This window comes from Hyalella azteca, unplaced genomic scaffold, assembly GCF_000764305.2.
Source record: "Hyalella azteca isolate HAZT.00-mixed unplaced genomic scaffold, Hazt_2.0.2 contig2099, whole genome shotgun sequence".
Lineage (NCBI taxonomy): Eukaryota > Metazoa > Arthropoda > Malacostraca > Amphipoda > Hyalellidae > Hyalella > Hyalella azteca.
In genome coordinates this window covers 687,348-759,436 of record NW_025932386.1, presented here as the reverse complement: position 1 = coordinate 759,436, position 72,089 = coordinate 687,348, and the positions used below count along the sequence as shown (strand labels likewise).

At 36.1% G+C, this 72,089-nt stretch overlaps 2 protein-coding genes across 2 annotated transcripts; one reads left to right on the top strand and one right to left on the bottom strand.

The window, feature by feature from the left end:
- Positions 1 to 30,228: 30,228 nt before the first annotated feature.
- LOC108678152 lies at positions 30,229 to 38,124 on the bottom strand. The gene is made up of 2 exons (XM_018166501.1): positions 37,979 to 38,124; positions 30,229 to 31,000 (listed from the first exon to the last, which is right to left on the bottom strand). Exons 1-2 carry the CDS (start codon positions 38,122 to 38,124, stop codon positions 30,229 to 30,231), a joined length of 918 nt encoding a protein of 305 aa, XP_018021990.1.
- Positions 38,125 to 59,827: 21,703 nt separating this feature from the next.
- LOC108678165 lies at positions 59,828 to 66,216 on the top strand. Its single transcript, XM_018166517.2, has 3 exons — positions 59,828 to 60,039; positions 60,463 to 64,217; positions 64,918 to 66,216. Exons 1-3 carry the CDS (start codon positions 59,905 to 59,907, stop codon positions 65,933 to 65,935), a joined length of 4,908 nt encoding a protein of 1,635 aa, XP_018022006.1. The 5' UTR covers positions 59,828 to 59,904; the 3' UTR covers positions 65,936 to 66,216.
- The last annotated feature ends 5,873 nt before the right edge of the window (positions 66,217 to 72,089 follow it).

Genomic DNA, 72,089 nt, shown 5'->3' with positions numbered 1-72,089 from the left:
GGTGCTAAACTTCGAGAGCGAGACCTTCAGGATTGAGACATATCACAACGAGAGAAGGGGGAGACTGTGCAAGATCCCCCCATTACGTAACAGATCCGCAATCAGATTTCAATCCCTGCCGGAAGGACCACTTTCCGTGGCAGGGCCAAGGCTATTCAACGTCCTACCAAAGGATCTAAGAGAGGGGGAGTTCACCCTGGAGACCTTCAAGAGACAACTGGACATTTTCCTGAGCCCAATCCCAGATCGACCTCCCCTGCAACACTACCAGTGGCGAGAAGCAAGCAACAGCATCGTGCATCAGGTGGCCCAAATGAGGGCGGATGAACGATAATCATGGAGGCGGCGATCCATCGTGGCCTGGGACTGCTACGTCCCAAACAAATACCAAGATACCATCGTGGCCTGGGACTGCTACGTCCCAAACAAATACCAAGATATCATTGTTACCAAATCATCTTTACCGTGTCAATATTAAGATATCAATACTTCCACCATTACCCCCTACTACTTCTATTACCCTCTATGTCAGGCGGCATACGCCTCGTTCTCAAAAGAGAAAGCCAAGTGGCAGTTTTTACCACCAAATCTCAACGTATTTTTCATTATTATTTTTTATTTGCTAACTTTATTATCAGACGAATTTTATTCGTTGTTTTATTCTTTACTTAAAACCTTGTTTTTATGTTAAACTTTGTTTAAATCATGAACCATGAAATGGTTCGCATCGTACACTTCGCTTGCATCACCTACAATCAAAATTTTATTTGGCATTTATTATTGTATTACATGATTTATCATTTTACATTACATTTTTATTTATAAATGTAATTTAATTTTATCATACCGCTTGTATTATGAAATTTAAAGTGAATATTTATTTTTAGGTCCAATTTAATAATTTTTATTGCGTCTGATCAGAAATCCACGCACACAAAAACAATTTTCAAACGTCAGTGTGACAATTTAATCCCTGTAGAGTTGATAAGAATAAAAAATACTTCATGTATACTGTAAATAAAATTAAAATATTTGTAATAATAACTTACATCCCTTAAATAGGTTATCAGTAACATCCTTTAATATAGAATAAATTACATCAAATATTTATAAAATTAAATTCCGCCATGCATTGTTGAATTGAAGGTGCCAGCAAGGTCACCGGTAGGCAGGATGCGTATCCATGGTATGCAGGATAAGTATCCCCGGTATGCAGGATGCGTATCCATGGTATGCAGGATAAGTATCCCCGGGATAGCAGAAAACGTATCCATGTATGCAGGATACGCTCCATTGTCGAGCGTGTCGCGGCCACGCCCTAAGCCATGGCTTATCCTGCCATGGATAAGCAACATGTTGCTAAGCCATGGCTTAGCAACACTAAGCAGTCGTTATGCATGGAAACTTTTTCTAGGTGGATTTCAAAAGCCGCATTCTAAGTGGATTAAAACAACCCCACTCTAAGTGGATTAAAAATCCGGTCTATGAGTGGATTTTAAAAATCACTCCCAAAATATATTTAAATGGCCACTCTCTAAGTACGATCGAGTAGACATGAAAATTGAAAAGCCGCACATTTAATAGATTTAAAAAGCACTAGTCAAGCGTATAAAAAGATGTACTCGTCTGAACTACTTGCTAATATATTTTATAAACTCTCATAATGCATTTAAAGAGCTTCTCTTTTAATATATTTTAAACAACGATCTCTTACAGGATTTAAAGAGCAATTAGTGCAGAGTAATTTAAGCGCAGAGCCATTTTTTGTGAGGTCATTGGGTACGTCGCGATAGATGGGATATTTTTACACAGAGTTGTCCCTGAGTTAAAAATATAACGTGAATGACTGCATTAATTTTAAATTCTGTTTAATTAGAGACGTTGTTGGGGACTAAGGCGGTCCCTAACAACGTGCATTCTTTCAAACGAGGTTTATCGGATAATAAAGCTATAAATAGCGAATCAACAAAATATAAATCTACATTATAACATAATGGGAAAATTATGACCACATTGGAGCATAAGAATCAATCACACATCGTTTGTTTATGGATCTTGATGCGTTCGGAATACACTTAGAATAAATTAGATGAGGCTTATATGAAATAATGATGATTATATATATAAAAACATGTATCAATTTAAGAATAAAGGCTAAAACCAAAAAAGTTGCATAAAACATTAACTCAGAACATTAACTTAAACCTAGCTTACATACTTACTTAACTTAACTTACTCAACTTAACTTACTTAACTTAACTTAAACTTAAACTGAGAAGAACTCCTCGAGATATTGTGAAAACATGTATCAATTAATATAATACATAAACAATTCATTGCAGTCAGCTTCATTTGGGATCGTTGGTCAGTCGCAGATTTTTGAACACACGGCTATTGGCAAAGAATTATCACAACTAGTCGCCGGTTTCGAACCATCAACTTGCTGCTTCGATCTTGGTTAGTCTAACTATTCGGCCAGTCCCAGTTTGCACATCTAAAATTAAAAATATATATAATATAATATATATAATTTTCCGAGTAGTTTTTTGCGCTTGTAAAATCTTCTTGTAGGTAGTATCACGTAAACGAAATTTTAGCATTATTTGAATGGTATCCAATTTACTTGATTTCGTTCATATGTCAACCCAAATTTTGTTACTCTATGCGTCTTTAACTTGAAAATGAATGTTGTACATTCGAAACGTCGTTAAATATTAAAAATGTCTATCGGTAATTTAATTTTCAATCTTCCAACACCTACGAAGAATTTAGTACGACTTATTGAAAAAACTAACAAGAAGTTGGTAAATAAAACTAATTCTCTGGTCTTTAACAAAACTTAATTAAAAATATATATATAATTCAGTACTCTCTACAGTGAGTGACAGAGAGCGCATTTTCTCGTCGACGAAAACGCGAAGTCACGAACGGACAGACAGACAGACGGACATGACGAGCACAATAGCGCCTTATATTCACAAATGAGAAAATGCGCTAAAAATATTCGGTTACTAACTTTTGTTGGAGTTTCCACCATTGCTTGCAGTCGATTTTGATCTTAGGGCACTTCTTGCACGACCGATCTTTTGGTATATCATGAATTATAGTGAAGTGATGACTTGCATCATCCTGTTTTTTGGGTATATCGTGGATGATAGTGAAGTGATGATTCGCATCAACCTGTTTGTTGCTGTTGCTGTCACTTGTGTTGTTATTCCAGTTGATGTTTAGGTCGGTGCTGTTGCTGAAGCTGTTTAATATTTTGGCGCTATTGATGTTAGATTCAGTAGTTATTTGAGCTTGATTTGCGTTGTTAATGCCACTGTTGTTGCCTGGGCTGTTGTTGTTGACATTGGTAACTGGAAAAGTTTTCTTACTACACATCTGATCGTGACTGTTATCTTTACTGTTGTTCTTAATCTTTGATTTACTGTTGTTGAGACCGCTAGTTAGAGTGACGTTCTTCATAGCCTCTTTTATCAAAAGAATATCATTTGTATACTTGTTATTTTCTTCTGTTTTTTTATCTGTTATATTTTCATCTCTGTTTATCACATTCCCGTTCCCACCTTCATCGTCCTCAGCATCGTGGGAATCATGACCGGAATCGCTGGAATCGCCATCAGGAATCACTTTGGAATCTTCCTTCAAACCCGCACGTCCATTTTCAGAATCAGTGTCATCTTCTTCCCCTCCGCTGTCAACTGGCACATCCGAAATTGCTTTTTTCTTGACAAATCTTTTTTCATCGGCAATTTCATCCTCACTTCTTGTCATTCCTGCGTTTACAAGATTATTTTCTATTGAGTTCAAGATTTCTGACTGATTTTTCTCTGACAAAACTGCAGAAAATTCTTGCTGTTTTCTTGAGTCAAGCCTCGAAGCCGACAAAATCTGATCATTGACAGTAAAAGACATTATTTAATAATGAATTTTATCGTCACAGTCACCAGAACTTTTGTCTTTCAAGACATTCTTATACTTGATTTTTATTGAAATTCTAAAAATTTCCTAATTTCTGGGAAAATATTTGGAAAACATTTTTTCAATATAATTCACAGCTAATGATTCAAAATAAATACATTAATTTATGTAACTCTCAAGGACGAATGGTTTGAAATAATGTTCTAAAAATACGCAATAATGAATAAATTTTCTATTAACAAAGATTCTTCAATCCTGAATAATAAAGGAGCAACACCTCCACAGCATAAATAATTTTATGCTGTATTATGTTTTATTTATAATTCTATTCAACATCGTATCCTTATGAATTTTTATACAATGAGCGTATATAGTAGCTAAAGCGTCCTTTAGAGAGCTTCAAATACATATTTGAAATTTTTAATAATAATTTTTCAAATAATTTTGTATATAATAATTTATTTAATTTTAATATTATTTAAATGCTATTTTTTTAAATAATTTTTTTTAAATAAGAAACTATCCAATAAGAATTTCGTGGCGGATTTTGTCGCAAATATTCTTCATCATAAATTCACTTGAAAAGTTCTGGAATGTGAAACCTAAAATTTTATCGGCCTTTCTGAAGCGATTCAAATATTTTTCCAATATTCCAATGTTTTTTAAACATTTGAATCATGCGAAAACTAGAGAAAATTCATTAATATATTTAGATTCATGATCCTGTAACGATTATTTCTATCACTATTAGTAAAATCTTTATTTTTCTCAGCATCTACACTAAAATCTCCTCAGCATTTGCTTCGAAGAGAGACAAGCAATATCAAGCATTTTGAACAAGCGCAAAAAAACAACAAGTTTTTGCGACGAGTCAGTCACGTCTTCGCATTTTTATCTTTGCACAATTTTTCGCAAATGTCAGAGGCTACGAAGATAAAAGGACGTGTTGCCGTCGTGTACTCCTCCTTGAAATAATTGCCAATCGCCAATAATATATTTTTTGTATTCATCTAAAAACGAAACTATTCTTCACAAATCACGCTCGAATGCACACGACAGGAGTGGCTTGGAGCTGCAAACACACCACACATACACTCCCTCCCGCCGCTCGCCGCCTACTGCGGAGCGTCAGTGCTGCGGGTGTCAGCTGAACGCAGTGCACATCCTAGCAGACGTTACTGCACTTGCTGTGATGATGATACTGATAAAAGAACTCTCGTTAATTTTAGTTAATTAAGTTTTAAATACAATAGAAAATGATTCTCATTTTTAAGTTTCTTATTTGCGAAAATGGTCACCATTTTTAACCTGATCCACTGGCTGAAGGAGTAATGATAGTTTGCGGTTTACTTCCAGTCATTCAACAAGCGAACAGCGACATTAAAAAAACTCAACTATTCTGCTTTTTTCACCTATATGTTTCCGAATTATTTCATGTCGTTGAAAATTGGTGCTTTTCGCAGAATTCAATCGCTACAGGGTCGGAGAAAACAATTTTCTATTTATACGAATTTCTTGACAATAAAAAAGTTTTAATGCGAATTGACGACGGTAATCATATGGCTTCGCTACCTATTTCCCAATCGAAAACTAAAACCGTTTTAGGAGTGAACGAACCCCAATAGATGAGGCTGACCTAGAATCCTAATCTCCCCGTCACAGGATTAAATTTGCGATGAAAGCGTTTCACTAATCCCCAGTACACGGGACCCATGCTTTCCCCAGCACCCTGGTTGGGGGTGGGGGGAGTTGCCTGGTTGTGGGAGGGGGAGTTGCCTGGTTGTGGGAGGGGGTCCGTGAAGACCTCTCGTCGACCCGAGCCTGGGTCTAGTAGACCTGACCTGCGACGTACCATCTACCCAAAAAAAAGTCGCAAAAAAATTATGGTAGAAAAAGATGGCGTCGGAACTGCGGAGGTAGCAAAAGTGCCGTTACTTTCAAGTTCACAGCCGACGAAGGGTGAAACTACTTCCCGGTTGAAGAACCTGTTGGGGGTAGATGCTGGCTGGTAGAATGCCTGGCTAATGACGTTGATTAAACTTTGTTTCAACGAAATCAACTCTTAATCAACGTTGTTTCAACAAAAACAACATGTAAATATCCTTATTTTCACAAAATCAACTTGTAATCAACATGGTTTTAACTAAATCAGCCCAAAATCACCGTTATTTCAACTAAATCAACTCGTAACAAACCTTATTTCAACCTCATTTGCGGCAAGGAATATTTTTTGTAGATTTCGAAGTGCATTTAATCTACAAGCTCTTATTTCACTGTATTTAAAAAGTAGATTAAAATGCTTCATGATCATCATATCGAACGTGAATAATATTAATATGAATAACACATGAAATGTGAATATCGATAAACAACTTAACAATTTTTGATGATCTGCATAATCAACTCACAATTATTGCTACGCATAATTATTCCTAATTAACATCACTAAAACATTAGTAATTTCAAAATAATCACCAAATATCCCATTGTATTTTCATTAATCATCCTGCAATTCAATGACATCCTCCATGTCATTAAATTCAAAAGTTCTCACGAGGAAAATATCTTAATTAAAAAGAAGCCCTTCTTTCTTTCACTTTTCGCACATAACAATGGACAATAGCATTCGAGGTTCCTTCAATAGTAATTACACGTTGATAAAAGATTAGCAGGAAGTAACGATATGTCCGCTCATACATCGCGACAATGGCACTTTCAGAAACGCTCGCTTTCACTTATAAAAATACTTCTGTTAAAAAATTGTTCCTATGTTGTTCATAATATTGTTATTATTTGTTATTATTTTGTGGATATATAAAAATTATCGTGTGCAAAGTGGGCAGAAGGAACTAATTTTAAAGGAGATAATAGCCTGAACATGGGATGGTGTGGTAAATATCACTCATATATGTATAGATTTTAGTTACTGTAGTTACATGTTTGCCTTTATCGTCTTAGCTTTGAAGGAAGCTTATACTTGGTATTAACATATAATAAGTATAGATTTAGTCATCATATACATATATTAAATACTTCAATTTTTACTCTTCCAGACAATGTTTTCACTCATACAAACTTCGAGGTTTGAATTAAATGTAAATGTACGACAGTAAATATATTCTAATTTGCTTATTTGAGAAGTTTTTGTGCTATATCAGCATTTAGCAACATAAAAATTTACGAAGATCAACCAAGGGATCTTTGTTAGGATATCTAGGATATCTTAGTCCAGATATCCTATACCTTTCTTACCTGCTTAAACTCAATTAGTTACTTATTTTACAAAAAGTATTCATTTTATTTGTAAAGAATTCAAATTAAAAAATTACTTTGAGAATCAATTAGGACCTTTAAAATATCATTAAATTAATTTTCATTTTCTGTTTGTTTTGACACTTTTGGTTATTTCGTTAAATATTCAGCACTTCCTCCTATTTCATCGTATCCCGTCAACAGGTTAGTATTATTCTGAAGCCAAAATGTAAACGAAATCCTGTAAAAAAAAATTAAAACCAAAACAGTCCGTAAATAAAACTTCCAACTCTGAATGCGTGATTACCAAGGCAATGGACAAGGGCTGGACGATTCTGGGCCTGAGTCAGCACGAAAGATCCGCCCAGAGCTGGGAAAAGTTGGTCAGAGTAAGGTGAGTGAGTCAGAGTAATCGCGTGTTAGTAACTGCAAGGGATAGTCAGTCAGAGCAAGTTAGAGTGGGTCAGAGCAAGTGCCCGTTGGTCAGAACTAGTGACCGTTGGTCAGAGCAAGTTAGAGTTGGTCAGGGCAAGTTAGAGTTGGTCAGACCAAGTGACTGTTGGTCAAAGCAAGTGATAATTGATCAGAGCACGTGAGAGTTGATCAGAGCAAATGAGAGTTGGTCAGAGCAAGTGAGAGTTGGTCAGAGTAAGTGATAGTTGATCAGAGCACGTGAGAGTTGGTCAGAGCAAGTGAGAATTGATCAGAGCAATTGAGAGTTGGTCAGAGCAAATGAGAGTTGGTCAGAGTTACTAAGAGAAAGCGCTACCCTATGCATAGCAAGCACACAAAGGAAGCTAGACGCACCCAATATTAACATGCAAACTATTAACGAAACCTTGCCATTTGGGTCACATGATGACATTAAAATTCTGGTGCAGCAACCATCTATTCAGACAAAGCATAGATGCATGAAAATGCGCTTGAAGCATTTGTGCGCAACTTTAAAAAATACTTTAAAGTATACTTTATGGTCATAATTGTTTTAGACGAAATTTTTTTAAAGCTTCAATGTCAAGCGAAAGATGTAAATATCTTATTCTTCAATTACGAACAAAGAAAATGAAACCCTAGAAACCCAGAAAGATGTCGTTCAATTTCCTGATGAGATCCCTATGGTCGAATTTTTTTGCAGATATAGAAATATAAATATTAAGTGTGACTTTTTCAGATAGTTTAATTTTTTTTGGATAGTGTTTTTAATATTTTTTTCAGACATTTTTTTAATTAAAGCGTGTCCTTGAACAACTCGCATAACAGAGAATGTCCTCCAGGATATTCGGTTATTTATCTAAGTTTAGAATGTGAGACCAGTTGATGAAAAACAACTGGCATCGAACGTTAATTTATATATATATTAATTAATGTTCCCATAATATAAAAATTCGAACTTTGAGAGTATTTTGGCAGAAAATATCCAGTTGCAGCAAATGCAATGAATATAGAAATAAATGCAAAGGATGGAATGTTATGGGAATTCAAAACTAAGTTTATTCACAGATATATTTCCGATTCTTGAAAATAAATAACCGGAACTTTAGTCTGTATTTCTAACCGAAACTCTAGTCTTTATTTCTAAAGTTGTTTACACTCCGATACACTGTAAAAACTTCACTAAATATATTTACTACTTATACTTTAAACGCTATACTCTTTTTCTTAGAGATATCCGACGTATAGCCCATCCTATAAGAGTTCCTACTTGTCATGCCTTATATAGTATTCTTGGTATATGTTTGGGACGTCTAGGACCCTCAGGCCACGAAGGATCGCCGCATGGGCAACTGAAAGACTTCAATTCAGGTCACTGTACGTGTTCTTTCTCTTCAACGATGCTTCACATAATATACCAAAATCATTATTTAATTCTTCATTAATATACCAAAATCATTATTTTAATTGTTCATATGTACAGCCTCATACATCTGAATTTGAAGACAAATTTTATTGCTTTTTATAAAATTTATATATTATTTATGTAATTATATAAATTTTCAATATAAATATATATTTTCTATCTAAATTTTCATCTAATTTTTAACTATTTTTTATAAAATTTGGAAACACAATGCATCAATAACAGACTATTGATATAATTGTTCAAACCCTTTGCGGACAACTGGCATCGATCGCAATTAGAAAAATTACATAACGTATAAATTTATTGAGAGTGATTGCTCTCAAAAAATAATGTATTATTATTAGACAAATAACAGTAGACAAAAACATAACCCAAAATAACCATGCTTGCGATTTTTCCTTACAATGGAGAAATCATAATTTAACTATTTATCCTCTGTAATTCTTCGAAATTTAGGTTATTCTCTCTCATAACAAAAATATGTTGAAAATAACTGATATTTTGCAATATCCTCCATGTGAATTATCTGAGATTTCACCACCGAAATTCACGAAAAACTTCGGTACGTTGACCTAAAGAGCTCGGGTTCAATCTCTCGACTTTTCCTCGAACAGGTCGGACTTTTTCTCTCCTAGATAATCAATAGGAAATCTAGATTAAAAATAACAAGGCATTCGTACACTCAAAAGAAATCTAGAAGAGTAGTTCTCGATTTCAAAAACTAGAACTAGGCTTTAGCGCATTTTCTAGCTTGTTCATAGTAACAATAATTGAAAAAAAATTATTTTCAATTCTTTCAATTATTCGTATATATGTACATCAATTATATTTATTATTAATTGATGACCTATTATTCAATTATTCAATTATTTTCAATTGAAAATAATTGAATTTTTTCAACGCCTAAATGCACAAGATCAACTAGTGCACCTAAAAATTGCATGAATAACATCATGTATAACATAAAAAATTTGAAAATTTTAATTAATTTCTCTTTTGGAATTCCACAGCAAAATAGAGAGCGTCTCTCCTCGACATCTTCGACCTTTGCTCTAGAAAATTAAAACCTGCTTCCCTAAATATTTTTTTCGTGGTGTATGATGCTGAATAGTGTTAATCACATTAATATTATATCTATAATTAGTATTATATATGTAATTTATATATGTAATATGTAATATATTATATATGTAATAATTTTCAGAGCCAAAAACTTTGTGAAATGACGAACAGCTTATGTTTTCAGTAATGAATTATGTTTAGTTAGTTAAGAATTATGTTTCTATCTTTCAGCCTTAGACATATTGCGACCTATTTTCTTTTCTATTTTCACCAAACTTCAATAATTAAATGAAAATTATATCTATTAAGCAGGAAACAACAATATTTCATTTACGATAAATCATTTTACGAAATGAAGCAAGCAGTGTAAGCGATGTTTTGAGTTTAAAAAATAGTTGCAGATAACTGCGCGTGTGCAGCGTGCTATGTTGTGCGCATGACATGCGGCGATGACGTCATACCGTGGAACCGGTCTACCCAGTGGTGAATAGACCACAGATGTGGTGAGAAGACCACAGATGTGGTGAATAGACCACAGATGTGGTGAGAAGACCACAGATGTGGTGAATAGACCACAGATGTGGTGAATAGACCACAGTTGTGGTGAATAGACCACAGCTGTGGTGAGAAGACCACAGCTGTGGTGAATAGACCACAGATGTGGTGAATAGACCACAGCTGTGGTGAATAGACCACAGTTGTGGTGAGAAGACCACAGCTGCGGTGAATAGATCACAGATGTGGTGAGAAGACCACAGCTGTGGTGAATAGACCACAGCTGTGGTGAATAGACTACAGCTGTGGTGAATATACCACAGCTGTGGTGAATAGACCACAGCTGTGGTGAGAAGACCACAGCTGTGGTGAATAGACCACAGCTGCGCTGAGAAGACCTCAGCTGTGGTGAATAGACCACAGCTGCGCTGAGAAGACCACAGCTGTGGTAAGAAGACCACAGCTGTGGTAATTAGACTCAGATGACGTTTTATTTTCCGTAACTACAATCAAGTCCCACTTATTAAGTTCATTAAATATATAACAAAAAAAATTGTTAAGAAGTAAGCTGCTCAGCGGAAACATTTACGGATGTTTATCTTCTTTTATGTTTATCAATTTGAGTTTTATTTTCTGCCAGTTGATTTTAGATTATTGATATACTGAAATTATATATTCTAGGTGAGACTAGGATATTTGAACTGACGATGGTGCTGGACTAATAAAAATTTTATTTTGTAAAAACATGCTAAATTTTTTGTCATTGTAAATTCATAGAAATTTTTAGATTGAAGCAACCAATAAATTTTGTTTATTTAGGAGCTGTATATTCACTTCCGAAGCTATTATCATTGATGACAAAACGAACGTGAAATGGAAAAACTTTATAAAATGAAACAAATGGTAAAATGGATCGAAAAAAAGCTCAATAATGAGGAACCTTCAGTTAAAATTTGAAATAATCTCTGGTAGAAAAATTTTTTATTTGTTAAGTAAAATTGTTATTCCAAAAGACGATTAGAGTCCGCGTAAAATTAAAACGCATTCAGTGTTAGAAATTTGAATTACTTTCCGATGTCTTTATAAATAAGCATTAACCTCATGTAATTTATATCATCTTAATAGCAATGGAAGAATAATTTTCCCTGGAATGTCGGAATAATAAAAACATGATTAATATAAAATATAATCAGATCTAATCCAGATCATCTTGATTACGAGTAGAAAAACTACACAGAATAAATACATGTATGCCTAGACGAACACAGGAAAGTTCTGAGCGCAAGTTCAGAGAAGCGTTCGTTGAACCCAGCCCGGAGTTCAGAGCACAGGTTCTGAGCGCAAGTTCAGAGCAAGCGTTCGTTGAACCCAGCACGGAGTTCAGAGCACAGGTTCTGAGCGCAAGTTCAGAGCAAGCGTTCGTTGAACCCAGCACGGAGTTCAGAGCACAGGTTCAGCGCCCAAGTTCAGGGCCATGTACGCGCCTGCATCGTGTGCGTGTGTACGTAAATCGTATAAAAAACGCACACGGATGCAACTAGAGATCCGTGTACGTTGCGCAAGAACTTGTCTTACCTCACACACAGCATACATATGTGTGTTTTGGCGCATTTTGAATATTTTAGTATACATTTTAGGATATATATGGCTCGATATAATTTGTGATATGCTTTTATATTTTTTATGTATTTTAGGATTGGTACATTTTAAATATTTGGTGATACATACGGTATTAGGGGACAGTGCTATTTGGCTCGATATATTTTGTGATATAAACTTTTTTATCTACATTTTGATATTTTTCGATATAATTTACGATATATTTTTAAAATATTTTGTGCTGAGAATACCTTATTTGTATCCTGTACCGAAATTCTATTGTGTCTTGTATCGTAACTCTAAAAAATGAAACTTTATCACAAAAATTCGAAAGATCTCTCATGCAACTTTTGTTATTCAGATTAGATGTTTCGAACCTGCACCCCACCAGCCTACACGTACAGCTAATACATTAATTATTAATTTATTATTAATTATTATTTTTAATTATTAATTTAATTATAGCGGCCGCATGCGGTAAAGGCAATTAGATATAATTTTTAATTCAGTAATTCAGGCAGCGCATTATGTGTTCTCTGCATTTTTGTCTTCAATATACAATCTTCTTATTAATTTCTTATGCGAATTCATTTGCTTAATAATTTATTATTAAATTAAATAAGACACAAGACGTCGCCGCCTCACAAGACCTCACTGCAGGTCTTGTGAGGCGGCGACGTAAAAAACAATGAACGCGTCAGGGCATCGAACTATGTGGTCCGCCCACACCACATCCATGTGGTCCGCCCACACCACATCCATGTGGTCCGCCCACACCACATCCATGTGGTCCGTCCACACCACATCCATGTGGTCCGCCTACACCACATCCATGTGGTCCGCCCATACCACATCCATGTGGTCCGCCCATACCACATCCATGTGGTCCGCTCACACCACATCCATGAGGTCCGCTCACACCACATCCATGTGGACAAAATACTATTCGATTCATAAATCATATTTGCAAAGTATATATATATATATATTATATATATATCATATTTGCAAAGTATATATATATATTATATATATATATATCATATTTTCATTTAAGATTGAAATAAATTCTCGTGGTGAGATGAATATCCAAGATAACATCACATAATTGTTAAATTCATCTCGTAATTTCTTTATTAATCTCTTACATTCTATAAATTAATAAAATAATCCTTTAATAAACTGCAGTTTAAACGGATCAGAAGAAGCTTAAAAAAACGGCCGTAACGTAGCAAGCACCTGTTGTCTACATAAAAAAAACAGTATAATCTATAGTCTATATATAATCTATATATAGAATCCATATATGTAATCTAATCTATAATCTATATAGTATCTATAAACAGTATAATCTATCTATAAAAACAGTAACGAAGTTTATTCACCCTCACCCATGAGTCACCTTCATGTACGTGTTGTATGAGTTTATCCTATCAAAAGTCTAATTCGTCCAATAAGAAAAAAATATAACTCAGTACTCACTGCAGTGAGTGACAGAGAGCGCATTTTCTCGTCGACGAAAACTTCAGGTCACGGACGGACAGACGGCCATGGCGAGCACAATAGTGCATTTTTTCCATAAATGAGAAAATGCGCTAAAAGGTAAAAAAAAGTAAGAAGAGCCCAACTAAACGTATAAATAAATATACGTATATATAGGTCCGGGATGCGGCAGGGCTGCAGGGCTGCAGGGTCACACGTATAATCAAATATATATAGGGACCCGGGATGCGGCAGGGCTGCAGGGTCACACGTATAATCAAATATGCGGCAGGGCTGCAGGGCTGCAGGGCTGCAGGGTCACACGTATAATCAAATATATATAGGGGCCCGGGATGCGGCAGGGCTGCAGGGCTGCAGGGTCACAGCCCGCGCTCAAGGCTGCAGGGCTGAAGGGCAGAGGCTCGGTCGGCATGCTAGTTTCAGCCTCTAGGCATGCCTATCGTTGGATAATGCTAGCAATATTATATAATTAAAACAGCATTATGACGTTATACAAAAAATTTTAATGGAATTTTTGCATCTTTATGATATTACTTCAATGAAAAATTCTCCAGTAATATTATTAGTTTTGATATAGTAATAAATTGAATATTATTTAATTAATTTACAACGAAAGTTTCAACTAATACTGTTGGTTTTAATGGATAATTCTAACAATATTGTGAAATCATTTGAAAATAAAATAGCCAATAATAATATTAGCTTTAATTTGATAATATAAGAACAAGTGTAATTCTAATAATATTTTGACATTACTTCAATCCCAAAGATCTAGTAATTATGTTAATTTGTTGTTAATAAAAAACTTTTATAGAATTTTCACGATATTTTGACATTACTTCAAAGCGAAACTTTCAAGTGGTTTTTGTCTTTATCTTAGTTAGTTTAATGTTAGTTTTTTAAAATTATTTTTTTAAATAATAACGGGTACAATATTATTCTGACAATATTATAAAATTACTTCACTAATAAACGTTCAAGTAACAATGAAAGTTTTTAATTGCTAATACTAAAAATTTCATGACATTGCTTCTGAAAACATTTAAGTAGCAATATTAGTTTTTTCAGACGAATAAGTCATGACTTTAATTCAAAACTTTCATGTAACAATATTAATTTTTAAACGAAAATCTCGGCCGTATTATTCCAGAAAATCTCGGCCGTATTATTCCAGAATGTGAATTAATAGTTTAAAATTCCCATAGATGAATATTTGTTGACGGCGAGATATATAAGATGATGACGTATATGATAACATCTCAGAGATATATGAGATGATGACGTATATGATAACATCTCAGAGATATATAAGATGATGAAGTATATGATAGCATCTCAGAGATATAAAAGATGATGACGTATAAGTCCTGAACAATATATAGCTTTTGAAGAGTCGCACTGTTGCTGCATGCTGAGTAGTCAGTCCGTTACAGTGACATACTATCCTGAATTAATAATTATTATGGTAGTTAACGGTTAACTTATTTATAAATTACTGGGTTTAATTTATCCTGCCTAAACAAAATACAAATTAAAATTAATTCATTTCTTAATGGCTAGAAGATGCGTAAAGACAACTAAACATAATGTATGTGAAAATGATTCAATTTATGTGGTTCATTTAGTTGCTTTAGATATTCTTATCCTCTTTAAAAGTGATTCACTAAGGAAAACTACGTTCAAGAATATTATAAGAGAATCCGATCATATTTTTTACATTTCATAAATAGAAATTAATGTGAAGTAATAAAGCCCCCAAATTAAAATAAACTTGAATAACGTTTATCGTGACATATCATTAGTGAATTGTTATGACATTTCCTACACATGCAAATTCCAGGTGTAAAATTAGATTACAATTAATAGGATAATTAATAAGAATCGAGATCAAAGAATTTTTTTACGAAGAATTTTCTACACATAATAGTTAAAAAATTGCGAAGACAATCCAACTTGTTACATCGTACGAGGTATCTTGTTCATAACTTCTTTTGGGTCAACTATTGAGGTTATTTTAAGGTTATTTCTTATAGAAAGTTTTTATCTTTTAAAGAATGAAAAAGAAAAATGAAACCGGCCCCCGTGTTTTTTATAAAACCTAACTCCGGTTTCATAAAAAACCGGAGTCGGTTCTTATGAAACCGACTCTTTTGAAACCGGCCTCCGTGTTTTTTCACATCACCGAGGCTGAATGTTTATATTATATGTTATATTATATATTAAATTATATTTTATATTATATTATGTGTAGGTCCAGGTAAAAAAATTACGGTGCCCATAGTTCAATTGGGATGCCGCTTCATAATTTAAATATTTTAACGTTTTAATTTACTATAAATAAATTGGCGCCATTTAAGCCGTGTATTATGGTGTGTCGTGGTGTGAAAGCAGACTCAGAAAAATATATTGGTCAGATTGTCAAAAATTGGACACATTTTTTTGCACGTAGCTGTGATACGCCGCCCGTTTACTGGGCCAAACTGGACTAGGTCCATCCACACTAGGATATGAAGAGCGTCACTTTTTTAGAGAAGTCTTACTAATTTATTTGAGTGTAAAGACGATAGATGGTGTTCAGTTTTTATCCAAATGTGGGACGCGCGTCCTAAGTCCCCCCTTTGAGAGGTGCGGTCAAATAGGTAGTGGGCGTGGTTTAAGAAAGTTGCTATGAAGTTGGTTAAGAACTTATATTCTTATATCTTATACAGCATATGTGTCACGAGGTCCTGGAATCAGGGTAACAGATTGTCGAAGTTCATAAATGGGCTGGCAACCTTAATAAAGCTCCCCAGAAATTAAGAAGTGAGACGCGCTGTAACTCGCGTTAGAGCTACTCCTACCTAACGGTCAACGCCGTAGCCTTTTACCAATATTATATCTCTCATGTATAACCACCCCGTAAAAGATATAAATTCTCTCTCCAATCACGTGGTGTCATATACCATATCTCTCACGAACAGTTCGCGATTACTTTCGGACAATTGACGCACAAAGTGATAACAACCGTGTTTTATTAAAAGTGAGACTCGACTGCGTGACTATAATTGTGAGACTTTAAATACAGTGGTGAAGTGAAAGACTTTTAAAGTGTTTGTGATTGTAGCAACACTGCCGCATAGTGATTTTCGTGCGCCAAGCCTTTCAACGGATTGTTTCTGTGAAGTTAAACTCACTTCAACGTCTGGTCAACGGATTATCCAAGAAGACATTCATCTATTATGTTTAAGCAACCGAAAACGTCTGATCAATGGATAATCCACTCAACCGAAAAGTATGATAAGATTCAAGTTTTGACTGACGCGTTTTAGTATTTAACATACAACGTCAAGAGTTTCTTATTAAGCCTATAGATACGAGTGATGCAAGGACGGAGTTGAAGATTCCACGCATTATTTTTTGCGTTCTTTGGTATCCGGTACGACCATGCAGCGAGCAAATAAAGGCGATACTACGGAGGCAGTAGCAGTTTATCGAATTGATAATGGTGGATGTAGCAGAATATTCGCAACATTCTGTAATATTTTCCTTGATTATCTCATGATATAACTCTTTTTTGATGTAACCAAAACGAATATCTAAGTTTTACAATATGCTGTCAACTTAAACGAGTTTCGAGACTCTGATAAAATCCGAACCCGTAGCATAAATAAATAATGCTGATTATAAGAATGGTCCACTGTAGCATAACGATTAGGGAATCGCCAGTTAGAATTTTAAAAATAATTCTGACCAATTTTATTAAATACACGTACTATTGAAATTGAACTTTGCTTTGAGTATTGAAGATACGTAGACAGACATCCAATAATGCAACGAATGTACAACGACCATATCTTAATTAAAGAATAGTGTTTAAAAATGCATCGCGCAGTACGTGAACCTATACACGTGTACACAGCCTATACACGTATCAAAAGCAATGACAATGTCTTTGAACGATGAGTATGTGTATTGATGGATAAGTGCATGGAGGGATATACGTGTATCGACGGCTACGTGCATTGATAAATATGTACATTGACGAATGTATCTATTGACAAATGCATGCGTTTACGAAAAAGTTCATTGAGGAATACATATATGCATCGACAAATCGCACATTGATGAATGCCGAAGCTAATGATAAACCAGACGTATTATAAATGTGTACTGTTATAACGCCATTCTCGTATAAAGGTTCAGACAAGGCCATTTTTAATGAGAGATTATATGAACCCTTATTGTATGTAGCCATTATATCTGTAAAATCTATTTTACACTTGATGTCTTATGAGCGATTCATCTTGCATAGCGATTTCTATTGTTATCATGTAGGTATGAGATACGATTTTGACCGGAGACCCTGAACAAGATGTTTTCTTGATTTTGACTAAGATCGAGTACGATTTTCTTGGAAAGGGGGGGGGGGTCGTGTCCGAAAGTAGTTTGTGCGTACAAATCCTCATGTATTTAATAGCAGACTTAATTAGCTATTAGTCCACTGTGTCACTGAAAGCTTGTCTCAGACGCTGAGTCGACAGCTTATACAGCAAATGTGTCTCGGTCTCGAGGACAAGAACCCGGTGGACGGAGGTACGAAGTATATAAATGGGCTAGGGACCTTAGTACAGCCCCCAGAAGTTAACGAGCAAGCCGCGATGTAACTCGCGTTAGAGCTACTCCGACCTAACGGTAGACGTCATAACATGAAACCACTAATATAACTCTCTCGTATAATCACCCCGTATCAAGGTATGTAAGTTCTCTAGACAGATGATGTCTTACTTATCCCTCACGAACTTAGTCTGCGAATCCCTGTCCTCATGATCATTTGGAGATATAGCTCTGTGGGTTAGAACCTTTTATGGGGCCCAACAAGTTAAGTTATCAGCAGAGCACCAATCAGCTAGAGAATCAGTGTGGTGTGAGCTTTCTCTAAAAAGCAGGGATAGCCTCCTAATTGGTGTGCTATTTAGATCACCTAACAGTTCCTCTGATAACGATAAAGTACTGAACAGTCTTCTACCAAGCATTACTTTCAGCAGGTCGCATACGTTAATCGTTGGTGACTTTAACCATCCAGAAATAGACTGGGCAGATGAATCCTCTCCAAGGGATGAGAATCACCCATCATCCTCGTTCATGGAGTCTGCTACAGACTAATTTTTATACCAGCACATCACAAAACCAACCCATTTTAGAGGTAATCAGACTCCAAATACTCAAGACCTAGTGTTTACTAGTGAAGAATCAATGGTAGAAGAGCTTCGCCACGAGGCTCCGTTGGGCAAAAGTCACCACCAGTCATTGTTTTTCAGTATTAAGTGCTATGCAGAAAAGACGCCTCTGCAGCGTGAATGTTTCAGCTTTGCGAAAGGCGACTATGTTAAACTTCGTGAATCAGTGAGTGCAGCGAACATTTCGGACTGTATCATGAACATGAATGTGGCGGAGTCTTGGTCATTCATCAAGAACAAAGTTGTCTGCAGTTGATGCATGTGTACCTAAGATAAAGCTCGGTGGAGTCAGAAAAATACAGTGGATGAACAATACGGTTAAAGCAAAGCTAAAGGCAAAGAAGGAAGCCTACAAGCGTTATTTACGAACTCGTAGCGATGCTGAGTATAACCTGTATGCAAGAGCTCGAAATCAAGCTCAAAAAGCTTGTCGCACCGCAGTAAAAAACTTTGAAAAAGATGTTGCCAAAAACTCAAAGAAGAACCCGAAAGCCTTCTTTTTGTATGCTAGTCCGAAGTGTAAGACAAGAGACGGTATTGCTGGTTTGAATGTAAATCAACGGAAGATATCTTCTGAGGAGGGCAAGGCCAATGTTCTAAATCAGTTCTTTAGCAGCATCTTCACAGATGAGGACTTGAGCAGTATCCCAACTATTGAGGAGCGACCAGTGGGCTTGAAGTTAACTAGTTTTGAGATACATGAAGAGGAGGTTCTCAAGCGCAATTGGTCTCCCTGAATCCCAACAAGTCATCTGGATCAGACGGTTTCCACAATAGATTACTCAACGAATTAGCAACCTTCCTGGCCGGCCCTTTAAATTAACAGTATTCTTTCGAAAACCTTAATCAAGGGGACTTTGCCGGCCGACTGGAAAGAAGCCCAAGTGACACCCCCGTTCCTCAGAAGGTGACAGAAGTAACCCCGGTAACTACCGTCTTTTAAATCTCACAAGTGTTGTGTGTTAGGTGATGGAATCTGTTGTGAGGAATAGGATTATCGATCACTTGACTGTTAACCATCTTCTATCAGACTGTCAGCATGGCTTTATTGCTGGCAGATCATGCACCACTAATCTCCTGTCTACCTTGAATAATTGTGCTCGCCTGCTGAACAAAAGGGTGCCAGCGGATGCACTGTCCCTCGATTTTGGCAAGGCATTTGATAGTGTTCCGCATGAGCGACTGTTACGTAAAGTGAAGTCTTTGGGAATAGAGGGAAATGTACTCCAATGGATCAGGAATTTCCTAGTAGGCAGAAGACAACGTGTCAACATTAACGGACGCAGACTGGGTAACCGTATCAGACAGGGTAACTGAGAGCAGTGGCGTACCGCAAGGAAGCGTACTTGGGTCTGTTTTGTTTGTCGCTTTTATAAACGATCTACCAGAAATAGTGTCAAGCGTGTGCTCCATGTATGCCGATGACACAAAAGTTTATAATACAGTTGAGGATGCGTCAAATAGAATGCAACTGCAAAATGATCTTGATAGTTTAGTTGACTGGGCTGATGCGTGGCAGCTGCGTTTCAATGCTGACAAGTGTAAAGTACTTCACCTCTGCAAGAACAATGAACAGCAAGATTACAGCATGAGAAGACACGGCTGCAACGAGAGGGTTATGATTGAGAAGTCTTGCGTAGGAAAAGAGCTTGGAGTTTGGGCCGACAAGGAGCTAAAATTTTCCAGGCATATTGAAACACAAGTTAATAAATCCAATAAACTGCTTGGGCTGATCAGAGTCTCCTACGAGTACCTAGATATAGAAATGATGAAGCTGTTGTTCACCTCTGTCGTGCGCCTGAACCTAGAGTTTGGAAACGTTGTGTGGTCACCGAGACTTGAAAAGGACCAAAATTTAGTTGAGAGTGTTCAAAAACGTGCAACAAGGATAATTCCAGGCTTACAGGGCAAGTCTTATGAAGAAAGATTGAATATTATGAAGCTTCCCAGTCTCCGTTATCGTCGCCTGCTTAGTGACCTCATTAAAGTATACAAGTATACTCATAGTTTGTACAAGGTCCCAGAAGGATTACTAGAATTTGAAACAAGAACCAACACCAGGGGTCACGTCTATCAACTAAAAAACTGCGGTGCAACTCATCCATGCGACAACATTTCTTCTCGCTTCGAGTCACCGACATGTGGAACAGCCTCCCTGATAGCATCGTTGACGCTCCGAGTATGAACGCCTTCAAGAACAGACTAGACGAAGCTATGCAGGAGCATATGTTCAGTCTTGAAATGCCCCGTATCCTACGGAACAACTGATATCTAGAAGCGATTTTAAATCTACCGTCCGTTGAAAATATTTGATCAAAATGCCAGTCTGGTCAAGAAAAATACAATAATCGGCAATACTATACTATACTATACTATACTATACTATACTATACTATACTATACTATACTATACTATACTATACTATACTATACTATACTATACTAATAAGTCTGGTCGAGTCGCATAAATGTGCCTCCTGGCAATTCAATGATGAATATTTAACGGGAAGAGATATTTTGCATTATCCATATACTGGTGGGAAGAATTCTGTAGAGCGTCATGACTGATGCAACATACATACTTTTTCAACTGTATTTAGAAAACAGTACACTAGCCTATGAAATTCTGGAAACCGCAGGCACATAAGCTAGCTTCCTGTAGAATTTGTTCCTCAGGAAGCCACAAGAACAAATTCCCGTCATCGCAGTGAAGCGATCAGCTACAGCAGTCAAAAATCACTTTTTATACTAAAGAAAAAATAATAATTTTTGTACTCATGGCCTACCAGCCAAAGTGCAAAATATACCCTCCGGTGCCTCGTCTCATCGCGATATTCAACAGAAGCAATATATTCAACAGAAGCAATATATTCAACAGAAGCAATATATTCAACAGAAGAATATCAACGCGATATTCTCTTTATAGGGCAACGTGGGGCAGCGCGCCCCCCACTTTTTTTAAACTAAATTTTTGATGAAGTTTTAATTGATACGAGGTGGTTCTTTGTTTTGTTTTATAAATATTACTTTGAAAAAATAATTCAAAGTAATTTCAAAATCTTCATCCATAGTAATGGAAAAAAACTTTATTTAGCGGCAAAAAAATTTTTATCTGGACTAAAACAGTTATTCGCAAAGAACTTAATAACGCAAACATTTAGCAAAACGTAAATCCGTACACTTCATCACAGTGAAACTGTCGACCGGCGGTAGAGAACATGGACCAATATCTGCCATACTTAGCGAGAAACCCGCTATGGGCCCGTGACCCGCAGTGGGCTCGCTGCCCCATGTTACCCTATATAGCCGTCACCGCACGCAGTCTCTGCCTAAACTGGCCCTGGCTCCACATCACCGAACCTCTACACGAATTATACCGTATTTTCACCTACATATCTGCAAACACGTAACTAAAGCACGAAAATTCAATTATTCACTGTATTATTTCATAATTAAATTACTCAACTGATAATTAATTAGCTGGATTAGTTATAAGTTAAAAAGACAAGTCAGATGATGGGCTATTGCGGCACATAGCTGAGAAAAAGAGTAGCTAATACGCAAATAATAATAGTAATGAGGGAAGAATTAATTAAGTTCATTGCCTAATAAATTGATTATCGATAATAACGATTAGAAAACGTAAAAACATAAGTCGGAAATATGTCTCACACAATGAAATCAGTGAGATTTTGTCTACATAGTAATGCACGTTATTGCCCTTGCATGGGTCAACCAGCTCCTGATTGGCCCACCAAAAAGGCGTATCTATGCTACATCCGCTCCCTATTCGTGCTGTAAGAAAGTATGTCGCTATTTATGTTCTTTTGTTTTTTATTGCTGGCTGTGTGGGCCAATATTAAATAAGTAGTGCAGGCTTGGGTCAATCTTGTAGAGAACCTGTCACATCTCGTTTTTACGGAGAACCAGAGCGAAATGTGGGCACACTAATACTTATGTTAGGCATAAAAAGCGACAGTTTCAGTGATAATCTATAGAACACGATCGTATTTAGGACGGTAGCGTACCAGAGGTCCCTGCTTCTGGAACATGGCTGAAGATAGACGTAGGCTGGACCAATAATTGAGCGAACTTTTTCAGCCGAGATGCAAGAAGAATGTTTTTTAGCGCATTTTCTCATTTATGGAAAAAATGCACTATTGTGCTCGCCATGTCCGTCTATCTGTCCGTCTGTCTGTCCGTCCGTCCGTGACCTCAAGTTTTCGCCGACGAGAAAATGCGCTCTCTGTCACTCACTGCAGTGAGTACTGAGTTATATTTTTTTTTTGTAAGTAAAATATTACTGCATCTGTGGTCCGTTTGAAACAATGTTCGCTCTCAGGTAAATTAGAGGGCTATTGTCCAATAATTACTCATGCATTTCTTCCTCTGTGTTGGTCAACGTGAGTCAGTTTGGTCCTGCAAAATAACATAGTATCATTATACGTTAACTCTCCCTGCTCGTGCTGCAGATAAGAATTTTTTTTTAGAATTTTAAGAAAATGTGTCATTATTTGGATAATACGACCCATTCATGTTTCTGAGATCGTCCTCATAATAGACTACACCTGAAAAGCTACCTATAAGTTTTTTTCAGAAAAAATGCCACTTTGACCGCCTTTTTTTAGTTTCTAGTAACTTGGCGGTTTTTTTCTATCCGCTAAATTGCTGGCCGTAGGACTGAGTTTTTGAACAAATCCTGAGGGGCTATGTTAGGAGTGCACTCAGCAAAATGAATGGATCATATTGTCCAAATAGTGACATATTCTCTTCACAAATAGTGAGTCACAGCAGGAGCAGAGAGCGAACGTCACACTGCTATGCTCTTTGGCTGGACAAGACTGAGTCACGAAGATCCTCGCAACAAAGGAAGTTTATTGAAAATTGGACAAAGTTGCACATATTTCTTTGAGTGTTATACTTTCAAATAACAATGAACAAATGAGAATTCATGTTCTTAGATATATTAAGGACAATTAATATTTATTTATTTTTTGGTATGAAAATCGACTGCTGAATGTTATTCAACTTATAAACTTCAGTCAATAAGAAGCTTTTGTCCTTAAAACTTGTAATGGAAGTAAATAATGACTTTTATTTATCTTTTTTTACAAGATCTATGCACATTTGATAATAGACCAGACCATGCTTTTTATTAACATTTTTCTTATTGTTTTTCTTCGATAAGCAGAACGAAATTTCTTGCTGGTGTTGGGAGAGCTAAAATCAGGTTACCAAGAGCAGGTTACCAAGAGCAGGTTACCAAGAGCAGGTTACCAAGATCAGGTTACCAAAAGCAGGTTACCGAGAGCAGGTTACCAAGAGCAGGTTACCAAGAGCAGGTTAACAAGAGCAGGTTACCAAGAGCAGGTTAACAAGATCAGGTTACCAAGATCAGGTTACCAAGCTCATGTTACCAAAAGACATTTTACTAGAATACGACATTTCGAATATTCAATATTCATTCTCATGCAATTTAAGAGTTTTACAGCTCTTGAAATGTTAAATTTGGAAAAGACATATGTACCGTACATACAAAAGATGTTTAAAATATACGGTTTTTAACCTGAAAATTATTCCGAGAAAAACTTCAACGTCCTGATGAATGCGGTGGTCTGCAATTACATCGGCGTGACCAGCACGAACCTGGGGCCATACTTTCAAAAGTCGCTAAGTTAACATAAGCACTTACGCTCTATTTTCTTGTTTATGATTGGTGGATTTTGCTTGAAATGCCGTCGATGATTGGCTGATGAACTTACGATCTCTTAACTTTTTTTTTGAAAGTATAGCCTGAGCCGCCGACTCACATGCCTTCTACAAACTGAAAGACCTACCCAGTGAAAATTTACTGTCGCGGCAGCTTCTGATTTGGATTACCAGACGCTGGGGCGACTCTAAATTTTGTTAGGGTAAGGCCCCAAATGCGGGAGGCCCACAACGAGACCATCACCCGGGCCACGTTAGAGGCCTGCACCAGCATCATCATGCGGTTCCCGATACTACAATAATATTGGCGATGGCGGAGGCTCTCATCACAAGGACGAGTCTCCGGCTATCAATTTGCAAACCACCGGATTTGTCAGGACGTTGAAGTTGTTCTCGGAATAATTTTAAGGTTAAAAAACCGTATCTACGACACCTTATGTATGTACTAATGTCATTTCTCTATTTCAAGTGCTGGAAAACTCTTCACCTACTTGAGAATGAATGTTGAATATTCGATACGTCGTATTCCAGTATAATGACTTTTATTAACCTGCTATTTTAAAACTGCTCTTGGAAACCTGCTTTTCGATTTCCCAGCACCAGCAAAAAATTTTCTGCGGCTTATTGGAAAAAACAATAATAAAATAGTTAATTAAAATCATGATCGTTTCTTCTATTAAACCTGCATAAATGAAGAAGTTCTGCCAAACTACTCGAATTTCACAAGATCGTGAAAAACTATTCAATAGATTCATTGATTAATAAATTTTGTATATTAACAACGCTCTTTCCTTAAATCTTTCATATGAATAAATCATCGGATTCTTAATTTATTTGATTCCTAATTTAATATCCTGAATTTAAAAAAAAAATTTAATTTGAAATATTTCTAATTCAACATATTCTTAGATTATAGCTTCGCAAATTAAGATATTCTTAACTAAACATCTTCTTACAGTAACAGACTTTTGATGCTGGTGTAACTACATCGCAATTTGGACTAAATTAACCATCGATTTTTCTGGGCGGCCGTTGCGATACACGCTCGCACTTGCGCGCTTGTCAACATAGCGAACTAAGGCCTTATATTTACCAAGACGCTCCTTGGCAAGCTAATGGCAAACATGGCCTTAGCCTTGAAACTTGCTCAGTAAATAGAATGAAAAGTAGAAAAAATATTTGCCTTAGGCCTCTGTAAGCCTATAGGTCTGGGTTTATGCCTTTCTTGGAAGCATTCACGCGGCTCAAGTTTATCTCTTACCTGCGAACTATGGAAATTTTTAGGAGATTCGATCTGTAGACAAATGCTATACAATATTCGTTGCAATTAAAATATGTTCACAAATGCTGTACAATATTCGTTGCAATTAAAATATGTTCACAAATGCTGTACAATATTCGTTGCAATTAAAATATGTACACAAATGCTATACAATATTCGTTGCAATTTAATATGTTCACAAATGCTGTACAATATTCGTTGCAATTAAAATATGTACACAATTGCTGTACAATATTCGCACCAATTCAATTTGTACACCATTTGCAGTAGTTGATGTACCGCATGTTCTATACAACTTTACTCCAATATATAAAGAATCGAGATCAATATTTTTCACAGCAACCATATAAGCAAACATATATAAGCATAAGCACAGCAACCATATAAGTATATATCACATCAATAAGTATAAGTATATATAAGTATATAAGGTCAGGACCGCTGGTATATCCTGCACCAGGCAACCATGCCTAACAAGGATACAGGTTGTCGAGGTCAAGGTTAGGGTCAAGGTCACGAACTGTTGATGCTTTACGATCGCCGGATGTGCTGCGGCAACCCGTACACTCAGAAAAATGATGGGTCGTTTCGTCGCAATAGTGACACAATTCCTTGTGTCCAAAAAAAATTCCAGTAAAAAAAATAATAAATAAAAATAAAATTTCTTGTAAACAGCACCGAGACGCCCTTTTACAGGTATAAATTGGATCATGACGAGCCACACAAGAGCAAAAAATGCGTCGTTATTTGAACAAAGTCTCACTTATTTATTTCAGAGTCCGAGCGGCTTTTAAAATGTATCTATGATATATGTATATGTGTTGTCCAATATCGACCTCACGCCTAACACAAATTCAGTTTTCAATTTATTTTTCAACAAACATAGAATTGATAAAGAAAACTGAAGAATTTCTGAGTTAGCGTTCGAAATTTACGTCATATAAGATATTACGCATAATTACATCCAAATTTAAAATTCACTCATAAACAGTTTCAGTTTTCAATTACCAACATTAATGTTTCAACTGTTCATATTTTACAATACACTACTTCTGTTAGTTCTTCATGCCTATAAACTTTTCAAGGGATCCTAGGCAAATATAATGTAAAAACAAACAGCGAACCTTTACGCAAGTTCCATACAACTCAAATATTTAATGCACTAGTATTCTGTAACTATAAACTACTACTAGGGAGTTCAAAAATAATAGAGTTTATATATTTGTAAATTGAAACTGCTTGCCACGATGAGCTATCCACTTGCTATACTCAACACATATGCGCAGCATGCGAACTAACGCTTGATGGCTCATAAACTATATATAATTTTAGTTATCATGCATAACGCAAGCGCACAATTTTCCCTCTCAAATGCGATTTTCTACATCGCACATATTTTTATTTTGCTCGGAATTCTCATCCCGAAGCTGCCGAAGTTCCCAGCAATGCGGAGAAAAAGCCAAGGTTGTTCTTTTAGTCATACAAATTCCTGCCGACCTGTACATAGTAATTTACAACAGTGACCATAAACATTTGCAAACAATTCTGTGATTCAAAACAATATAATCTGATACACGGCGACCTCTACGACAACAATAACTTCTATGGCAGGAAAAATGTTCAGATGAATAGCCACCAACGTACATATGAATATAGGAAGGTTACTCATACTACAGGGTCCCATCTTAATTATGAATTTATTCAGCTAATTTTTGTTATTTAATAATGCGTACTACATGAATGGACGAATTCAAATCATAAGGAGCCTCTATTTGTATTCATGGATGCGTAATTATTCGGGTGATTTCCTCAGAAATTCGGTTCTTTTAAGTGTGTCTTTATGTACTCACAATCTTTGACTCATTTGTACGATACTTGACTAATTGAGACATGGCTTCTCATAATTTTTGAATTATTTCATTTTTACATCAAGTCTGTTGCATCCTCAAAAAAATTATCACATCAATAAATATACCCTTGCAGCTTCTGCGACTTGAACAATATATTTCGACTTTTTTGTAACATTTTACTTGAAAATAAGAAAATTTCTGCACAGGGATTTTAATTCGAAATTGCGCACGATGTCGTCAATTTAAAAATTTTACAAATGAAAATATGTAGTTCAATAGCGGATATTCACAAAATCTTTCAATAAAACCATGCAAAACCATGCTATCTCAGCGACGCAGAATTTTTACGTAAGCAATATTTATAAACAATTTTCTTATCAATGCAAGCCTAGGAAGAGACGAAGGCCGAGCAGCAAAACCAGGCGTAAAGAATGCATCTACACGCGCGTCACTACCGCCTTGTGCTACAGTGTCAAGGCTCTGTATAACTCATGGAAATGAAGGGGTTATTGTCCAAATTACGATTCATTTTAACCTTGTGTAGGACATCCTGACCCAGCTTAGCCAGGCGATAAGGCGTATTAGTACAACGTGCAGAAGTGTGTCAATATTTGGATAATGTGACAAATTAATTTTATTCGTGCATTGACATCTATTCTTTCCAATGAAACTTCCATTCACTGTTCATACAGCCACATTCACCATTCATACATCCCGCATTCACCCTCCATACAGCCGCATTCACCCTCCATACAGCCGCATTCACCATTCATACAGCCACATTCACCATTCATACAGACGCATTCACCATTCATACAGCCACATTCACCATTCATACAGCCACATTCACCATTCATACAGCCGCATTCACCATTCATACAGCCGCATTCACCATTCATACAGCCGCATTCACCATTCACACAGCGGTGTTCAGCACTTGTACTCTCAAGACGCTATAGGTCTTTTAATCGGCGTCTTCTAAGCGTTTGCATTTACTTAGATTACTGCTCCGTAAAATTAACGTAGTGATTACGAAAGTAACAAATGAAAATACAGTAAAATAAGCTTAAAAGCTCGTAAAATTAACGTAGTGATTAAGAAAGTAGCAAATAAAATACAGTAAAATAAGCTGAAAAGCTTGTAAAATTAACGTAATGATTAAGAAAGTAGCAAATAAAATACAGTAAAATAAGCTGAAAAGCTTGTAAAATTAACGTAATGATTAAGAAAGTAGCAAATAAAATACAGTAAAATAAGCTGAAAAGCTTCAGGTTTTGCTTTTCAATGCAATCAAGTGAAGGTCACGCGCGTCTCGACTACAGATTTAACCTGCGCAATTTGCATGCAGAAGAAACGTACTCTTCAGACGAGGCTGTAAGAAGTTAATGCTAAAAACCTGTCAGTGTTTCCGGGATCCTCTTGCAGGGACAGATGGTGAAGATTGTTCACAGTGTATGATGAAAGAATAATGTTTCGAATCAATGAATGACAGCAGCAGTGAATGGTGGCTGTATGCGGCAAGGGTTTTCGTGTAGGGGTACGACAATGGCATGAAGAATTGCCCAGAAAAACTTGGTTGACGAAAGAAATAAAATAAATTCATTGGCAATGAGAGTTTTTATGGTAAATTTTCTGTAAACTACGTACTTGAGAGCAAATTTATAAAAGTTGAAAATTGTTAGATGTACTGCGAGTTGTATACTACGACGTACGTTTAGCATGCTATTTTCTTCGACTTCTATTTATGCGTCGTTAAAGTTCAATTTTTGAGGAAATCCATTTATTGGAAAACCGTAAATATTTAAATCTTCGCATAGTCGTAACTACATTCTTTATAGCCAATATAAAAACCGAATTTATAGAAGAAGCTGATAAAAATTTATTCATTCTAATTTCTTTCCACAACAATTTCCACAACAATTTCTCAGAACCAAATATAACCCAATACATTTTTGCTCTATATTTCTACCGCTGAATACCTTGAACAATATGGCTTGTATAGATCAAATAACGCAATCTTTGATTATTGAGGATTATTCGAATAAAGCTCCACCGTCCAACTCTGTGAAGTGACCGCGCATGGCAATAACCATTCATTAACGACCAATAAAATGCTATCAAATTACAGCGCAGAAGAAACCGGAAAACCCGTCCGGCTGCAACCGGTCAGGCCCGGCAGCGTTGAATGCGAGGTTAAAAAAAAATAAATAAAATTCTTCATTTGAAAAAAAATCACACGCTTGTCCTTCACGATTGCCACGCAGGGCTGGAGGTCAAACTCGGAACATGCCTTGCCTTTTGTCCTTACCCTGCAACACTGCTGCCCTTAGTGTACGTGCTCTTAGTGTACGTGCCCTTAGTGTACGTGTCCTTAGTGTACGTGCCCTTAGTGAACGTGCCCTTAGTGTACGTGTCCTTAGTGTACGTGCCCTTAGTGAACGTGTCCTTAGTGTACGAATCCTTAGTGTACGTGCCCTAGTTAGTGTACGTGTCCTTAGTGTACGAATCCTTAGTGTACGTGCTCTTACTGTACGTGTCCTTAGTGTACGTGCCCTTAGTGTATGTGCCCTTAGTGTACGAATCCTTAGTGTACGTGCTCTTACTGTACGTGTCCTTAGTGTACGTGCCCTTAGTGTATGTGCCCTTAGTGTACGAGTCCTTAGCGTATGTGCCCTTAGTGTACGAGTCCTTAGCGTATGTGCCCTTAGTGTACGTGTCCTTAGTGTATGAGCCCTTAGTGTACGTGTCCTTAGTGTACGAGCCCTTAGTGTAAGTGCCCATAGTGTACGTGTCCTTAGTGTACGAGCCCTTAGTGTACGTGTCCTTAGTGTACGAGTCCTTAGTGTACGTGTCCTTAGTGTACGAGTCCTTAGCGTATGTGCCCTTAGTGTACGAGCCCTTAGTGTATGTGGCCTTAGTGTACGAGTCCCTAGTGTATGTGCCCTTAGTGTCCGTGCCCTTAGTGTATGTGCCCTTAGTGTACGAGTCCTTAGTGTATGTGCCCTTAGTGTACGAGCCATTAGTGTATGTGCCCTTAGTGTACGTGCCCTTGGTGTACGTGCCTTTAGTGTACGTGTCCTTAGTGTGCGTGACCTTAGTGTACGTGCCCTTAATGTACGAAAACTTGGTGTACGTGCCCTTAGTGTACGTGGCCTTAATGCACGTGCCCTTAGTGTACGTGGGCTTAATGTGCGAGCCCTTAGTGTATGTGCTCTTAGTGTGCGAGCCCTTACTGTACGTGCCCTTACTATACGTGGCCTTATAATGTGCGAGCCCTTAGTGTACGTGCCCTTAATGTACGTGCCCTTAGTGTACGTGGCCTTGATGTGCAAGCCCTTAGTGTACGGGCCCTTATTGTACGTACCCCTAGTGTACGAGCCCTTAGTGTATGAGCCCTAAGTGGCCTTAGTGTAAGTGGTAGTATCAATCCATACACGTGCGGGACCTTACTGAACGTATTGCCCTTACTGAGCGTGTGTTGGAGCTGATTGTACTCATTAGCTAGGTAACTTGAATAAATACATAAATGATAATAATAATAATGCATTGTGTTTGTTAAATTGTATATGAATAAAAAAAACATATCTTTTTGATAATGAAAAATGTAAGTATGAGAAAATTTATCCAAATATGGAGCACAAGTGACGGAGGCGGAAGTATTCACAAAGTTGCAATTAAATTTATGTCATATTATATCGTATTTAATTTCCAAAATAACAATGCAATGACTCACCTTCTCCGCAGCCTCATGATTGGTCATCCAAATGTCGTTCGTTTATGACGATATCCAAAAAATGAGGAAATTTTAAAATTCTAATTTTTCTCTGCTACCTCATTTTGCTGTTCATAAGGAAAAGCTGTGAATAGTTATTTCGATTTTTCTAGTTGTTTACATTTCAGTCGACATTTTTATGTAAATTGTTATTTCCATTTACGCATTTAGTTATTGTTCAGCCCAGAAATAGCAAACGCCCGAATTTTCCATTGAAAGTTAAATTTTAACGAACCTTATTGACAGATAGAAATAAATTGTGGAAATAAAGAAACGATGGGCACTAAATGCTACTTTCACTCGTTCTATCCAAATAAATCTTTTTAAAATTGATATTTAAAGATTGAATGATAATTTATGATAATATGATAATTTATAGTATCACAATAGCGATCAGTATATATATCTTCTACATGGAGGTACGTGAGTAGAAGTAAACAAAGAATAGCACTGTACACGTCTTTGACTTGAAATTAAAAGCCTAATAGCATTTTAATTGGTTTTAGAAGCAAAATGTATGATATTTTCAGCTCATTCGTAAAAAAAGTAATACTTGCTACTCCTGAAAACATCCATAAATATTAACTACGAGTACATCCGTTCTGCGGACTACGGATTCGTTTATTTTAAAAGTCACTAACTGACAAGAAACACTTTAGTACTCCCTTCAAATAATTATTTTCTTTCGCAAGAAATTTCCTTCACACAGAAAACGATACACGTGCTGTGGTATACTCGTCAAAACATACTTGTCTAACAAACGGAAGAATGACGCACTAGAACTGAGAGCAAGTTCAAATTTTCACTCTTGAAGTATAATTAGTTTGAATTCATACTTCAAAGAAGCTGTACACTGCGTTAACTTGAGTTTTGTTTATCAAGGAAACTTGACTGAACGTTGCCTGTTTGCTTGGCGAAGAGAGAGTAAGAAGCTTCTTGTCTCGGCTGAAAGGGAAAACAGCTGCTCGTGACAGCGAGCCAATGAGATGCGTGCTGCTAAGCAAACTGCATTCTGATAGGTTAACCGAAGGGTCAGTGACCATTTTTCAGCCAATGAGAATACAATGAGTTGGCATCAGGGCTAAAAAATTCTGGCATGCGGTTGTGATTTGAGCTTCGGTATAGCGAGGTAAGCATTCTTCATCATTTTATTATTGTAGACATAATGCTGAAACAACAGCACCGTTTATAACTTTACGATCAACATAATTAAATGTTCATACATTAACAAACAATCTCTATAAACGTCGTAAACAACAAAAAAATGTTACTGAAACGAGACAATGCATAGGAATTCAGACGCGACTTTTTTATTTCACCCTTTGATTGTGTTTTTTGAATAGCAAGTTCATGTACAAGGCACTACAATTTGTTAAACTATAGCCGACATCCACATAGATATCATGACAAGCCTCAGTATTTCATTCCTTTTATGATTCTAATCATCCAAATAATATACTCTATATAGGCTAAATCTCTAATTTCTTATCATAAGTCATCAATAAAATATCCCTAAACATTTTATGAACAGGGAGACATTCTTGCAAGACTGTGTTGTATGGCGTGGGTTAAGACTGCGCGAATAACCAATTGTATAATAATACTTGGCAGCTATAAATATGATATGGAACCTGTCAAGGAACTTACGGCTGCCTTATATATAGCCGTGTCTCGAGCTAGGGTTAACCAAAGTTCCATCTTTTTTCTTCTACTTGAGCGCGGTTGAAATAATTGCTTTCAACGTTATTCGTATTATAATAATATTAGTATTATTAATATTTTATTCATTTTATTATTATTTTATTATTATTATTGTTATTATCATCATCATTATTATTATTTTTTATATTATCCTTTTTATTATTTCACGCATAATGAAAACGTTACCGGCTACCTCACATTATTTTTTTCCCTCTAAATTAACTGCAACTTTTTTTTAATTGTTTACTGCCATTCGTAAACTTTTTCACGGTTTTTCCCAAATCTCTCGAATCATTCAACAAAATCTCGTTTCTCTTCAAATTGTTCTCATTTTCTACTTGATTGAGCATCGTTCGTGTCACGCATGCGCACCGTTGCGTGTGTTTGCATGGGCGTGTTTTGTATCATGCACTTCCTGTAGTTGTATGGCGGTGAATGAAAATGAAAGTGCACGCGCTACACAAAGCACTCATGAAAATCAGTGAGTCATAGTGTCCAAATGTTGACACACTCCTGAAAATTAGTGAGTCAAGTGTCCAAATGTTGAGAAAATTAATTAGTCATAGTGTCCAAATGTTGACACACTCATGAAAATCAGTGAGTCATAGTGTCCAAATGTTGACACACTCGTGAAAATCAGTGAGTCTATAGTGTCCAAATGTTGAACCACTCATGAAAATCAGTGAGTCATAGTGTTAAACTGTTGACACACTCATGAAAATCAGTGAGTCATAGTGTCAAAATGTTGACACACTCATGAAAATCAGTGAGTCATAGTGTCAAAATGTTGACTCACTTTCTTGCCCACAGAAGGAGCAGAGAATAGACGTAGCACTGATACGCCGCTTTGCAAGGCAACCTGGGTAAGGATGTATATAGTATATGTATATGTATATATACATAGGATAGGTATATGTATCCATAGGTAAGGATGTATATGTATATAGCTCCTACACAAGAGCAAAAGGTGCATCGCTATTTGGACAATTACCATCTGATTTCTGTGAGTGCGTGACCAGGACATTACAGTGTACGCGTTACATTGCATGCTGTGCAAGTACAGTTGATGCACGCGATAGTGTAAGCTAGGAGTGTGTACAGTTTTGTGAACCAATTAAAAGTTTTCATATTTAAATATTTTTCACAAGATTAAATATGTAGGAGATTAAATGTCAACATTTTTCAACATTACTTTGCTGAATGTTACCAAGATTCGGAATATGCTTTAGCGAATAGGCCTAAATGCCGAAAATTTTCTTCCTTTCGTTCAAGTAAATATATATATACAGTATTCATTTTTAGCGTCAATATTATTATTAAACTTCTTATTAATTCCCTTGATTAGCGGAATACTGTTTCCTGGTGATATAGGATCATATAGAAGGATTCTGCTGGTAGATTCCTTCGTTATCTTGTTGAAATTATTTGAAAGTCTCGGAGTGAGTTTGTGCAAATAAAATGATAGTTTAGTTTATTCATCAAATTATAGTCTTTAAGTCAATGCAGTTCGTGTGCAAAACGTGTACAAGCATCGATCTCCACCTGAGTCTCCAATTTAAGGAATTATCTCAAAAAGCAAAATCATGCTTTATTTCTAAAAGAGTCATTATATGTATGACAAAATAATCAAGGCTTAACATGAGCAGTATTAATGACTTATGGACAAACACAATTTGTTGAATACATTCGAAAAAAAACTTGTACAGAAAACGGCACCGTTTTCAGGAAGAATTTCGGCCAGTTGCACGCATTAGCTATAGTTTAGCGCCTTTTTATCCGTCGTTCAGTAAAAGTTTCAGCGAATTTCAGGATTTATTTGGACCCTTTATAACTAGTGAAATACTATACTGTGTAAATTTTGCCTTAGAATTAGATTAAAGCCTAACTAGTGACAGCTAAATTAATGCTAAACCCCATTTGTTGAAGACAGTACCGTATTGAGTTTCATTTGCCGTGTTCCTTGAAACTTGATTGTTCTGAAATTTTCAGACTGTTTTAATATACTTCTGAAGTTATTTAATTTAAATTTCAGTACACTATTCTACATTAAATTATATTTTACATTCCATTTTGCCTCCTTTCATTTCGAGCCCGCGGCCGCTCTTTGCGATGATGAACTGCCCCAAATTTCAATATATAGGAAAAATACAATTACCCAAAGATATAATTAATTATTTAAATAACTAATCAGTGGCAATCAAGGATTTCCTGAAAAATGTATAAATCAGATGAAGTGAAGATGAAACTTATAATTTGTGCACTGAAAATTATAACCAATTGCCGAAAATAAATAAACATATTCAGATTAGACTTAAATTGAAACGCGAACTTCTTGCGAATTTTCAACTATTCTTGACGCATTTACTCAGCGAGCAGATACTCGACTTGAAGATCTTGAGACGCGTTAAATATATATCCTAAGTGTCCATTGTTACAGAACTGACTACGGATATTAGCTGGATATTGGCTGGATATTGGCTGGATATTGGCTGGATATTGGCTGGATATTGGCTGGATATTGGCTGGATATTGGCTGGATATTGGCTGAATATTGGCTGGATATTGGCTGGATATTGACTGGATATTGGCTGGATATTGGATGGATATTGGGTGGATATTGCCTGGATGTTGGGTAGATATTGGCTGGATATTGATTGGATATTGGATGGATATTGGTTGGATATTATGTAGATATTGACTGGATATTGGGTGGATATTGCCATATTGGTTGGATATTGGCTGGATATTTTGCCTGGATATTGGCTGGATATTGGCTGGATATTGGCTGGATATTGGCTGGATATTGGCTGGATATTGCATTTATATTGGCTGGACATTGTAGGCCAAGTTTCAGTGTCAAGGCCAGCTTACCGTCTTGTGGTCGCAGTTGTAACGCTCCAATGGTCACACCGTGACGGTCAACATTGTGACTCATTTACGTTATTTCAAATGCCTGAGCTTTCGATGAATATCAAAGGCTGGGTGTTAACGTCGTACTATACGATAACATCAAGATAAATGTTCGTATAGTTATTGCATGTGCCTTGGGACAATACGGAAAGATTGCATAATCTATTGTTGCGTGTAAAAGCATATTTTTTATGAACTGCACTTCGTTACTCATAAATAGTTATTTTACAATGCAAAACTCGTTAAACGAGAACGAATGATTGAACACGACAACAAAAATGTTTTCATTCGAAAAGAAACAGAACTGGTAGCATGTGAAGTAAAGAAATATTCAGCAGATATCATCAATTCGCGCAAAGTTTGCCGTATATTGTCGCGCAAGGTCTACCGTATATTGTCGAGCAAAGTGTACCGTATATCGGTGCGTGAAGTGTGCCGTATATTTTCGAGCAAGGTCTACCGTATATTGTCGAGCAAAGTGCACCGTATATCTGCGCGCAAAGTTTGCCGTATATTTTCGAGCAAGGTCTACCGTATATTGTCGAGCAAAGTGTACCGTATATCGGTGCGTGAAGTGTGCCGTATATTGTCGAGCGAAGTGTGCCGTATATTGTCGCACAAAGTGTGCCGTATATTGTCGCGCAAAGTGTGCCGTATATTGTCGCACAAAGTGTGCCGTATATTGTCGCACAAATTAAGTGTGCCGTATATTGTCGCGCAAAGTGTACCGTATATCTGCGCGCAAAGTGCGCCGTATATTTTCGAGTAAAGTGTGCCGTATATTGTCGAGCGAAGTGTGCCGTATATTGTCGAGCAAAGTGTACCGTATATCGGCGCGTAAAGTGTGCCGTATATTGTCGAGCAAAGTGTGCCGTATATCAGCGCGAAAAGTGTGCCGTATATTGTCACACAAAGTGCGCCGTATATTGTCGAGTATAGTGTTAGAGGATATTGTCGCGTATAGTGTACCGTATATCAGGGCGCAAAGTGTACTGTATATAATTGTCGCGCAATGTGTGCGTATTTTGTACGGCTTTAGGAATTTTTGAGACACCATAGCCCCCAAAATGCCGTTTTCGTCATCAATGAAGCAACCCTTCATTGTTAAAGCGCCTGGTCTAGTCGCTGCTGAGGAGCCTGAATGCAGCTTGTCGTGGCGAGCCCATGGCCAAAATCTTTTCAACATTAATGCACCTTGAATTTACACTTAAACATTTTCTTGCAAGTTTGATGAAAAAAATGTATAAGAAAAGGATCTTTCAACTAAATTGAAAATTGTTTATATTACGTAACCCAAGTTGAAGATGATGCTTAGAACTGACTTGATCGCATGCAAGGAATATTATATTTATTTCGGTGTGAATTCAATGTAATTTCAATGAATTCGGTGTGAATTCAATGTAATTTTTTCATTCAATGTAAAGAAATATGATGCCGTTCAAACAGTGCAGGTAATATAGAGTGCCATATACTGTATATAGACTACGTTGGATTCTTTGAATTGGCATAAATCTGAGTGAGAATTTAAAACAAAAATTAAAAATTTTATTTTAATTATTTTAGTACAAAGCCTCATCAGCTATAGCCAGTATATTTAAAAGCAATCTATCAAGTTACAGTACGAACATTTTACGTTCGTGTTGAGTGTATGCAATATACAGGCTCTCTATACTGACTATACATCCATACGAACAAGTTGTTTCACACAATTTAAGGGATGGAACATATATTGCATTACACGAAAATCACAATTTACAATCACCCATTACTCTAGCAGTTTACATTCAATTTACATTCACTTTGTACAATTTACACAACATTTATTAATTTCGTATTACGCACCTGAAATAGGAGTCGACAGGGCCTGTTTCCACCAGCTGTTGAGCAGTGCTGCCGTAGATTTGTTGAGGCTGCGAGTGATGATAATGTTGCTTCAGGTCGTCAACAGACAACGGTTGACCGTTGTCGAATTTTTCGTACTTGGGCATTTTTAAATTAGTGTCCGTGCTTTTCTCGTATACATTCAATTGAGCAAAATTGCATTCTAACTGAATAATTACCCCAAAAAATGTGTATGTGGCAATATGATGCGACTTCTGAAAATGAAAAATATATTAGCAAAAATATCGTGCTCCTCTGCAAAATAATATTTTCTCGTTTCAAACTTAACATAAAAGTTTTTAATTAAATTATGGTAATTTTTTCAGAAAGTTTTAGATAAATAAATATAAATATAGCGAGTAGCTATTGAATTACGATCGGTCATAAGTTTCCATATTAATATTTAAGTAAACTAACAATAACAACGATATTTCCACAGACGAGCAGCGTTTGTAAGTTGTTATGTTATTGGAATTACAGTTATATTTATATATATTTATACTAGCTCGAATTCTTAATGAGCTCGATTATCATTACACAAGTTAATGGATTGTATTGTCCAAACAGTGACTCACTTTCTTATCCCCAACACGAACAAAGAGCGGTCGTAGCACTGATGCGCGCGCCCTTGTGCAGTGGGCCAAACTGGGTCAGAATGACCCACACAATTAAGGGCAAAAAGTGCATCACTGACTGGACAAAGTCTGACTAGTTCTCTGAGTGTAGCGCTCAAACGTGCAAGCCAATTGTATTATAAATGAACTGAATGACCTTGAACAGGAACCAAACTATCAACTTTAACTTAGTAATGGTGCGAGTTGAACAGAAACCAAACTATCAACCTTAACTTAGTAATGGTCGAGTTGAACTTCATATAATGCATTATAATTAGAGGGAAGGCAATTAATTATAGACTCAAATTCCGGTGGTTAGGTGTAATTCAACTATTACGCTACCTATACGAGCGTGTCAACATATATGAGGGTGTCAGGTGTATACGAACGTATCAACGCAGTCAGATTAAATGTTAAACTAATTAGCATTTCCTGGAGTCAAAGTTGATGGTTATTTGGGGAGCGAAAATTATATTTTATTACTAGGATTAATTAGTCAAGCTTCACGCTTCTCTTGCATGAAGAAATTTTACTCCTCCAAATTCAACGAATATTTCAAACGAGCAAATAATACAACATTTATTTTCTCTTCAAAATTATGTTCTGGAAAACAGTTACTCGTCTTGAATGTAAGTAAGCATAATGTATTCAATTATTAGCCCAAAAATATTTGGAGCCATTTTTTTAACTCGTTCATGAGTTTAAACGCTATACGACCTGTGAGTTTATCAGCTGGAGATATTCATCGAATTTATCGTAAAGTTTTCGTAGCCATCGATTTTTTCGCAAGGTTATCATTCCCAGGCCCTGCAATTCACAGCAATTCAGGAGTCATTTAACGTCCGTAGCCTTGAAGAGGAAGGAGGCTTGGAGGGAGAACTATATTGCAATGGCCGGACTATTTAGGCATGTAAAAGTGGGGGAGAAATTGCAATGGCCAGACCATTTAGGCATGTAAAAGTGGGGGAGAAATTGCAATGGCCAGACCATTTAGGCATGTAAAAGTGGGGGAGAAATTGCAATGGCCAGACCATTTAGGCATGTAAAAGTGGGGGAGAAATTGCAATGGCCAGACCATTTAGGCATGTAAAAGTGGGGAAGAAATTGCAATGGCCAGACCATTTAGGCACTGTCTCTTATACACATCTAGATGTGTATAAGAGACAGCCATTTAGGTATGTAAAAGTGGGGGAGAAATTGCAATGGCCAGACCATTTAGGCATGAAAAAGTGGGGAAGAAATTGCAATGACCAGACCATTTAATGCGTGTAAAATTATTGGGAGCAATTGACGTGGCCGAACCTATCAAATGAGCAAAATTCAGCTGTTTTGCCGCTATTTTTGGCGTCTGTATTTCGCTGACTTTTGAATCGGTACTAAATTCGCGTGTTGGCCTTGAGCAGAACATCCGACTCGTGTTTTTGCGATCCCGCACGTGACGGTGCGAATAATTTGTTCTGCAGTCTTCTGAATGTTAGGCTTCGAAAAGACGGATGTTTCACTTATTTTCTTGAATGTTATCCTAGGAAATGTCAGATTTTTTTATGTATTTCCTTGAATGGCTGGTTTCTTACTGGTTTCCTTGCGATCGTCTTTGTTCTTGGCTTTATAGGATGCCTTGATGGTAGCTTTGACATTATAAAGTCACGTTTATAAGTGGAAAATCAAGTTTATAACTGCAAAAATATAACAAAGTTTTCTTTAGAATTGCATAAATTATGCAACAAAAAAAATTCCTTCCTCTAAAGAATTAGTATCTTACTAAACTTATCATCGGAAGTTTATGGTTGCCTCGTAAACCGCAGTTTTAAGTCCTACATCTGAATGGCTTTAATAACAATGCTATATAATTGTTCCATGTTAAATTTAAATTAAGACATGAATGCTTGTGTACATCATTTCAGTTGTGACTTGAATCAATTTAGAAGCACAATTTGAAACTAATGAAACACAAGGCTAGTCTGTATTAATATTTTAGTCATATATAAATTTGCAAACAAAATCATCGACATTTCCCACAGCATCACACAAGTATTAAAATTTGCAATTGATTTTCCCTCTCGAAAATAAAATTCAATGTAAGTCGGTCAATAGTTATAAATAATTGCAAACAATACGTTGTTGCTTTAACTAATAAATAAGATAAGTTATAACTAATTTCCATCAATTATTGTTTCTTATCTGAGAAACCCGGCCTTATTTTCGGCCCTGCAAGTGCCACGAAGAACTGGAAGCATCGAAAGCATATTATATTATACTATTATATTATTATTACCTGGAAGCATATTATTAATAATAATAATTAAAGTATTTAACTTTAATTCAATGATAATGCCATTTAATAACTTAACTCGTCTATATTGTCCATATTACTCGCACTTTACAGCATCATATATGTCGCACATTTTCTCTGAATTGCCAAGTTTTGATTCTTCTGTACAGTGAAAATTAAAATTTAATTTCCATACGAATTTAATTTTTTCGATAATTATCGACGATACTAATCTCGTCTCATTCGTGTAATTTGTGACGTTGATACACTTTATTATTGTTAATTTCCCAATTATCTTCAATAATTCTTCCCAATTATATTATCTTATTATTATTATTATTATTATCATTATTATTATTATTATTATTGTTATCATTATAATTATTATTATTACTTTATTCAATTATCGATACCTCATTAATGCCTAATACCAATATAGGTATATGTGCATATAGTATATGTTGAAAGTATATATCATATGTGAGGGAAAAATCCTTCTCACATTATAATAGAATTGAAAACGACGAACAATCAAAATAAATTTGATGACCTGATGAATCCTTTAGCTAATAGATTTAATTAAATAACGAAATTTAATTTGCTCAAAATAAATTAGATTTATTGCTCACGAACGTACTGCTAGACGATTCTAAATCACGCTATTGACTAAGTAACGTAACCGGCGGAACGTAACTGCGTGCGCGTGAATTTCAGTACCGTACGCATTTTTGTAACGGCGTATCTCTGGGGAACATACGCGACGCATGACGCACGACGCACGACGTACGACGTACGTGCGTCTCACACCACAGCCAGCAACACAATGACTGCCATGCACTGAACTTACTGTGTTGCCAGGTGGTGGCGAGAAAACGATCGAATTCGATAACAGAAAAAAGAACAATATTCGATATTTATGAGTAAATTTTTTATATACGCTGCAATAATTCATTTTTTCTGTATTTCTATTTATTGAAAAATGCATAAAATTTAAATCTGTCAACTATGCTCCCGCCACTGTGTGCTATCATGGGCTCTTTTTAGCGCATTTTCTCATTTATGGAAAAATGCACTATTGTGCTCGCCATGTCCGTCCGTCCGTCCGTCTGTCTGTCTGTCTGTCTGTCCGTCTGTCCGTCCGTCCGTCCGTCTGTCTGTCTATCTGTCCGTCTGTCTGTCCGTCTGTCTGTCTGTCTGTCTTCTGTCCGTCTGTCCGTCCGTCCGTCCGTCTGTCTGTCTATCTGTCCGTCTGTCTGTCCGTCTGTCTGTCTGTCCGTCCGTCCGTCTGTCTGTCTGTCTGTCCGTCTGTCCGTCCGACTGTCCGTGACCTCAAGTTTTTGTCGACGTGAAAATGCGCTCTCTGTCACTCACAGCAGTGAGTACTGAGTTATATTTTTTTATTTATTTTATTCTTTTTGAGACATTTTGTCAATGAATTTTTTGTATGCATCATAACTCATTCAAAAATTGATATTAGAATCTGAGTACATAAAGCTCACGAGAAACCTCACTAATGATGAAAAAATAATGTTCAATGTTATAGAGTCAGTTTTCAATATTATAGCGATGACCATGAGCAGCATCGACTGGCGTTTATATATTATATTGTATAAAGTTCAATAGATTATATATAATATAGTATACAGAGTATAATACATCGATGGCCGCGTGTTTCTCCAATGACCGCCAGATTTCTCTTCATTGCGCAATTTTGGTCTATAGTTATTTGGTGGTAAATACATAATATGATAGTTAATAATGACCTGAACGACAGGTCATTATTACAGTCCAAACTTGAAATTAACTTTTAAGCAGTACTTTTGAACAGCAGGTCACTATTACAGTCCGAACTCGAAGTGAACTTTTCAGCAGTACTTTTGAACGACAGGTTATTATTACAGTCTGAACTTGAAGTGAAATTCTAAGCAATACTTTCGAACAAACTTTCAGGCAGAACGCTAAATAAGTTGCGATGGCTGCTCAATTCAATTGTCAATTGCAATTATGCAATATTTCTTTGAACGCTGACGCTTTTTTATGTCAAAAAAAATTTTGTATATTCACGCCCATAAACGTTTTTTACTGTATTAATGTTTTACGAAGTAAGATTTCAAAGCTTCAGTAATATTCCTTGAATGCCTTCATTAAATTAGATGTTTCATCTTAAATTAAATATCTCATTTTCATGTATTTAGTGTAATGCATCATGAACATCGCATGAGAAGACATCGTACAATAAATCAGAGTGCAGTAACTTGATAACAATGGCGACTCAAGTGAAATAACCATTAGCAATTTACTTAAACGTAATATTATTATAATCTATCTCAGGGGCTACACATGAAATAAATGAATTACACAACGTTTTCTTGTTACATGAAATAAATGAATTACACAACGTTTTCTTGTTACATGAAATAAATGAATTACACAACGTTTTCTTGTTACATGAAATAAATGAATTACACAATGTTTTCTTGTGTTGCAATGCTAGTACTATTACATTGAATGACGCATTCATTGATAAAAAATAATGCATCATAATTTATTAGAACAATTTAAGATAAGTTATACATACAAGCCGTGTATAAAAAGAAAATATACCGAATAATGTGTAGTTTGCATTATAAATCCCTTCCCCTAAACGTTTTGTATATATCTCCCCACCTCCCCCTTCTCAATGTATTGTAAGATATAAGATATATATCCCACCCCTCCCTATTAATGTATGGTAACATCAACATCGATCCACATCGTCTCATGACAATCTCCCCCATGCTCAAGATTTCTCAAGAATATCCTTGACTTGCTGATTTCCAGGCCTTGTGTGGAGGTCGTGTGCTCTGTGTGGTGAAGCGCGGCGATCACGACCTGTGTCCACACATGACGAGTGTGTGACGTATTACTACATGTATTGCATGATGCTCAATATACATGATGCATACTGCATGACGTTTACTGCATGATGCTTGCTGTTTTTTAAGCGTACTATATGATGTTTGCTACTAAGTTAACTTAGCAGAGTCTTATAATTTGTTATTATGTGATCTTACGAGATACTGAGCAAATTTTTGCAAATCGTGTAACGATGTCATAATCTTCGCATTTGGCCCAAATCCCCTTCTTCTGAATATTTTTTATTCTCGCAAATTTATCCATTACTCTAAGTATAATTATGTTCAGAACTTTCCATGTTTTAATTGTGGACTCTAATGTTCTTAGTTCAAGTTCACTAGTTCACACAACTTCTACTGCTCACTTACATTCGTTTCAATATGTGACTCTAGCAATCGACATGAGAACTTTGCAACGCTTCCAGGTGTTATTGAGGCTAGCTTAATTACATAATACAGGCTTAATTATGTAGACTAAATAAACCAGCTTAATTATATAGGCTTTATAATTCTGGCTAACTACACAGGCTTAATTATACAGGCTAACTACACAGGCTTAATTACACGGGCTAACTGTACAGTCTTACTTATATAGGGTAACTATACAGCCTTAATTATGTAGATTAAATACACCAGTTTAATTATACAGGCTAAATATGCAAACCTAATTAAACAGAATAAATATTGAAGCTTAATCATGCAGGCTAAATATAGAGGCCTATTATACAGACTAAATATACAGGCTTAATTTTTAAGATTAAATTTGCCAGATAAATTATGCAGACTTAATTAGGCAGGTGTAATAATGCAGGTTTTGACCGGAAAGGCAGTAAGATTATTATAATATTAATTATTATTATTTCCATGCACTGCGACGAATGACGGAAGAGGAATTTACATGCGAGTCTGCAACAGGAAGTTGCTAGTTTAGCAACGTACAACATTATAGTTCTATTTGTTCTTCAAGTACAATGCATAGAAGCCATAATAAACTTTAGCATTGACCTAAAATAAATTGACTTATAGAAACTCGTGGACTTATCTTAACTCATTTAGTCTCATACTGGATTTTGGACTGGATCAAGTCCAATATACTTAAGACTTTAAGTCTCGATGTCAAGACATTAAGTCTTATACTCAAGCCTTTATGATTTTTGATCAAATCTTGAAGTCTTATTTTCAGATTTTCAGTGTCTCGTGTCTTTAATGTCTGCAAACTACATATATCATTCGTCGTCAAAGCAATGAATGAAAACTTGTGAATTTCTCATCAAACGTACGTTAAAGTTGACTGAAGATATTTTTTAGAAGATATATTTTTGAAGATATTTGTGTTCTCAGGTGTTATAGGTTCAATTTTTTCTTTATTTTATGCCGAGATTCCACATATTCTTAACAATTAAAAATTACTTTTAATATATGTGTCTTTGATAATTTTTTGTGTGATGATTAAAGAAAAAACTTGCCTCTCTCAGTTCGAACGAAATAACTCCAAATTGATCTAACGGTGTTCATAAAATGTCATTTAAGACCACTCCTTATATATGTATATTATTAATGAACTTTTTTAGACCGAAAAGAAAGCCGTCCTCGCACTAATTAAATTACACTTAATTTATGAATAATCAAAGCTGTATCCCTCCCTTCATGTTATCAATTAACTAGCCTCCAATTAGATAAAACTATCGCCCCTATTCTCCTTGACGTTCTTGAGTGTTCAGCCTCGTACCTGAGTAAGTGTCAACTAATGGGACAATGAAAAGATAACCTAATTGAATCAACATTCATTGATAATTCACAGTGTTTTGGAACGTAATATGGATCTTGTGATCTTCAAATAACATGACCTATACGCGCTAAAGTATATATAGGGTGGTAAGATCATATAAAAATTTTTATTAACCGCAGTCAAAAATCCAATTCTTTGGTTTTAGTCTAACCAAAAGCCTAATATTGTTATAACATTTATGCTAAAATAGTGTAATATTTTGAAATCCAGTTTTATACTAACAAGGGGTCAAATAGTAATAAAACATGTCAGGGAAAAATAGTGTCATATATTGAAATCCTATATTATTTCTACCTAAATGTTCCTGTAGCCTAGATGATAAATAGGAAGCAGGAATGGCAGTGAAAGTTCTATGTTATGTAGGGAGTTGAATGCATGCTGTGACGCCATCGTTATATATATTTTGTCCATCATCCCGTGACAGAAACCATCATCCCGTGACAAAAACCATCATCCCGTGACAGAAGCCATCAGCCCGTGACACTTGAGATGCTCAACAACCATATAAGTCACAATAATTATTATTATAATATCATAATACAATGATGAGTATTTATTAAAGGACAAACCTTCTCTCTGGGTCAATCTGCTTGTGCGAATTCATTTAGCAATTTTCTACTCAATACAATAAGGATCAATATCATAAATAGCGTATTGTACCTACCTAAAATGTAAAAAAATTAAGTGATAGCCGTACCAGAATTGCACTGAAAAAACAAAGCGACTGACATAATTAAAAAAGTTGAATTAAGTGAGTCGCTAATCCCCCTCCCATACATCCGCAAATATTTTTCAATGAATAAAAAAAGCTGCCTAAAACACCATAGGCTTGGAGTATCAATGATTACAAATATTTCAGTTATATGACAGCATATTCATATTAAATGACAGCATATTCATATTAAATGACAGCATATTCATATTAAATGACAGCATCGTCAGCTATAGAAAGATCGGGTTCCAAAGGCCGGATCCCTTGTGAATCAAGTCACGAAAAGTTCAATAATCGGCAACAGGCCATGGGCCTATTTCTTCAACGCCGACACTTCTATTCTATTCTATTCTAAATTGCGATGGAAGTGATATCATTAAGTTAGAACTCATATTAATAAGTGATAACTCTTCGTTGGAACTCGTTAACCTCGCTCGACTGAACTTCATCATTTATGTGTTCTTAATTTCAAGCCGCGTTAAACACTCAATGATGCTGCAGCTTTCTAAACCTTGTTTTTAACCGCAAACACACCCGGCTGCTAATCAAAACTTCATGGGATAATCTATTTTAGGCTATTTAAACCTTTTTCAAACTTAATTAAGTCATAATTTAATTTAATATTATATATTAATATTTATTAATATATAATATTAAATTTATTTAATATTTAATTAATTATAATTAAATTTAATTTTTTTAATATTATTATATTATATTAATATTAATTTAATGTATGTTCACGTCAATTACACATTGTTATAAAATAATCAGTCCTCCCAATCACAAGCCTTTAAAATCTTTACGATATTGTAAAAAGATTGAATTTTCTATTTTAATAAAATTATGGCTAAGTAGAAAGAATAATCAAATGGACTTTAGATAAATAAAAGTTGAGCTTGGAGACAGTTTATTTATTCATTGACCCTACATTTACGAATAATTATTTAATGTAATAAATAATATTGCAGTTAATAACTATAACATATCTTTCTTGCAAATATTATCGTACAAATTCCTACATGTCAATATACACATTTCTACGTGCCTCCTCTGTATATATTTACATAAGTCAAATAAGATTTTAATTTTTTCATTCATTAATGTTCAAACATATTCATTTTACCTTCCATTCATTTTGTACTACATTTATTTTGTATTTATAAAACTTTATCGCAAATATATCTTGATTAAGTTGGAATTATTTTGTAAGATTTAGTACACTTTATACAAATTCGTTAAGTGCAATTAAACCTCAAATCGATATTAAGTTATTTTTAATACATATTTATAACATTCCTGAACGAACCAGAGAACCAGCAATACCTATTGTCACACCACATTAGGTACCGCACGACACATAATGAAGTGTGTGCGCATGACGCAGCACAAACGCTACCTACGCAAGTTACCCCGCGTCGTGCAGCGTATTTACTTGACGCAACATCTGCGGTTACCAACGTGACTGCAGCGCAAGTGGTGGCAACCCAATTCAAACTTGCTTTTTTTTCGAGAAATATTTTTGCTGAAATGTGTTGATTTTGCAGAACATTTTGAGCTTGCAACTTTTGAAATATTTCTGCTGAAACGTGTTTTTCGCCAAATTTTGAGCTTGCAACTTTTGGTTGAGTTTACACAACATTTTTCTTTACACAAGAAATGACAAGATATCGTGGGCTATTTTTTTACACAGATTTTTAGTATATCCCATAAAGTATTACACTTTATTATTATGTGCTATTATCTACTATGCATTTTTAATACGTGTTATTGTGTACATAATATGTTGAACATTTGTCGAAGTGTCGAAGCAAAGCTGCTGGTTTAAAAAAAAAAGTGAAGACTTAATATAAGCATTAATAACAGGAATATTTACACTCATAAAAATTATTGGGTCATATTGTCCAAATAATGAAACATTTACTACGTAGCACGAGCTTAAAACAGACACACATGATACCCTCTTTTACTGAGGGGAACTAGGTCAGTAAGACTACCAAAAGTGCATCGCTATTGGGACAAAGTCTCACTTATATCTCTGAGTGCAGAGGGTTTTGATAGAAAGAATATATCCTGCACGCAACGACCGTCCGGTAATTATTCCTGGTACGATATAAGAAACTTTTGAGCGAGAACAATAGGAGAACAATAGGAGAACAATAGGAGAACAATAGGAGAACAATGATTATCTTGCATATATGCGTATGCATATATATATATATATCCACACCCAGCTCGTGTATGAGAGTGAAAGGCGGGCGGAAATGTTGAATGGGATAGGCGGGTGAAATGTTAAGTGGGAATGGCGGGTGAAACTGAGAGAAATTGAACTTTTATGAAGAATAAATTCTGCTTATAATTCAGTTTAGAAATACCAATGAAAATTATAAATATTTTTAATTTTAGAATAATAGCGATGAAATAATACTTTGGAAATTAAACTATATGTATCCTATCGCCTAAATGCTGACTCACTTTTTTCATGTATCCTTGATGCACTTTTTTCCGGAAGTAAACATTAAAAAATAATTACCCCGCAAATTAGATATCGATTCAAACATTTCTCTGTGTGACGGCACAGACTTAACATACCAATGCTTGATTGTACCGTGCGCAGAGAAATATAATTTAATGTATATTATATTAATTTGATGTGAGTATTTAAAAAAATACCGCCTAAGTTATTTCCATTCCTGCTGTATAATGGCAACGGTATTAAAACATGCCATGTTCACGTTCATGAGGTCACATGAAGTCACATTTCTGACAGTCACAATGTGAACACCGTACAGCGTTGCCCACATTCAAACTCCGGTGATCAGATTCATGTTCGATTCTCACATTAATTATTGTTTGATTTTCACATTCACTCCTTGATATTCAAATTCATTCATTAATGTTCACATTCACTCCTTAATGCTCACATTCACTCCTTGATGTTCGCATTCACTCCTTGATGTTCACATTCACTACTTGATGATCACATTCACTCCTTGATATTCACATTCACTCCGTAATGTTCACATTCACTCCTTGATGTTCACATTCACTCCTTGATGTTCACATTCACTCCTTGATGATCACATTCACTTCTTGATGTTCCCATTCACTCCTTGATGTTCACATTCACTACTTGATGTTCACATTCACTCCTTGATGTTCACATTCACTTCTCGATATTCACATTCACTCCTCGATGTTCGCAATCACTCCTTAATGTTCACATTCACTCCTTAATGTTCACATTCACTCCTTAATGTTCACATTCACTCCTTAATGTTCACATTCACTCCTTAATGTTCACATTCAATGTCGATTCTCGCATTCACCCTAGATGCTAGCATTCACATCTCGATGATCACATTCATGATCGATGCTCGCATTCATGCATCTAATGTACGTTCACCTTCGCACCTAGATTTTCATATTCGCATTTTTATATCACATTCATGTTTGATGTTCACGTTTATCCATCGATTGATTTAAATCAAATCACGCAACTTATAGTTTATAATTATTTCGGCAGAAATAATTATGTAAGAACTTTTGTAATGCAGAAGACAACGCACTCTCAGAAAAACTAGTGGTTATATTGTCTGAAAAGTGACGCTCTCTCTCTGCCCGCATCTCTGATACATCCTTTTGAAGGGCCCTATTATGTATTAAATTAAATTGTATCAGGTTGACTTACACAGGGCAAAAACATGTATCGCTATTTGTACAAACTCTCACACTCATTGTTCTGAATTTACAATGTTTTACTCAACCCAATATATTAAGCATAAAGTTGTAGTGAAAGTCTTACCCAGAGTTTCTCGTATTGTGAATGTCTTTTGTAAAGTAGATTCACTTTAGTTTCTCTGGCCTTAAAGCTGTGTGATAACTCTCATTAAAATTCCCCGTTGTCACATTTACATTAATGAGAAAAGAGCTTTCTTTCATTAACATTAACAACGAAACGCTTCCATTCTCTGTCCAGGAGTACTAACACATGAACAATCAGGAAAATTAATGGATTATTTGCCTAAACAATGACACATTTTCTATCCCACAGCATGAGAACAGAGTGGATGTAGCACTTATAAATAACATAACATAAATTAACATAACATAACATAACATAACATAACATAACATAACATAACATAACATAACATAACATAACATAACATAACATAATAACATAACATAACATTAAATGGCGATATCGGCGTTAAAGAGTAGGCGTGGTGTGGCCTGTTGCCGATTCATGAACTTTTCGTGCCTTGTTCACAGAAGATCTAAAATGGTGTCATTTGACCGGATCTTTTCAGGACTGACGATAGTTTGAAGTAGCTACTAGACTTCCACCGGGTTCGATATGGTGCTAGGCATTTCAAGTCTGAACATATATTTGTCTATAGCTTTATCTAGTCTGTTCTTGAACACGTTCATACTCGGAGCGTCAACGCCCTATTGCCGGACCTATCTGGGTCAGCCTGACCCACCTAAGGGTAAGAATTGCATCGCTATTCGGACAAAGTCCACTCATGTCTCTGAGTATATAGAGTTCCATTTATTTCTCAAGGTTCGTGCAGACGTAGAGTGTTCCTTATCAGTTCCTGCCGTTCACACTCGAATGGTTCGGACAAACACATCGCCATACAAACACACACAGCAGCTTTGTATGTGTAGAAAGTTCTGTGTAGGACTCCATGTTACACGCAGAGAAAAGAATGGGTCATTGTAAAGATAGAGATGCACATCTTGCCTCTTTGTGGGTTATCCTGACTTAGTTCGGCTCGGCAAAAGGATTGGCAAAAGGTCCTATTACCACTAGTGTTGTGGGTAAGAAAATGTGTAATTATTTGGACATTAACACATTTATTTTTATGCGTGGAAGGACAAGACATACATGACGTCCGTACGTTATACTCCTGCGATCACGAATGTGACGCGTTATGCCTTCAACGCATGGCATGCAGTTGCGTAACTCTGCGTGATGTCACGCATTAGTGCGTGATACGACACTTGGGGAAATACATATGTAAATGCCTATTCATATATACAAATACACATGCGTGAAGAACTGAAATGAGCGCAGATTTTATAAGGTCTGATACTTCTTTTCCTGTCAATCGAAGATGCTTGAGGTGTTGAATTGAAATTTCTTATAATAAAAATTCTATCACAAATAGAATAAGTAGTTAATTTGATTAATGTACGGTAATGAAACATTTTAACGTCACTATATTGTTTTTTTTTTTCATGGAACGCATGTTCTTGTCTCATGTACTCTGTATAGATTAATTTTATGAATATGCAGTGGTTAGGAAAAGCATATTTGTACAGTGAATTCAGAGCTCAAAACCATGGCTAGCAGTAGAAAATTCCGATATTTCTACTAGAATCAATGACTGCCTAAACGTGGTTTAATCTTTAATGCAGATACTTATATAACATTTAATTACATTTTAGTCAGGCTTGTGTCTGATTCAAGTCTTTTTACTGATGGTTAATATAAAATAACATTGTATATTATTATCTAATATAATATATATCTAGTGTAATTATATTATTATCTAATATAACATTTTAATCAGGCTTGCGTCTGATTCAAGTCTTTGTACTGATGGTTTACGGATCGCTAATCTGGCTAAGGTTATGCAATCCTAACTATTCATTTGTGGTCCTAATGAAAACAAGTTAAATATGTGGTTTCAAATGAAATTGTCCAACTTTCCTGTTCAAAGCTTGGACAGTTGTCATAGAATTCGTTGATTATTTGAAAATTGGTCAAACTTAATCTACGTTTGGAATGTAAATTTCTATAATTTAAAGGGTGTTTGTTTATACAGATAATTCCATGTAAATTACTCTATATTAATCCTTATGTTGAAGAAATAAATTCAATAAAAAAGTAAACAAATTTTAATCATAATAAAATTGAAAGATATGAATCAACGCTTCCATCTGAAGTGTTTAATCATAGAAAGAGCTAAATATGTGATATTCTTTGCTGATTTTTCAATGCGCTTATTTCTTCAAATAGGTTTCACGGCTGTCTATATCGCAATCGAGCTTCACTTGCCGAGAGAGGGAGAATCTTCGTGAATGTCCGTTCAAAACGCGATGCTTGTGAGCATTTGGCGCCGGTTCATCACTTGTATTCGAAACGATGCCCAGTTGCCTACATATTTATAGGCTCTATTTTTTTGTAATTCTTAATTTCTTATTGGAGATTTAAGCTGACATGGTTCTGAATTACATGCCACATTTGTTCTCTACGTGTACGTTTCTCCGGTTGTTTAATTTAATGCTTAGCTACTCCTAGTCTACTACTCATCTAATTTTTTATCTCACGTCATCGTCATTCATTTTCGTATTTGAAATGTTCTATTACCTAGGCTAATTAACCATTAACTGATAGAATGTCATCATGCTCAAAATTGTTCATAGTCATACTGACATAGCTAGTCTGCTCTGAGTCTCTTTCATGAGTCGATGATGAGTGTCAATAATGAATAATCAATAATGTGACATGACTGACACTGACATAGTGACATCTTGAGACTTGTTTAATGACTAATGTGCTGTGTGCATAGCATGATAGCATTAGCATTTACAATTACAGGCATTAGGGCTATGAAGGTGCAGTCAACTTGTAAATTTTTTTTATTTATGCCTGCCCTAAAAATGATTAAAATGAGGCTAATTATTAATTCTATAATTATATTGATAACTATTAATCATTCAGTATAAATAATTTAGCCTAATAGCTAATGCAAGTTTGCAACTAATCAACTATGGCTCCAGGCTTCAAATGAGTTCAACTTCAATGAAACTGTCAATGACTCAACTCCTCACTCAAGTCTAAAATTTTGATGTGATGATATGATAATGATAATTATAGAAATTATAAGAAATATAGCTAAACTGGCCATCTGGCCCTATTACCTAGACTCTCCCTCAAGTTCATTTTTGAGTCCTATAAATAGACCAGTAAAGTTTCGTTTATACCAGCAAGTCCAGCATCATCATACATAAGAAATTGTTTAAATCTTGAAAAAATTAGGAAATTAAAAAAGAACTGATTCTAAAAAATCTCTGGTTTGCCACTATACCTATAGTCACTCGAAGCAGAGACATTTTTATACTCTTCCTCAAGTCCATTTTTTTTGAGTAGGGTAAACGTGGTATATTCCGTCACATTAAGGACACGTGAAGAGATGAAAAACTATAAAAAAAATAACCGTATGCATTACTCAAGTTCTGTTTGCTTTATGTGACTCTCAAAACACCTGACTACGCATCAGCAATGACGAAACGTCACAAAATGTTGCCATATTTATTTAAAGGCCTTTAGAATGCAAACCTACCAAATCCCTATATTCTGTCACTGTGTGTGGCTATATTTGGCACATGGTGAGGCGTATTCCGTCCACGCTTCAAATTCTACTGATACGTAATGCCGTCATCCACGTGTTTGAATTCTGTTCGCAGTTCGCTGTGTGAGCTGTTTTGGAATACAACATAGCTTTGAATTAGAACACTAATGAATATTGAACACTACTTAATTACGCTTTTAATTAACAACTATTAAGCTTTTAATTAAGCAAATTTTAATTTTTGTACACTGCTTGGAATGATCTGTGTGTGTCCAATTCAAGTTGTGATGGAATTAGTTTTCATGTGTCTAAATCCATTTCTCAACTTAATCATCTATTAATTTATTTACCACTTGTAATCAGCGAATACAAGTATACTTAAAGGATTCCTAATATATTCACAGACATGGTGGCAGGGAATTATTGAGAGTACTTATGGGTTTCCATGAGCATCGCCCGGTCCGGGTGAGCGGGGGGGGCGGTAGGGAGGGAATAGCGAAAGTCTCATTTACGACTGGACTAACCCATTGAGCAACATTTATGGTCTCATAACAACTCCATTTAAAAATATGTAGAGTTTCGAAGTTGATATAAGTAAATAAATATATATTTGAACTGGGAAATTCCTTAGTTACTTACATTGGTTCCAGNGGGGGGGGGGTAGGGAGGGAATAGCGAAAGTCTCATTTACGACTGGACTAACCCATTGAGCAACATTTATGGTCTCATAACAACTCCATTTAACATTTAAAATTATGTAGAGTTTCGAAGTTGATATAAGTAAATAAATATATATTTGAACTGGGAAATTCCTTAGTTACTTACATTGGTTCCAGAATTATATCAATGACGTAAAAAATGACAATGACATCGGTAAGATTGCTTAAGTCTCAGCCAAGATTCTACCTCTGCTTAGTCCGTACAATTTCACTAGTAATTCATGATGTTAGAACTTCGATGTTCAGTGTTCACATGTTGACACTACTGTCAAGTGTCAATATCACAATCAAAATTACTTCACAATCAAAAATATGTTATAATATCACAATCGAAAATATTATTCACAAATAACCAGCAATTTCAATGCAAAACTGAACTTCCCATCTTCATAGCTGTTGTGCTGTCAAGCGTCAGCTGTTGTTTGTTTACATATGGCTGCCGTGACGTCACAAGAAAACATTATGGCGGTAGCTACATCGACTGTGACATAAAAAAATGCAATATTTCGTAGCACTACAAACAAATAAATATAAATAATTAGTAATGGAAAATATGTTGCTGTAACATTTTGAGAGACTGTGCCTAAGCAGAATAATATATTGTTATTAAAGTAAATATACTAAAGAATAAAGTAGTTCCTTTGGTAGCCACTACTGGCACTAGCATCTGGATGCGGACATGTGAACTTTATTTAGAATTCAAATAATTTAATATCTTACTGCGCCACAAGTTAATACATTTAAATAATTAGTAATGGAAAATATGTTGCTGGAACACTTTAAGAGACCGGACGTAAACAGAATACGATATTATTATATTATTAGCCAAGCGACTAAACAATAAAGTAGTTCAGTTCATTCCCGCTGCTAGCTAGCGCTGGCATCTGTATCACTGTAGCCTGTATGTTAACCTTCTATGAGTAATATTATCATTTGAAATCGGTGTCAGTTCGTTGGTCTAGGATCGTTAATTTCAGTGTAAAACCTATTAAAATTTTACGTTTCTGTGTGGATTTTAATGCTGTTAGCATTGAAATACTTAACAGTATCTCTGATGCAAGAAATACTGGCTAAATACATTTTAATTTAGAAATTAAGGTCAATCGAAAATTCGAAATGACTGCTGTCAAGGCTATGTTGCTTGTTGCGAACCGATTGTTGCATCCAGTCGCTTATATTGAAAATAAAATGATTTAAGCAAGTATTTCTTGCATCAGAGATAATTCAAAGTTTGCTAATGTTAACAGCATTATAATACATGCAGAAACGTACATTTTTTTATAGATATTAAAAATTTAGGCTCTATGACTTGTATACTATGTCTATTACAGTCTATAGGATTTTGAATCGATGCATGCATTCAAATTCAAATTAGGTCCACCCACGCCCCACGGCCAGTGTAGCTGTTAGCTCACCTTCTTCAGAAGTGTGAAAGCTTTTGCCGGTGAAGGTGTGTTTTACGATCGGTCCATAAAGAAGCGTTGATCGGTTCAAAATGACATAAGAACAGGTTCTTTTGAATAACCTATGGATTGGCACCATGATGTAAACAAATAAACAAAACGTTTGTTGAAGATCGCGCATAGTTGCGGTCATGTCAAAGCGGTCAGACTATATTAACACTTGCTGAACTTACAGTAGAGACAAATTTTATTGTTGCCGTTTGACTGTTTAAGGGTAAAATTAGAGATTTGGGGTAACACGTGCATAAACTTTGTAAATAAATTCGCATTCGCACCTCGTAAATGGCTTTTCATGGCCGAGATATGGAATTCACGGCTCGGTGAAATAGAACGTAGAAATGGAATCACGGCTGGCAAATCCATAAAACCACGGCTCGAAAAATTCAGTCGCGGCTCGCCAAGTAGATATATTCCATACTAGGTTAAAGCTAGAGCAGTCAGCAGAGACTTTTCATTATTACAACTAGCCTACAACAACATGAACAACTCTTCTCTTTAACTTCAGGTTTGTCTGCTAGACTGCTACAAATCTCAGTTATAATCAATATTTTACACACTTATATCTGTCAAATCGATCGAAAATTTTGCAAACTTGCGTAAAGTCAGAGATATTGCTTGAATCAATTGATAGAATTAATCATTTTAGAAATTGAAATTTTTTAAATGAAAATATAATTTTTATTAATGTTTAAATATAAAAATAAATTAATTCTGTGTGTCAAACTTTTTCTGAAATATCTTGGCTCTAATGTCATAATTTGTCATCTATTTTTGTTTGATTGAAAAAATTGTGGTACTATGCACTTTGCAAACATGTTATTTCATAAACTTTTTAACTTCTGGGGGAAAGTCATTGGATTTCATTTCAGGTCAGGGAAAGTCATGGAAGAAAAGGCATTTTGATTTCCCTCAATAAGGTTGATGTTTAGATGTTGGTTACATGGCCAGGACTGCATTAAAAAATCTGCCTGCAGACCAGGGCGCTGCGGCGCAGAGGGTGGATGCAGCGTCGCCAATATATGGGTTTTAAGCCCTAAGCGTCGCCGGGTAAAGAAGAAGAAAAGGCGTACGGAGGAGGGCATCAAGTCACTTCAGCAAGCAGCACATGAATATGCAGAAGCAATGGAGAGAAAGAGGGATTTGAAAATTATCGCAAAGTTTAACGCCATGAGGCAATCTTTCAAAACAAAGCTAGACACTCTTGAACTGAACATTAAAGAAGTTGATGAAATAGCTGCCAGTTGAATGTTATGGTAGTGCTGTTGAAAAGTGTTCTGAACTGTATTGACATTTTCATATATATATACAATCTTGTGTGTATTACTCAATATTTATTGTGTTTTGACACTATAGACTTCATAATCATAATACCTACTACCACTGTAGTCTTAATTTTCTGATATGTGTCATTTAGGTTCCTCTGTGTCTGCCTGCTCTACTGTCAAACGGGGTAAAAAGGGACGGGCGGGGTAAATCGGGATGCGCCTCCAACATTTTGTAGAAATGTCGTAGCAGCTAAACTAATCAAAATATTACAATACTAAAAATAGTGGCATAAACTTCAACATTCTTACTATATATTATGTATAAAGCTAGTCAAGAAGTCAAACATTCACTGTCTCTAAAAAATCACTGAAAAAAAGTGTGAAAAGTGCAATTTTGGAAAAGTACCTCTGCTAATGTCTGGAGCAAAAAAAATATTTGCCGTATTAAAAAATTTTACTTACATAAAAGTTGCACCCAGGTGTCGGCTTGAAAACTTAATCAACAGAATTTGCCTATTTCATTCATAAAAAAATGGCAGCCATTTCTGCACGGCGGGGCTACTTGGGACACCCCCCCGGGGTAATTAGGGACACCCTTAAAAAATGCATTTACAGTAGAACCTCAGTTAGCAAAGGTTCCAGTTAAAAAAAAAGTTTATTCACAACAAAGAATTTTAATTACATTTACCTCGCTCAGCGAGAAAAAATTCACTTGTCAAAAAATTAGTGCATCAACGGTCGTCATAAAATTGTACATAGAATGCTATATATAGAATTGTGCACCGGGCATCATAGAATGAAAAGTAATTGACCTAAACTATGATTTATTTCTCCAAAACATATGATGGTTGTTACTAAAACATTATTTTCTGTTTCAGGTATGTTTTTCACAATCTTTTTTGTTATAGTGAAATCACTTGACTCGATTAAAATTATGCGAAATTACAAACCATCCTGTAAGCTTACAGATACAGAAGAAATGCTACATTGCTGCTGATATGAAGCTTACAGTGGACAAGGTCATGTTCAATGCTCAATGGCATTTCCATGGATACAGTAATATCACATTAATAATACGGTAATTAATGAATATGGTAATATAATATCAATTAAGGAAAAACAAGTAAAAATCACAGAAAATGTCATTTATTTCACATCTACATCATTTACAATGAAAGAGGAGGACTTCAAAGTACTGTTAGTAATGGATGAGTACACTCTGCATGCTTCAAACATTTTAAAATTAACTTTTATTGCAAGTGTCCCAGATTACCCCGCTTTGAGGCGTAAATCAGGACGGTTTTATTTTGCGTCTGGCACCTTATAAATAGCATATGGAATTTTTTTGAAGATGCCATTGGATAGCCTTTGCAAAGAGCTATAAAATGAGCCTAAACTTGTTTCTGAAATGTTTCATGGTAAGAAGTTATTAACAAAAAACGCTCAAATCCGTCCCTTTTTACCCCTTTTGACGGTATGCAGTAACATAAATTTTTAATATTTCATAGGAATTCAAGTGGAGCATCTTGGTCAAAAAAAAATTTTTTAGTTATGGACGTATCATTTTGAAACTGGGTTCACATCTGTACAAGAGAAATCTAAAACTTGTTTGTTCATGTAAATTTATTGAAAAAAAAATGAAAGAAAATGTGAAATTTGTTTGAACTGGTAAAAATGGGATATATGTACTGTATAAATCTATCTCCTAGGATTTTCAAGCTACATCATCATCAAAGACCATATCTAGCAATTTGTCGTAGCTTTTTTCAAAGTTCTTATTTTTTTGGGTGGGTATTATTATTAAAAATGTTTGTTGGTATTATATTATTTTTTTGTATAATCCAAACAAAAATGAAATTACAAAAAAGATACAACCATTCTCTAGATCTTTTCTTTGTGGATCGAATGGTATATCTCTCAATGCTTTAGCTAGAAAATCATAGGAGATAGGTTTTTAAATATGAAACATTAAACTTTTCAGGAGAGCCAAAAAACTGAAATTTTTTATCATTGAAAGTATAGGTTTTATTTGCGCTTTATCGGCTGTGGCGGGTGAACAAACAAGTACACATAGACGAGATTGCAGTCATTGGATGTGCTTTTTTCTGAGCTTTAAAATGAACTTTAAAATGAACTTTAAAACCATAAAATCCAAAATTTTCAATTTTTGATCAAGATGCTCCCCTTAATGACTTACAGCCTGACTTCAATACGTACTTTTATTTAAAAAAAATCAAATTTCTTGTCAATTGAACTGTTATTGGTAATGCTGTTTTTTTTTTATTTAGTAGGCAGCTGTGTCTTGTGGTGGGGGGGGCTAGTGTGCTGCCAAATTGTCTGTTGATCAGTCTGAAATCTCAAAATGCCATTTTTTATATCAACTAAAAAATTGCACCTTGCTCCATAGCATAGAAGATGTGCCTTATGATATGGATGAACTTTACCCATATGCAGAAAGATTTAGTAAACAATATTTTAGAAACTAAAATAATATGTTTTACTTGTTGGTTGATAATAAGTTTACACATTTTATAGTTGAAAAATTCATTTCAAAATTTGAACCATTGTAGATACTCTCATATTTTATCTGTCCTTGCATGTAACCATTGATGCTTTTTGGTCTAAGACTAGCCTGCTAATGGGTTACAATCTGAGTGTAACATAGCTTTAAAAAATATTAATAAATTCATTTTTCATGTATATTTCTTCTTTACAGATTATTTTCAGGCATGCTATTGCTTTAGGTGTGAGCTTCTCTGTTATGATCATTAGGATTGTATAAGCAAGCAATCATGGCATCAGATGTTTCCAGCAATGCTCATGAATTGTTGGGTGCTAAGAAAAGTACTGAATTCCACTCAATTCTAAAACACTTGGATTCTACTCAACAAAATTCACAGGGCAAGGCTCTCCTGAGCTTCAGTGTGGTAAGTTGTTTTGTATAATTTTATTGTATTCATATAATTATTTGAACATATAATTGCCTGTAATTCTGAGAAATATAATTAATATGGAAAGCCCAAATGAAGTTTTTAAATACCAAAGATTTTTTTCTAGTGTAGGCAAATGCTGCATTCTACATCAACTCTTCATTGCATATTAGCTCTCCGCAATTATTTATATACCATACCTAATGCTATAACTTGGTCATTTTTGTTTGTACTGTTCACTGGAAATGGTACAAAATGTATTCAACCAAGTTGAAATTTCCTCATGAATATTTAATTTATAAAATGTTCTTAATTTATCTGTATGGTAATGTTTTAAAGTGCACTCTTTGTTATAGAATGTATGTACAGGTATATAGGTACCTATATACATCACACTAAGATATATAATTGTCTTTGCAGGAGCATGGACGTTCTACTCAAGCTGGACGATTTCATGAAATTGTTATAATTTCTGATATACTCCTAAAGAATCTTCACAATTACTGGCCTCACAATGCTTCCTTCATTCCAACCATTATTACTAAAATGGATTTGCAGCTCTCTGATGTGAGCCATATTATTGACACTTATTTGAGCCAAGTTCCAGCTTCATTTAAGAAGATCCTGTTCGTGGTGCTGCTCCGTCTCAGTGAGGTTTGGGTTGGAGAAGATCAAGAAGAATGTGTTGAGTCCAACTCCAAGACTCCCAAAACCATGGCTTTGCACATTGAGAGAGCAACTTCAGATCATTTCTTATCTGCTTACAAATCGATCCAAACCTCTTTTGGGAACAGGGCAGATGTTGTGTTTGCTCATGTTATCCCGGCTGGATGGCATCTTATGCAAAAATGCCTGAACATCCCTACGGACAACTTGACTCAAGAAATGTCCACTGAAAATTCTTCAGGCTATGATGTATTTGACACCAATGAAAAGAGTGAAAAAGTTAACCTTGTGCGAAAATTTCTGTGGCATTGTTTTCAAGTGAATAATTTTGTGATCAACTCACAATTGAGCTCCATACTTGGACTTCCATCTTGGAATCTGTTTCCATGGGATGAAGATTTCCGAGGAGACCACTGCTCGGTGAGCTCCTTGTCATCTCATGCAATCGATAGAGATTTTACTGACAAAGACCTACTCTCAATATGCTCTAAAATATGCGAGTTGACCCACACTTACCAATTGGATTCATCTCTTGAAATAGCGGAGTTCCCGCCCACGAGCATTCCTGCTTTGGAATCTCCAATTTCTAAGCTAGTTGTCATTTGTGATGTAAAAATGAAGAATCTCGGTGATGTTTGGCCTTCATCATTCTCACTGCGGCCTTCGATTGAAGTCTGCGGAGTTCTGAAACCTACTGAATTAGTTGACAAGTTGAAAAATATAAATTCCACGGAAGACCGCATTGCCTTCTTGTTCATTCCCAGCATCCGTAATTTACTAAGTGTTGAAAAAATTCAGAGCTGTGCAAATCACGAAGTTCTTAAGTATCCATGTTGCAAATTCAAGGAGGATGGATCCAGTTGGGTGAAGTCAACTGTAATTCCAAGGATGGGTGAATTCCGGCGAGCAGTTCATGAAACCTTCCCCAACTCCCTCGTAATATTTAGCTGCGTTCACTGCATCAAGTTTGAAATTATCTTCGACAACTTGCTCAAGAAACACATAAAAGACACGGGTCATGATTTAAAACCGACAATTTCTTTGGAATTCGTAGAATTGCAGAACAAAAATCTTGCAGCGTCGGTTGAAGATCTGAATCACGCAATTTCTACAGACATTCGCGACAAAAGCGCTTTGAACATTAATGCTTTTGACTTTCTAGATGTCACCGATCCCCAATGTGTGTCCAACTTCATGCCCGATGGAATGAACTTGAATTCCCTGGGCTTGGCGAAACTGGCAGTAAGTACAATGAACCAGTTAGCGTTTATTGATAATGCGTTCTTCAACAATGTTCTCGCGTCAAATCCCAGCAACACCAAACAAAACTCGGATGACTTAACCGATGATGCCGATGATGATTGTAAAATTATCGATGTTAAGCCAAATATATCATGGCTTGCTATTGAAGTGCCAGTTGTTGAAGGTCTAACTCAGACTTCAGAGAGCAAATTTGGTCTGAAACCAGCGGGAGACGTGCATAGTCTAAACAATGCTTGCGATCCTCCAGCAATTGCATGTGATGAACCATCAGTTTCATGTGCTGCAGCACCCTTTGCTTGCGAAGCCTCAATGGCTACATGTAATCTAACTGGTGTTTGTGATGGTCCTTTCGTGGCAGTTGATGCGTCTCAGATACTTTCCGTCGAATCAGCTTCTAATCAGCATGTACCGTCTCTCATTGCCGACAGTTATGCTGTTGGAAATGAAATTCCCTCCTCCCTGGACCATTCCATTTCAACCACTAGGAATTACCACGATCGGACGAACGCCGAGTTTTCCACTGGTGATATGACTGAACAATCAATTGAAAATGAATGCATTATCAAATCACTTGATGACTGGTACACGGACGCAGGTGTTCCTGTTTTTAAAAAACGGGTCTGCCACTTGGAAGAACTCGATCCCTTGTCATCAATTTCCGGAGACAGAATTTCGAATTCAAGACGAGGCGAACAGTCCAACTCTCATCGCCGTCGATATACTTCAAGCTCTCCTGAGAAGTCCCGAGGACGACGAAGCCATAACGAGAAACCGTTGTTACATAGACGTCGAAGCCGTGATACAGTTAGTCCTTATTATCGCTCGCATCCGAAATCCAACTCCAATACGACATCATATCATAAACATACTCGTGAAGGAAGTAGAGAACATAAAAAACATGTTTCACACCGATATCATCGTGTGAATGAATCGTCATCACATCACCAGCGTTCCCGAGACAATATACGGGTGCACAAAAAATGTTGTACAAAACGAAAAAGTCAAGAGCATGACCTCCCTTGCCGCTGCACAGACCTCCGCCTTTTGTTGAACACCTCTAACCAGCACCAGCTTCAAATTAGATTCAGATCTGGTGGCAGGAAGCAACGGGATTGTGACCGAAAGTATAGGGAAAAGCTCCAATTTTCTGAGCGGACCGCTCGTTCCCGAAGTCGATCTTCTCCCATGCGAGTCGTAAATTATTACGCCAGTCCGCAACACCAGCGATCTCCTTCTTTGCGTCCATCTGGATCAAATGAAAAAAATATTGGCTTTGAAGATGATGCACACTCTAGATCTAACAAGAACTCGCTCACATTAAATAAACATATTCGAGAACCTAGCATCGAATGCCTTGAAGAATTATGGCATGAGGTGCCACGAACTGCGTCAAGAAATGAACTTGATCGTCTAGAAGACATCTCTTCGACACGCGAAGAATTGTTTGAGCAACCGCTTTCTGAACATGATCCATTAGAAAACATCTCGTCCACAGGCGAAGAAGTGTTCGAGCAACCGCTTTCTGAACATGATCCACTAGAAAACATCTCGTCGACACGCGAAGAATTGTTCGAGCAACCGCTTTCTGAACATGATCCATTAGAAAACATCTCATCGACAGGCGAAGAAGTGTTCGAGCAACCGCTTTCTGAACATGATCCATTAGAAAACATCTCGTCCACACGCGAAGAATTGGATGGTCAACCTGCGATTCTAGATGCTACGAACAAGCGAAGTTTCGATAATTTTAACATATATTCCGATTCTGTACGTGATCCTCATTCTTCGAGAGAATATTTGAACCGACCAGAATCATATGCACTCAAAGATGTTCGATCTGTAAATTCTCGATCACGTGAATATTTACGTCGCACCCGTTCTAGATCACGTAAACATTTACGTCACGACCGTTCGCGGTCACGTGAAAATTTACTTCGCAAACATTCTCAGTCAGAAGAATATTCACTTCGCGACCTAGACTGCCGTCCTAGATCCCAAGATTTACAAGATCGCCGTTCACCATCACGAGATGTACGTTTCCCTAGATCACAGTCTCGGAAAGATTCCCGTCAACTCGAATTTCATGATGATTTTCTGTTATCAAGATCTCGATTCCGCGAATACAGCCTCTCTGAGAAACCTGCAGGAGAACGGAAAGAGCGGAAAGAAACAAAGGTCTCCGGAAACTCTTCTGGGTCTCGGGTAGCGCTACCAGGACCTTCTGCGTCAGAGGCTCCTGCCATAGGGTGAGTTGCTACGGTATTGCTTCTCGAAAAGATAGTATCAATTCCTCCCTTCACAAATTACGTATTTATTCAATTACTTTTTTAGTTCGATTTCTGAGAAATAACACTACTAATTTTTAATTCCATATGCGTCTTGATAACTCATGTCAGATTTCTGGGAAATAACACTGCTAATTTTCAATTCCATATGCGTCTTGAAAACTCGTGTCATACTATGAAAAAAAAAATCGATTAGCTGGCATTACTATCAAGTATTCATGTTGTACAAGTGCATGTAAAGAATGAAACTACCTAACTTGTTTAATTTCTTATTACATTTACTAACTTCTTTCAAATCTATTGGTGGGTCGATCCCGACCGAAAATAAGCGTCAGTCCTTGAGAATTTGGAGGAATGAATTTCATTGTTCGTAGATCCCACTATTGAATGCAAGTTATGATTATGTCTCCAATGAAATACCTAAACCTAACTATACGTTATCTTCGGTATCCTTCTTTCAAATTTCATATTTTAGAATCAATTTTTTATGTGTGTACATCTAGCCTGCTGAAAATTCTATTGACTAATTTAAATGTATCTTTTTCCTAACTTCACCTCACTGGATGATTACCACAGTTTAAATTTTTATGTGTAAAAATTGAAATTGTTGGAGAAATATAATTGTCCTAACCTGTATGAGTAAAATATTTGTATATTACAGATGGCAAGACAATTTGAAAGTCTGTTCTAAAGCGGCGACAGAGGTCCTTCAGATCCTTCACAAACGACGTACCAAGAGGTACGATGCTGACCCGTCCACGCATCCCGAGTACCAAAGAGAACGCCGTCTTTTCATCGATAGTTGTGCTGGGCTTGATTCGTCCTCTCTCGACGTTGATGGCTTCTTGATATACTGGAGGAGGAAGCTGAAGCAAATGCTGGACGATGAGTGGCACAACAAGAAATCTATTTGTCTGGCGATACTGGCCATGATACTCGAAAACTGCGATCCCTACAACTCGGCCCAAGCGACTCCTCGGCTCTTCAGTTACACGGATGTTGACATTGAAAGTGAAGACTTTCGGTTGCGTAACCGAAGTATACATCACGAAAATTTTGTTATCATGGAGAAGTTGATGTCATTTAGCGTGACCCGTGATCAGTGCTTGGACTTATTACGAGACGTCAAGGTTAATAATGACATGCTCCTCGACTTGCTGCTCAAGAAACGACTCGTTGATGAAGGCAGCGATGCTTTCTACGCATCGCATAGGGACTTTTGTTCTGTTGTTTCAACTCTGCGTCTTTTATCTCAACTTCCTGATGCTCTGGGGTATCTTGCTTTCCAGGCTCAGAACTTACTCGACCAAATCATATCCGCTAGAGCCGACTGCCTAAATTTGCTCTCACTCTTCTCATATGACGATAAAGTGGCGCTTAAGTTGGCCTTTGAGAAACTCAACGACAAAGAATTGGTTCCCAAGTCACTTATTGAGGAAGACCGAATACAAGAAGCACGACTCAAACTTTCTGGCTTACTCTTCCGACTTTTAGATTTTTCCGACTCATTTTTCGAGTTGTGTGTCAACACCGACGCTGACGCTTCCGAGTTTAGTGAAATAGTGCGGCTAGTGTACGAGCATTTCGATGACAGTTCGCTTGTTGCCAACGAGGATTCCGTTAAAGTCTTGGGCGTGGCCGTGGCCCTCAGGAGCACCATGTGCCGTTTCAATCGGTAATTCTGAATCTGAAACCATTTTTTGTGAGAATTTAATATTTTTTTGCTAGATTTACTTTTTTGTGATCAGTTTGCTGTGGATTCGGAAATTGCTAAAAAAATTAGCAAATGTTAAACTAATCTGTTTCACGTGTGGAATTTGTTTCCAAATAATAAGTTGAAGTGAACTCATTTAAAAAGGCATGACTTTGCAGGTACGCTTTGGATGTATTATGTGAATAAGATCCTTCGGCGTTTCATGAGAAGTGAACCTCGCATAAAATAAAGATGTATAAATTCAAACAGTGTTACTCCTTCCCATTTAATTGTACATTCCTAGCTTAACATTAAATTTATTAGGTGGAATTCACCAAAGATCTAATGATGCTTTAATTTCATATAGCTCGAGGTCCGTATCAGGTTCGAAATGTAGAATTTACTGGAGCTGTATATAAAGAAAATTTAACGAATCCTTTCCAATATCAGAGGGAAAATCTTAGGCGACTCCTCTAATGAGAACTGCAGATCAATTTTCCACCACCAGCATACGACTTGTATCAAGGCGAATCACTGACCGGAACTATTGCCTAAAATATCGCGCCAACCACTGCCCCAGCTTTTATTCTGGCTACTCGTATTACGATTGAATTCGATAAGGCGAACCTGCGATGCTAGTGCGAAACATTACGGGTTCTACAGAGAGCTGAAAGATAGCGAGGCATGTGAATTCTATGTCGCGATGCAAGCAATTACGGAGCATTGGAACTATAGATACACTTTTGACTTAATTAGCAACGTATGTTTGTTCTGCTCTGCTGAACGTAGATTCAAAACCACTGTATTTAGTGGCATCAGGAATCAATTGGCACGAAATTTGATGCACACGTCACAGCGCCGGTATATTAACAACTTCAAGGTTTTTTGACCTTTTTTTACAGCAAATATTATATTATCATTCTTGATACAGTAGATATAAAGCCAAAGTTGGCAATATACTCCGAAATTTTTACTTCTATTTATTTACTGAAGAATAAATATATTTTATCTTTTAAAGAGGAACGTTACTTTTGTTTACAAGTGAGTTTAGAGACAAGACAATAGATGGCTTAACGCAAAGCGCTCTACTCTCTGACCACAAGGCGTCAATATAATTCATTGCTTCTTATAAAGTATCGGAACTTAAACAAAAATCAAGCAGATGAAAAGTTGTTCTAGAATAAAATTTTTGACAGGCCGCAACATTATCAGATAACAGTTTACACTCGCGTTTGTGTCCCTTCCTATCAAGTGAAGGGAAATCACATGATTCAACATATCTTTCACTAAATCGCCGATGCCCACTGATCCTACATCTCAGCGCCTCCAACTCCAAGAAATGGTTTTGGCGATCGTGCTGAGTTGCAATCAAGATTAACAGCTATTAACGCTTATTTTGGTATAGTGCATAAATCATTGAACACTCTTACCTAAAGAAGTTACGCTGTGTTCTATTTTTGCTTTGTTGAATCAGTTGGTGAATTGAATTTCTTGTTTTATGTTAACCGAGTACTAATCCAATACTAACAAATACCAATATTCCACATCATACTCCAAATTATGTACAAATTTAGTCTTAAAAGTCGGGCGCCGAAATTTCTAGAAAACGTCTTTACTTTCACAGATGTCACAAATGTTCAATACGTGTGTTTTGCTCGCGCGTATTTTGCTGGCAGCTTCTGATTTCACCATTGAACAAAACTCGTAACCCGTCGAGCAAGCAGGTGTCAGCTCTGCAATGAATTTCTAATAAGGTCCTCAAAAGACTACCAAGCCTCTCTGAATACAATTAAAATTAGCCGCTTTTCTCTCCAAGTAACGATGCATGTAATCAACGTTACCGATGCCTGAGAGCTCATCGACAGGCCGTGCAGGCACTGTCAACTCGTCCGGATCACTTCCAGCAGATCTCATATATAAATATATTACTAAATTATTTGAACGATTACATAGTCGAAATCAATGTTACTAAATAATCAGATATCAAATATAAATATCACCAAACGATTTTTCATGTTGTTTACTGATTTTGTGAGTTATTAGTCCCCCCCCCCCCCCGAACCCAAACAAATGTGAATTTTGAAAAATCAATTGGTGAATCGTTAGATATGGTTTTTACGAATCGAATAATATGTATCTCGATGTTGTAGCACGTTAATGGAATGAGTAGATAGATTTAAAAAAAGAATAATTCCCAGTTTCCTATGAATTTCACGTTTTCTTTAATTTTTTATAAAAAATGTACACGAACAAAAAAGTCTGTCTTAGATTTTCTCCGTCCATAAATAAAAAAATTTTTTTTAGGGATATTCTCCCCTTAAACTGTTTGTCCTGTTAACCTAAATCTCCTTACAATACTGAGCAACAACTTAATTATTAAGTATTAATCAGTACTTAAAATTAAGTAGTGACTCAACATTACTCTAAATTTTCCTAATCTTCCATTCCTCTGATACTCCTTCATACTAATTTTTTCCAAATATTGGAATTGTAATTGTGACCGCACGACCTACCTGACTTCCAACTGATCGACCTCGCTGTGGAATTTTTAGTATTCAAGAAATAAGTATTTTTATTTTGCAGTTCGGATGGAAAGTCATGCATCTGAAAAATGGATGACTTATGAGATTTTTTCCAACTTCAATTCCGTAATTTTTTCGGAGTTCTAATTTTAGTGGAGAGATTGAAAATAATTTCCGTTCTAAATAATTGCACGAGCAGCGGCGAGAAGCTGCTAGCAGCGAACAGCTTATCTGGAAGATATGCAAATACTTTCAATATAAATAGAATTTTGACTTAATGGTAGAACTCGGATCTCACTCAGAATTGAACTACTATACCGAATAGCTTGCATGCCCTGCCATAAAAACGTTGAGACACGCATCTATCAAGGCAAGTGCAGAATTCGATCTTACGCCTTATCAATTGTCTATCGAGTATCATTTCATTAGAGAAATTAAAATTATCAGCCGAACACGCTCTCCCGTCAGCCGGACACGATCTCCCGTCAGCCGGACACGCTCTCCCGTCAGCCGGACACGCTCTCCCGTCAGCCGGACACGATCTCCCGTCAGCCGGACACGCTCTCCCGTCAGCTCTCTCACATTCCCCAGTTCCAAACATTATTTCACATTCACCAGTTTGAAACAGTCACAAATTCAAAGTTAAGAATATTTTCTCGCATTCAAAAGTAGCAAACAATTAGTACCGAGGAATTACTTACTAACTACAGTTTTATTATTATTACAACACTTCTCTTTAACTTCACTTCTTGTTGTTGTTTGTCTGCTGCAAATCTGATAATCGATACTTAACACACTTCTACCTGTCCAATCAGTCTAAAATTTTGCACACTTGCGTAAAGTCGGAGATAATGCATAAATAAATTGACAGAAAAAAATAATTTAATAGGTAAACAAAAAATAAGAAATTCATTGTTTTTGTGACATCGGAGACACCGGTCTCATTAAAAGTGTGGTCATTAAAAATTACTTTTTAAACGCACATTACTTATTAAATACTCTGTCTCGACGCAAAATTAGGTACGGAATTTAAAAAAATTAGTAGGTAAGCAATAAAAGAAACCGAAATGTATTGCAAATTTATTTGAAATTTGACACAGTCAAAATCCCTTCTGAGCCGAGAAATAAAAGTAAATTTCGTTCCTTTATATTTTATATTAGGTTGAAATTTTGCACCAGTATGCCATGGGAATAAATGTATAAGGTAGCATAAAATGACAAACAGGACAATTCACCCTCCAAAACATCTGCTGGTTAGTTTAGCCAGGTCAAGTATTGTACTTGACTGTTTCAGTAGTCAATATCTGCTGTGCGACTAGAATTTAAAAATTTTCTGTGAAATTTTTTGGTTGATTACTTTTAATCTGGTCAAATTTTTTTATGACAAATGACATTTCGAAACTATCATTCAGTTTCACAATAAGTGGAAAAATGGTGCCGCTAAATTCGAAATTTTTCAATTATACTAACTTGATGCTATTGTCAAATTATTTCCAGTTCTTTTATGCTTCAATGTAGGAAATGCCCGTTGATATTTGAAATAAGTAATTTCGTGTTCGGACTTTCACGAATTGTTAGCCATTAAATTACCGTACACAGTCATCACGCAGTGCGTCATATCCTGAATATGTCAGTGCCGGGCACGCTGCTCACTCCAATTTTTTTAGTTGACTATTATCACTTCTGAAATTCAATAAAGTTTCGCGTGATTCTGCTAGCGAGCAAACGTGCAATAACATGGTAGCTTAAAATTTAGCTGTGGGCTCTAGTGTGCTTTAACTACTGTAAATTAACACATTCTTTAAAAGGTCAAAATATTATTAGCGATGATATTTTGCACGTGTCTAAGTTAAAATGGTGTACAAGTGTGAAGTTGCTAATTTGCGCTAATCAATGATAAGATCAATGAGCGCTGCATGGTGAATCATCGTACCCGGTAAATAACAGGTTAAAAATATGAGTTCAAATATCGCAGAAATTAGAGTAATGTTTGTTTTGATAGAAAAGTTCCACTACCCTTTTAGCTGTGCAATATACGAGTAAATCCCTGCAAAGGGTTAAATTACAATTCAAGTACGAATGTGAGAAGCTAAAAGAAACAAAATATAAAAATTTCATCATGTCAACCCTAAATATGGTAGAATGTTGAAACTCTTGTCAGAAGGATAAACGAAACGTTTGAAGCACGTTTCGAATCGAAGAGATGAACAGATATCTGATACAGATATCTGAATGAACAGATAGAGATATCAGAGATGACCTAGAGATGAACAGATATCTGATATATTGTATATTCAGTCATCTTTATTCATGAATCTTCTTTTAAGATTAGCATTCTCATTTATTCCAAATATTGAACCTAGACGAAAAGCCTTTTTTATCTTTATTCTAATAGCGAAGAATTTGTGCGGCTTGAATCGTCAGTCCCTTGTCGAAAACTATTTTTAAACCTGAGGCACTGATGCGTTCTAGAAATCTGATCAAAGTTTACCATTCCATCGATCGACATGATCAACGAGAGAACGAGATCTTCAGTTCTCAGTAAGAGGACCAAACCTCAACCTCCAGGACTTCCAATAGGAACGTTGGGTACGGAGATTTGGCGGATTTTTTTATAACGACGTAACGCGAGCAAATGGGAGTTGTTAACGTGTACTCCTGCCACTGGCTTGGCACCGGAGGAGGGCCGACGTAAGTTGCCACCAACGTGAAGGCGCTGAAGTCCCCATCGTTGGGTGGTGCGTGGGTGCCAACTAGAACCTTGGAGAGTGGGTTAGAATTGCCTCATTTATATGAGAGACACTGTAGAACAAGATATCTTGAACATATTCTTCGTATTCTGAATAATTTAGTAAAAAGTCAAACATAGAGGTTCTGTCGAATTTTACTCACCTACTACGCCAGCTATAAAAGCAGACAGGAGAGAAAACTTTTAGTACTATTAACTAAAATAACTGATTATGATGATAATGAATCTTTACCATACTTTACTTCTACATTCGGATCAATTTGTTTATATTCACGTATATGTATGTATTCAAAAGCCAAATAATTTCTTACCATAGGCTTCGTGATTAAAATCAAATTATTCTTAGATTATATTAAGAGATCCTCCATAAATTTTATGTTTACCTGAACGTTAACGAAGCGAGAGGCGTGATTTGCTGTCGGTGCAAAGGGCAGAACGCGAATATTTTCCACTCGAATGCCACCCGCCAAGTCGATCAGAATCCATGGCTGATCGTACGTTCGGTTGTCCGTTGAGTGGTAAAAAGTCGTGTCGTTGCCGTCGACTACCATTGTTGCATTGCTGTTGTAAACCATCAGTTTTTGTGGGTTACATCACTTATGAAAGAAAACGTTACAAGGAATAAATGAAAAATTAATTTTATCTGTGGTGGTACAGAGCAGCACCCTAACGAACCACTTAGTGCAAACACATATATAATGGTTATTTTGGGAATAAATTACTTTTCGATGAAAAAGACATTTAAGCCAACAAAAGACAGTTCAATTTCTAGGTAACGGGAACTTTACCTAATTCTATATAAATTGCTTATTCAACAAATGATTAGATATTTAATTTCTTCTCCTTTTGCATAAGCAAGTGTTTATTCG

Coding starts and splice junctions, on each gene's coding strand:
- LOC108678152 (XM_018166501.1), bottom strand. CDS start 38,124: ATGCCCAAGTACGAAAAATTCGACAACGGTCAACCGTTGTCTGTTGAC. Junction 31,001..37,978: donor CCTGTCGACTCCTATTTCAG/GTGCGTAATACG, acceptor GGCCACGTATAG/TAAGGGCACGTACAGTAAGG.
- LOC108678165 (XM_018166517.2), top strand. CDS start 59,905: ATGGCATCAGATGTTTCCAGCAATGCTCATGAATTGTTGGGTGCTAAG. Junction 60,040..60,462: donor CTCTCCTGAGCTTCAGTGTG/GTAAGTTGTTTT, acceptor TTGTCTTTGCAG/GAGCATGGACGTTCTACTCA. Junction 64,218..64,917: donor TCAGAGGCTCCTGCCATAGG/GTGAGTTGCTAC, acceptor TGTATATTACAG/ATGGCAAGACAATTTGAAAG.